The following is a 70453-nucleotide window of genomic DNA, read 5'->3' on the forward strand; positions in this document are numbered from 1 at the left end:
GGTGTCCCCTCCTCTCCCTCTTCCCCCTCTTCCCCTTTTCCTTCTACTTTGATGCTTTATGGTTTTTCAATTGCTGTATGAGTCGACCAAACACAGCTTGGAAGTCACATTCACCATTGAGCAAATGGTAATTATAGGAAGTTGGTGGAGTAACCTGACATTGATGAAGATACCCTAAAGGGCAGCGAGTCCTACCCTGTGTTGTGACCACCTGTGGGGTTTGGCCCAGCTGGAGATGCTGCTGGAGGGGTTCCCAGGCCCAAGAGGAGCACTGCTGCAAAAGGGTGGGTGCTGAGCCTAGGGGCTGCTGGAGGAGACATATTGGATGGGCTCTGCAGGAGATGCTGGCAAACACAGAAAGAAGAGAACTTTCTTTCCTGTCCCCCTGAACTACAGGTAAGAGCTGATGGGTAAGAGCAGTCTGAGAGTCACATGCATGAAAGGGGGTGAAAGCAAAGCATTGGTACAGTGAACTCTTTTATTTTATGGTATTAAGAGGCTTGGTAGAAAAACATTTAGGGTAGTTGTACTGGATGAGCTGCTGTCACTGGGAGATGGGAGGGAAATAATAATTATTTTTGAAAAAAAGAGTGAAAAAAAGGGTCATGTGTTTAGCCAGTGGGAAGTATGTGCGTTAACTGGACATGCAGAGGCTTCGTTACAGTAGGTGTTTTATTCTTTTATGATATTCTGCTTCCAAGTAAGTATGCTAATCCATATGAAATAAATTTAAAAATAGTTTACTAGAGAATTGCTGAACAAATCTAAATGGGATGCCTTTGTCTGCTTGACCAGTTTGCTTGTTGAGGGAGGCAATCCTGGCATTAGCCTCACCAAATCAAACCTTTCTTGGGATTCCAGAACCACGATAGGTAGCAGAGGTACCATGTAGGAGGTAAATACCACCCTGCCCACGTGTCTGTCACACAACACTGCAGTTCAGAGGGTAAATGTCAACCGTGGGTGGTTGAGAAGACCTTGTGAAGTCCAAGTGGGTATGATACTTGAGTTTTATGAGAGTATGTAGCAAATTGGATAGGGTGTAGAAGACAGTGTAATGGGATCCAGTGGATGGCAGGTGAAACCACAAATTTATTGGGTTAAATGAATTTGGAGGGTTTTGTTTGCTTTGTTTTATTGGTTTATGAATTTATTTTGGCTGATACAATTTCCCATTTGGATAGCTTGGTTAGTTTGCCAGGGAGTATGTTCTCTTCACTAGTGAGCTTTATATCAGGAGTAAATTCCAATAACCTGTCCTATGATGAGTTTGGTAATTTAAATATGATACCTTTCAAAATTCATTTCAAATTACTGGGTATTGGGGGTTGTAAGGTCTATTTTTCATTTTTAACCTGCATTGTATGAGAAATTACCATAGTTAATACCTTGGTTACTTCTGCCTACTATTTGTGAGTGCATCCATCGGGCACTTGACTGGATGAAAATAAAATTGTTTTTTGTGAATATTCTCACCTGGGTGTTCTGAAAGAAGCTTTTTAAGATTAATTGCATCAGCTTCTGCCCAATTCACAAAAGAGAGCAGAACTTAAAATGTCATTTTTAAAGGCATTTTTAATGGGTGTTTTTGATTAGCACTTTTTTTTTCTCTTCCACTAGGACAATGCTTCTGTAACCTTACAGTAAAACTGAGTCCCTGGGAGAAGAACTGGGTATGTGGATCATATGGATATATGGATCATATTCAGGTTCTTATCAGTTTTCTGTTTATTAGAAATAATGGTGAGAGAGAAGAAATCTCTTCTGTTGTGCAGTCTGAAGATAGAAATTGTGAACTTGTGTGTTTAGTCAGGAAGGCTTTTGTTGTTGTTTTTAAACTGTCAAATGTTTTTCAGTTTTATTCATCATCAAAAGTGTTCCGTGCTGTCTCAAGTTGTGATTTTTGTGTTCTTGATTGCTGTTGTCCCTGGTATAAAAATACAACTAACTGGAGATTCTCCTGAACTAACAGTAAATTTCTTAGAGGAGCCTATATGCAAAATTCTGATTTCAAAAGAAGCGTAATATTAGCTAGAGGTCAAGGAAATAATTTAAATATATTATTGAAACATAAATTCATCTTGAAACACAGTGAAATGAAAGTGACACCTTCTTACTGAAAAGATCTGTTCTTCTTGTGCTAGAATATTTGACAATTGTAGTAGCCCTGTAAAACCAGCACAGCTGGGTGCTCTTCCTTCTTTCTCTTCCTTCAGAAATTTAAAGTATGCTTTGACAGGCTGCTCTCATTTACAAATATAACAAGCAAAATTTATACAAATGGAGTTATATATAAAATCACTTCTGGCCAACGAAGTGGCACTGGTGGTGGTAAAAAGGGCAGTAGCCCAATCTAATTTCCATGTTCTGTTCTTTGAGTTTTCTGCAGTGCATGGCGTTAAGCAGACTGAGTTTGTTGAGCAGTGTAGTGGTACATGATGGGTCCCATCACTCCCTGTTCTTACAGATAATTTTCATAAACAGATCTCTGTTTCATTCACGGAGAAAATTAAATTGATTTCTTTCTGTAAATGGAAGTCTCTCCTTGCCTGCATGTGCTGGGTCTCTACCCTTGACTGGGCACTGGCATGAGCGAGCGCCGTCTCTAGCCCTGGCAAATCAGGAGTCCCTGCATACCTTTCCTCTGTGGATCTGCAGACTTAATCCTTTTAAGATAATAAAATTATCTTTTACAAGTACTTGGTGAAAAATAGGCAGAAGAAGAGCATACTGCTTCATTGTCCTCGTGTCAGTTATCCTAACTTTGTGTGATACGTCACAGTTGCTGCTGCATGGTTGTTTTTAGGAAGTTAGTGCATTTCCTCAGTCTTATGCTGTGCTTTTGACACATAGCTATAGTTGTAGAGCTATTGGCAACCAGTGCCATAGCATTAGCAGCACTGAGAGGCAGCTTTTTGTCTTGGATGGGGAAAAAAACTTGTGTTTGCTGAAAGTCGGAGTGGTGGAAAGGGACCTCTGGAGTCAGCTTCTTTCTCAAAGCAGGTGTTTCTCCAGCACTAGATTAAATCAGCTCAGTTATGAACTTTGACTGCATCTTGGAAATGTCTGTGGGTGGATATCATACAGCTTCTCAGTAGAGAAGCATTGCCGTCTTAGTGAAGAAGTTTTTTGAAATATTGAACCTGAACCAAGGGCCTTTGCTCCTTTCTGTATTGATGTGAACAATGGGCAGTGCTTGGCTCCATCACCTCTACCACTACCTGCCAGCATTCTGCATGAAACCAGCCTTTGACCTGTGCCCCACACACCCAACCATCCTGCAAGACACCTGCTTGAACATCTCCAGTTTCTTCCCATCTCTCTTGAAACAGAAAGCCCAGACCTGGACATCCTATTCCAGTGTAGTCTCATCAGTCTCATTAGAGGATGATGATAACTTTATTGGTTTTGCACTAACCACACTTTTAGTGAGTCCTGGTATCTCTTTTATCATATTTACCGAGAGGGCACCTCTGGCTTGTATTGAGCCTGGTGCCCACTGTCACCCTTCTGGGAGGACACCTACACCAGCCCTACTTTCCCAGCCTATGCTGAGCCATGGGATTGTCCTACCCCAGGTGCTGTACTTTGGATTTCTCCCTGCTGCACTTCAGGACATTTCTATTCCCCTGTCCTGGAGTTTAGAGGCTTGTTGGAGCTTATAGGGTCACACTGGAGTGAGGCTCTACCTCTTGCCATCTTAGACACACATACCATGCATTTACTGTTGTCCACACTGAACAACAAAGAGAGAACTCTGTGCATTTTGGAGGAATTACTGTAGGAGAGTTGGCAGGGGGATTACCAAGAATTTATGTAGAGGGTTTCCTCAGATTTTTTTTTTTTTTTTTTAATAATCTAAACGTCAGGATGCGATTGCCTTTACTTCTTTTACTTTTTTTTTTCTTTCCCAATTATTTCTGGTAATTTAGTTGTTCTTTGTTACCATAGTTATGAAGTGCTTTCTGAGCTAAGTCTTGGAGCTGTTTTAAGGAGCAAATAGTAAAAAAAAAAAAAAAAAAAAAAAAAAAAAAAAAAAAAAAAAAAGATGGAATCAGGGATAAGAATCACACTGCTGTCAGACTGGGGAATTAAAATGTATTTTTATAGCATACACTGCACGTATACAGTTTATTTAGTAGAACATGTTCTTTCCAATACACACATTTCATATGCAAAGTAATGTGAAAGCTACAAAACAGGCTAACTCATATTGAAAAGGTTGCAAGTTCCTGAATGACCGAGGCAGAAGCAAATAATGTTTTGAACACCTACTGTTTTGTAAACCTCTTCCTCCTGCACATCTGCAGATAATGGCAAAATTGATGGCAAAACCCCATGTTTCTCAGCAAATTTCATGCCTCAGCTGTGTTAATATGTTTAGTATTAACAGGTTTTAAAACACTCCCACATTACGTCCAGTATTAGGTGTGTACAGCTGTCCACTTGCATCATCAGTCATTTATTCAATAAATCAATTGACTGAAAACTGTATTTTCAAAACTAAACCCATGCCTTTTTAACTTGCATGAGACAGAAGCTGCTTTCTTTTCACATTTTGAATAAAGTGAACATCTGCCCTGGAATGAAGACTTTGTTTCAAGCAATTTTAAACATTTTTACAGCTGTTTTATAAAGAGACAAAAATGGGTTTCTTGATGTGAAAGTGCATCTGGGTAAGAGCAGGAGCCATGACAATATAATGGCACAAGAAATGGCAGGCTTAAATTGCAAGAAGGAAGCCTTTAGTTTCAGCTTAGAGCCAAACTTACAAATGGTCCAAGGGTGGTGATATACCTGAAGGGCTGACTGAGGATGATCAAGGCACATCCAGAGACAATTTGTGAAATACAAAGCACAGGCTAGGAGGGCTTCCTCGAGGAATGAGTGGCATAAAGCTGATCCAGTCTTTCATCTGTGAGCCAGGAGTACATCAGACAAGTGCTTCCAAACTATATTTCCACAATGCTGTGCTTGCTTCCCTAATTCCTCTTTTCCAAGAAAGAAGACAGAAGAATTTCATACATGTATCTTGTTATATCTTTGGCAGAAACACAGTGATGGTCACCTGCAGTTCATGTACAACCTTTCACTAAATGCACTATGTGAAGGGATTCTTTTGTTTTTCATGTGCAAAACCAGTTTTAAAATGGTAGGAGAAATTTTAAATTTAAAATTGCAGGAACCATTCTGATTTTTTCCAGAATTATTATTATTATTTGTTCTGTGATTCCTCAGCAAAGAGAATCGGGGATGTTTGTTGCTCGTTACTGTTGTATACCAGGTAAGGTGTCCTTTGTGGAAAAGCAGGGGCTGCTGTCCTGTGTAACAGCCCCAGCTGGTGTATAATGCTTACAAGAGGGGTGGCTCTGTGTTACTGCAGGCCAGCCAAGCTGTCCAAAGCAAATGAGTTCTGACAGAGACCTTCTGTAGGGTTTACCGAAGGAAAGAGCAGAGCTGGACTTTGGCCAGATACTTTCCTTTAAACACGTAGTTACCTTCTAAGTTAGCAAGAAGGTTTTAAATAGTTATTTCTGTGTTTGTCTGGTCCCTAGCAAAAAAAAGTTTCTGATCACATTGGCAAAAGGAAAACTGTTACAGCTGTGACAAAGGTTGATTTTAATGGGCATTCCAGTGATCTGCATAGTTTTCCTGTGGCAAACCTTTCACGTTCAGTAGGTAGCATCAATACAAATGCTTCTTTGGGCATCACTGTCACTTTCCTAATGCAGTTTCTTTTTTCCAGAGTTCTTCCTTTCATCTTAAGGGAAGAAAAATATTCACATTCATGAGGAAAAAGAAAAAAAAAAAAAGATGTCCTTCTCAGTCCTGCAGCCTCCCTGCAATGGCCAAGGCGACCTTACTGCTATGTCTAGGATAATGCTGTCAGTGTCCCCCTTGCAAGGCAAGTGGCAGCTGGGGAAGAGGCATTCTTCCACAGCAGGAAGTCCCATCATGTGGTACAAGGCTTAAAGACAGGACACAGTTCAATAATTTTTTTCAGGCGTGCTTTCTCGCGAAATTCTCTTACAGCGAAGTAATAGAAGATGGTATCGAGACAGCAGTTCAGGTTGGCAACCATCATTGACACCTGAATGAAGAGGCTGATTTTTTGTTTCAGATTGCAGTCCACTATTACATGCTGTCTCACCAGACACTGTAGGCAGATTGCGAGGTGGACAGGTGTGAAACACACCAAAAACACCACAAGGTTGATGATAATTACTAGTAAGGAGCCTCTGTCTTCTGCTTTCTTTTTAGCACCGTTTTTGTGATTCAGAAGAATCCAGATGTTTTGGGCAGAGCAGAAAACTATCACTGAGAGTGGGATCAGAAATCCAAAGACCTCCACAGAAACAATATAGGGAATGCTCCAGGCCTGTTTTGACATGTTGTGAAAACAAAGTAATTCATCTTTCTCTTGAAACACGTACATCGGGCTGCTGCAAAACCAAGTTACTGCCCAGATGAAGCAGCAAACCAAGATTGCCCACTTGGGGGACTGGTTAGCCCAACCTTCAAATGGGTACCTTATGCAGATATATCGGTCAATAGTAATGCAGACAATGATGAAGATACTGCCGTAGGTATTGACAAAGTACAGAGACTGGATAAAGGCACACAGTAGTCCAGGTGCTTCTTTGGTAGAGTAGTACAGCTTAAGCGGGAGTGAGAGAAGCAGCAGGATATCTGCAAGTGCGAGATTGATCATGTAGACTGAGGTTTTGGTCTGTCTGCTCCAAAAGCGGCAGAATATGGAGAGGGCCAGGACGTTGAGAGGCAAGCCAAGAATGAAGGTGGGGATGGAGATACCAGACTGGATGGTGATTGCTAACTTGTCGATGACTTCAAAGTCGCATTCCATGCTGTCGTTGGTCATTTCTCCCCTAAACCACACAGAAAACGGGTTGGAAATGTGTGAGTTTCACAGTTAATGCCTCAATATATCTCGCTGCATCTTTTGTCTGGGTACGAATTGAGTAAGCACATGTTCTAGCTTGTGTTTAACTTTCAGCATTGGTCAGTTTGGGGGTTTACAAGTATTTTAATTTGTAGTCGATGATCTCAGATAATCTGGCAAAATTAGCAAATGAAAGGCATTGCATCTTAGTAATACTTCTTTAAAAAGTATAATTTGTGTGGAGTAAGTATTATCATTCTTAAAAAATATACATATGCTTTAACAAACTATGCTCTAAATATGTTTTTCATAATCTCTTTAATAGAATCACAAATAATTCTAAATGAAGGACAAAAAATTGGAAGTTAAGGTTTCCAGTCCAGCTCAGCTAACCAAGTAGCTTAAAAGAAATTTTAGAAGTAAGAAGTTTTTAAGATGAACTTGATCAAGAGAGGATTCTCTCTTTAAAGGGCAGAAAGTGATGGGTAGCTGACAAGCACTTCCAAATTATGCTGGATTTTTCTAAAGAAAGCAAAAAACAGTTGTTGAGAGAATTTTTGTTTACATGTCTGAAATACAAAGACAGTGGAATAGAGAGCAAGAAAATCAGCTAAATACTGACCGAGGAAATGTCCGTGGGCTTTGCCAAATCTTATACCTCTGCTTTTCATGCAGATGTTGATATTGTGCTGGAGTTCAGAGGTGGGGTGGTTTACAGCAGTCAGTGGGGCATAATGGAAATATCTGAAATGGATAATCTGGAAATATCTCTGTATGTGAACAGAGAATGTATGCAGAGTTTAACATGTTTATGTTGTGGAAATAAGATTATTTCCAGCTCAAACTACTGAAAGAACTGGCACACAAAGCTGAACTTCCAACCCAGGAGTTACGGAGTATATTATTATTGTATCTGGAAAAAGATCAGTCTAGCCTATCTGTTTGAAGGAAATCGGGGCAAACCTGATTAAAGCCGTTCTATAACTGCTAGGTCAAAGCTTTTTACAGATTTATAAATAAATAAATAACTGAAAACATGGTAAAGTAAGTAAGGCTTAGACAGATCTTGCCAGACAATTAACTTCTTTGATGAAGTGTCTGCTTTTTCAGACATGGACAAGGCTAAAAGTTGAGGGTACTCACACTTTAGAGAAGTGCACTAGAAATAACTATAGCAATAGAAAAACTGGGGATGCTTGAACAAGGGCAGCTAACTTTGTGATGAAATGGTTGCTAGAAGGCTGGTGAGGACTATGGCAAGTGAGGGTTAGTAGGGAGATGCACAAATTCAGGCATGTTAATATTTGGCAGTGTCTCCCCTGGTGAACCCACTGCGAGCGTGACCTGTGGGCTGCATGAAGCAGGGAGATGATGTTGGTTGTGGGGCCAGATCCAGCTGGCACCTCCAGAGACTTGAGGAAATAGCAGCTTTCCTCTGACCTTAGGAAATGGCAAAAGGAAATATGATCATTAGCAGTGGATTTATGAATGAAATGAAAACAAAAAGAAAACCTCGATTTGTTAGTCTGAGATTGAGTCAATCCCTTTGAGGCAGCTACTCAGAAAATCCTGTGATCATGGTACATGAGAAGTGAGACAACTCCGCTAAAGGTGGAGATGTATTGATGCCATATATACAAGGGAATGTCAGAGAGAGGCTGCTGTCACCTGGGGCCAGAACAGGTAAGATAGGAGTAAGAGGAGATAGGTAAGAGTAACAGGTAAGAGGAGATAGGGGTGTCACGCTGTTGTGTGAGCATGTGTGTCCTGTGAGCTGGAGAACCCATTTAGCTGGGGAAAAGTCTGATGACATGAAACATTTTGGGGGAGTGACAACACCTGTTGATCCAACACTTCATGTGCTACATAAATATACCAGAAAATTGTTCGTGGTGTCTCTTAAAAGTATGAGTTTTGATTCTGCTGCCACCAAGTTTCTGTCTCACCAAATGCTTTTTCTGTAGAATTCATTAGTACAAAATTATAGATAGCATTGCTCTTGAAAATGGTTAGTTTCAGGAAGATGTTATCCAGCCTTTAAAGTGGTAATTTCAAGTATCTACCTGGAGTTCCTGATTCTCAAAAGCTTGATATTTTTAATCCTTTCACCCACCTTGTACTCAAATTTCATGTTATGAGTAAGCCAAGAGAATCGTTTGAAAACTATCCCTGTGAAGTAATACATCTGCCCAAGGTTATGAATAATCATTTTCAACAGCTTGCAGTCATTTAATGAGCATCATCTTTATCATATTGGCCAAATTATTAACAAAAATACTGAAGCTGAAAGATACTGGACTGTACTTCACACATCTTTCCAGTACAACAGACTGATTAGTAGTCCTCAGTGGATACCACCATGTTGCTTACTCATTTTGTAGAAGTTTCATACAGATCATGTTCACTTCATCTGCTTGTGAGAATTTCTTTAGAGATAGTGTTTGAAGCATGCTTCCCCCTCCCACACTGTTCCCCAGTGCTGTCTGTCTGTGATAGAAGAAAGTCAAAGTACTTCGGTTTCAGTTATTCTCAGACAAATCTGTGTGAATCGATACTTACTGCTGAGTTGTCTTCTGGGTGCTTGCAACAGATTCTTCAGTGGGTGATTCAAATATTTTTCCAAATACTGAAGGCACCCTCAGTGATCTACCATTTCCCAACTTCTCCTTTTCCACCTTCTTAAGAGACAGGCAGTGTGTTTGCTCTTTCCCAGTCTTCTGAAGAAAACTCCTCTGTCCTCCAAGAGCTTCCTGAAGAAATTGCCTACAGCTCTAGGATTGTTTCAGACAGCTTCTAGAAGTCAAAAGATAATGTTAGAGTAGAGCCTGTGCTTAGCACTGCTAAAGGAAGGCAGTGTTAGCTGGTGCAGACCCACTGCCGTCACTGCGCCGTTTGTTCTCGATTCTTCCTATCGAGTGAGGATTTTGCACTTCTTACAGACTAGTTAAAAATTAATGGTTTACCAATGAGCAGAAGCTAGTGGTTAAGCTAGCAGCAGATGTACTGACCTAGGAAATGGAATACCAAGATTTTATAGTATCAGCTTTGCTGAATTTTGAGCCATGCAGCGGGCTGCATGAGTTGTTTTCTTTTTGCAGCTGAGATCTGAGTTCATCTCGCTCTAGCCTGTGATTCCCACAAATCTCGATGTTAATACAGGTTGGGAATGATAGATTAAGTATATGGTTATCCTGGAGAGCTTCACTGGCAGGAATATCCTCATCATAAAATCTATAACTTACTCTAAGTGTAGGTGTAGCTTTAATAATAAGGAAATGTTAATCGTATGACAGAACACAGCAAACCAATCATTTTTAATCTGGCTACAATACAAAAGAGGAATGAGGAAAAATCAGGTCACAGCTTCAAGCAGGGACTTTTACAGCATTTACCATAATTACCCTTCTAATCAATTCAAACCAAGTAATGTCACTGCTATGATGCACACTTTGTTTCTGTCTTCTACATTATTATTCACGTTAGGTATAAATTATTCTTTTATGGTTGCTCAGGAGAAGACTAAGATGGCTGGGTACGATAAAAAGTAGTCGGTCCCACATCTGCTATATATTTCATCTGTAGCTGGGTAATTTCTTACCATTTTATACTAAGATTTTGATTGCAACAGAACATACTAATGCTTATCAGTAAAACTAAAATTCTTTCTTTCTGCTCTAAGACAAATAACACTACATTTGATCTTAACTTTTGATCTTTATAATAAATACTTATCAGACTAGCTTAAAAATAGTGCTCTACAGTCTCTGCTACTATTTGATTACTGCTATAAATTAAAATATGAATTATTTTACCTGAACCCTGGCAAGGAGATCAGCAGCATTGCTTCAGTCCAGGTTGTTGTACAGAGCATGACAGCATCTGTTTATAGACCATACCCAGAGGCTCCGTAGATGGCATAACCACATCCTTCTTTTCTTCTCTTTTTTTTTTTTTTTCCTATTTCAAAACACACTGCCCTGTGTTTCTTCATACAGACAAGCAAAGGTGAGAGGATGTAGAGGTTTTACTCCTCAACTGTTTCCAGTCACTGGTCCATATGTGTGTGTGTGTGGGCAGTGTGTCTCTGAAGCCAGATTTGGTTTCGGACTAGCCTTTATCTGGTGTGAAGCAGCTGAGAGCTTTTATGGGTTTGTGGTGGCAACCTCTGAACTGAAGATTATTTCTTGTGCTGAAGGAGACATGGAGTGAAAAGTTGCAGGGAAGACTGTCATAGAAATAGGGCTTCTTCCCCCAGTTTCAATTTGCATAGTGGAGATCAGTAGTTCTGTACTCAGATGATTGTGAAAGATTCAGCTACTTACACACGTGCAGCTGTTAAACTATTTAAAGGGCCTGTGCTAGTTTTAGCCAATTCTGGTGTTTCATTCATAGTTGGGAGTTGACAAATATATGCTTATTGGCAAGAGGAGTGAGGTATACAGAGTACTAAACTAGTGACTTATATGTGAGCCATACAGTGGACAGGACACATTTTTCCTGAAATGTGCTGCCTCTTGAGCCCACAAGACACATGGAGCTTCCCAGGCTTTTCCACCAGCAGCACTTTCCTAATGGAGCCTGAAAATCTTCCTCTGCTGTGGGGAGAGGTGACTGTGTTTGCAAAGAGTGAACAGCAGCAATATGGGAGTGTTAATCCATTGCTGCTTTCAGGAGATGATGCACAAGGGTGGAGCACTGCAAAGGACACAAAGCTGCTGGTCTCCTCAACTCCTGGCCAAATGTGCTTTGGGGGCGACTGGTGTCAAATGGATGTTCATGGTTACATAAAGTGAAATAACTTATTCAAAATAAAAAATTACTGTTGTTCAATGACAAAGTGACATTCTCTGACATAATAATTCTATCTTCACTCAATAAAACTGACCCACTGAGTATGGAATTATATATATATATGTCATATGGACGTTTCAAATGTATGAGTGCGGGTAGTCTCCTTCTGGACCTCCTGTGGTTGGAGTGTGAAACTCACCTGGTATTGCTGAGAGCCACTCTTCTGAGTTGTGATAAAAACTGGCTGCTCATTTACCTTACACATTGCAATCCTTTGTTGAGTCAGCAAATACAGGAAAAAAAAAATAGCTCTAAGTAGCTCTAGGTGACATTTTTCAAATTGCCACCTAGCTTTGGAGGTAATTTAATCTTTATAGGAAAGCTCTGTTCTTCCCACAGGAATAGTAGCACAAGCATTTGTACCACAAGACTTGGAGAGGAAAAAAAAAAAAAAAAAAGGAATTTCTTAACACTCTTTTTCTACCATTTTCTACCCGTCTCATTTGAAAATGAGATTTGAAGCCAAAAAAAAGTAGAACTCAAACAAAGCAACAAAGCTTGGGTTAACCTTGTAACAAAATCACGTGGCAGAGGAAACGAAGCCAGCATGATTCATATCATTTGGGAAATGGGTTATAGAACTGGAAGGTCTGAAGGGCTTTACTACTTCTGTCTTCTCAGAGCTGTGGGGTAGCTGTGAGTCTCAGCAACAGCTTGTAATGAGTCTGAAAGCATGAAAAGAAATCTGAGTACAACTCGATATTAAAAATACACTTTGATACTCAGTGCTGCCTTCACTCCCAGGACTGGGTTCATTCCTCATGGCTCTGTGAACTTCCCATTTGGTGTCACTTAAAGAAGCAGAGCTAAAAAATCAGCATTTCTGCACACATCAACCACACGTTTGCTAAGCTGGCAGTTTGCTTGTGATATGTGTGGCTTCATTGCTTGTATGTAAGCATTTAATTTGGTGGTAGGCAGATAAATTATGCTTTTGCAGACTGGCTCTTCACTGTTTTGAATTAGGACAGCTTTAATCTAGAGCATGTTTAATGAGGGCAAGTTGTGAATGACTCACTCCCACACCTGCGGACAGATTATCAGCTAAGAAATTAGAGCCCATTTCCCCTTCTCTTTGGTGGCTGCTTTTGTAATTTTTCCCAACAGGTGTGGTAGATGAACATGCTCAGCAGGGAATATTTCTATGAGCCCTTTGTGTTCCAAGTGCCTTTATCACACAGCCCTCCTGCTTGCTAAATGCTGAATTCCAGAGACCCAGGCATCTACAGGGCTCTGAGGTTTTTGATGGAAAGGAGATGGGAGGGTATTGTTTGTTTCAATTCTTTTTTTTCTTTCTTTTTTTTTTTTTTTTTTCATTAACCGCATAAATGTGGTAGAGGTACATTGCTCGTCCTGCCTAGAGACAACGGTCTTGTCAAGCTTCTTTTGCCATTGTTGCCTTTCAGCTAGCAAACAAATAGTGGTTGGTGGGAAAAAGAAGAACCTAAAGAAAAGTCTGCATAACTAAAAGGGAAGTATATGAGCAAACAACTTATATGGTAAAAATAATTTTGTTTGTTTGTTTTTGTTTTTTTGTTTTGTTTTGTTTTTGTTTCTTTCTTTCTTTTTTTTTTTTTGTTTGTTTGTTTTTTTTGAGACTGATGAGTTTTCTCCATGTTTCTCTAGGTGCAAGTGTTGCTCTTGCTAAGCCAGGCAGTACCTGTCATTTTCAAGGAATCAAAGACTGTTTCAGAGGAAACTTGTTCATACAGTGCAAAACCACATACATTTGCATTACAGCAGCTTGAATTCTGCTGTTCTTTTTTAATGGAAAATATATCAAAACAGCTTTGCAGTTCAGCTTTCATAAATGTCTAAAATACATGTTTGCTTGTATTTAATGGCCAGAATGGATTGAGCTGGGTTTCAGATCTAGAATTAGTAAGCTCAAGTGTAAATTAATGAAATTTCAAAGGTGGGGTCTGATGTGTTTCTGTGCCACTCCAAAGGCAAGTGTGACTTTCTGTTCTCCCAGGCAGCTATAAAACATAGAGTTACATATAGATTCTATAAAACATAGACTTCATCATCTAGAGCAAAAAGACTCTGGAAGAGACATTGCCCAGTGAAGAGCTAGGAGGTGAGTGGAAAACTTCCTTCATCCTTGTGAAGAAATAGAAGGCTCATCAGCCCAGACCTGAGTCTAAGTCTACCCCAAAGTCACCTTCAGTATTGTGCTGTGACTGGTGTCTGATATTTTGGTGTGTTTTTAAAGGTTTCAAAAACTGGATGGACAAACTGAGCTAAGCTAACAAGTTGTCTTGTTCTGGACAGGCTACCACAGCTTCTTGTTACCACAAAATGCTGAGATGTTCTAACTCCAGCTAATCAGCACACTCACGGAAAGGAGGACTACCCAAAGAGCCAGTGATGCTGTCTCCTACCCAGAAGATATACCTTGATGTTTCTTCTCTCTAAAGAACAGGTAAATTAAGGAACAAAATCAATTTTCCATAGCGACCTAGAAACTGTTCTTTGTATTTGGATTGGAACACAGTGTTTTCTTTATCTGGAGGCCTTTTGCTTCACACTAGTGCTCATCACTCTTTCTCTGAGCTTGATAATCATTCAAAGTCTGTCTCACAGTAAGTTATCTTAATTGCACTGTTGGGAACTTTAAATGGAGGCTGTGTGGCCTCATGTGGCCATTTTTCTGCAGCAAGTGCAGGAAACTGAAAAACTGGAAATCAGGAAGCCTGGCAACTGTTCTTTTATGGGGAGCAGCCACTTCCAACCTCTGCAAGATGAGACAGGGACTTTTGACAGCAACAAATGTGGTTGTTCTCAGAGCTGGCCAGCTACCAGTATAGATTCGTTCCTGACTTCATTTAAGAAACCTTACAACGGAAGTATTGCATCTTGAAAGGAACTGGTCAACCTGGTGAGCTGTCAGACGCATACTAGAATGGTTGGCTGAACAGAACTACAGGAGTAATATTTTTGAGGTAAAAATAATATCTTCAGCTGTATCTGATACAGAAATTCACCAACAGGACACCAAGCACACAGGATAGCATCTTCCTTATAACTTTAAAGGCCCGCAGTCCACAGCTGAGGGACAGAGCAACTTGCACCTGTCTAAAACACTCCTGGTTGTGGACATACCAGTAAGCTATAACTTTTCTTGGGTGTTCATAGCCAGGGGTAGCCAGCCAAGCTGCGAGCTTAGCTTTAGTGAAATTGTGTAAAAATAAACACAGAGCTTCCTGTACAAATGTGCTTTGCAGTCTGCTCCAGCGAGATTCACCAGCAGTGAACAGTGGCACTACCAGAGGAAATGGTAGGTGCATGCAAAACTGGGGTTTCAAAGGAAGCGGATGGCTAATTTCACAATCATCCAGTAGAAAAAGGAAAAAAAAAAAAAAAAAAAAAAAAAAGGCAGCTAATAGTTAGAAGGTAGACCACACAGCTCCTTAACAAACCTCAGCATTCAGGCTCCCATGGGCTATAATGTCATACTACAGTGAAATAGGATACTTCTCCTGACTGGCAGTATGTGGTTATTAGACATTATTCTTATTTCTCACTCAGAGATTGATCAGGTCAGAGAGTCATGCTATGTTCACTAGTCTACATCATATAACACAATATTCTGATAAATGGGGTATAGATTTTTTTTTTCCTTAAAGAACCTAAGGAACCATTTTCTTTTCATCCCTTGCATTGCATTTAGTAATGAAACACATAACAAAACATTGCATTTCTGTTGTTATTATTTCCACTGTTGACTGGAACATCTCCTCGTGGACGTCAACAACCATTGCTACAGTCAGGCACAGAGGGTTGCCAGTGAAGGAAAGCAGCAGCAGCTATGCTACACGCCCCTGCCTTGCACAGTCATTCCTGTACCTTCAAGCAGAGGGCCTCATATGAAAGGGTAGGAGCTACCTTGTCTGCAGGGTTTATGCACTCTCAGTGTTATGACTTCCTGAAATACCTATTTCTGTTGAATGGCTTGGACTGAAAAAATGCTGACTTGTATGGAAACTGCATTTTTTCTGTTTTCTGTAATTTTACCTTATCCATATCTCCTCAGCACACAGAGTAGCATTTCAAGACCTGAAGCCCTAGACACCCAAGTCTGTAACTGCAATGGATTAGAGTCAAATGAAAATTACAGGTTGGCTGAAAAGCGACATTTCTCAGAATGGAGATGTGCCCTGGGTGATTGCAGGTGTAGTGAAGGTTGCTATCTTTACATTTCTGATTTTTTTTTGCAAGGGCTCCACTTGGGCATTTTGTGCTTCACCATCCTAGAAGTATCAAAATGTTTATTGCCAGCAAGCTACAGCTCAAGGACAGGGTTAAAGTTGTGGTATCAGGTTTTGCAGTATTCAATGGAAAGGGGCAGGAGCATTGCTGCTTGAAGTTGGCTCAGATCCCCCTCTCCTCTCACTGGGTTCACCTCAAGTCTGGAGGGGGCAGAGAGTCAAGTGCTTCTTTTAGTGCCTCGGATATTGTTCTCATGTTTTCAAAAGCACCAACCACCAGAATCACTCAATGCTGTAGAAGAGTGGGACCTAATGAAAGTCCTGGGCCAAGGCAATGATTAATTGCTGTTATCTCAGCAGCACTGCAAAATGTGTGTGTTTGCGTGTGTGTGCCATTTGCACTGTTTACCACCTCCCTTGTCCAGACTGAAAGGGATGTATGAGAGCATGAGAGATCAAGTTTGTGACTAATAGAACTGATACTGATCTCTTAGCAGTGATGACACAGCAGATTGGGACCCATCTCAGGCATTCAAGAGCATGAACATGAAAATTAGCCTTGTTCTTTGTTATCACTTGGTTGAAGAAGCCTTATGGCTTCAACCTGAACAGCAAGTAGAGGAAACAGAAGCCAAAAATACCATTCTTCTAACAGTAATCCAGGAAACCTGTCACTAAAGTAATGCAGAACTATTTAATAGGAGTTCTTTCATCTGCCTTGTACCTGTGTGACATGAAAGTCTAAAATACTTTATAGCTAGAAAATGGATGGTTATCTCTTTCCTTCTGAGGCAATGCCACTGAAAGGAACTAGCTGGCTGATTTCAGCAAAAGAGCACTAGATTAAATAGATATTATTATACTTTGAAGATCATCACTCAAACTATCTGCATCAAAATGCATTTAGATCATTGCAGAATATGTTGCCTCCATTACATTTAAAATATTATGGCAATCAGTGTGCCCATGGCTAATATGTTGGCTTAGCTTGGTTCTTTTCTTGAAGTTTCTGCACAAATTGCTTTGTTGCAACCAGAGTGCACTGTCAGGCTGCATTTGTCAGTGCAGACTCTCCAGTCTGTGTCGTCTTCATTTGTTACTGAGATTTACGGGTATGAGAAAGAAAATGTCAACCTTGCTGTTGCCATAGTCGATCTGAGAGCTGCATTGTCACTCTGCGATCTCTCCAGCAGAGTCCTGGCTTTAATCACTGAGTTACTTAACGTGGAGATGCAGGGAGTGCTGCTGAGAAACAGAAAGTGTCCATTAAGAGCTAGTCAGACATGAAAAAAAGAAGAAAGTTTAAGAAAATGCTTACAGGGTTTCCTGCATTTACTTGAAAGACAGGTAGTTTTGGGTGGTTGCCTGTGTTGGTAGCAGAAACAGGAACCAACAGTGCCATCTTGGGGTTGTTTATGTCTATAAGCCAGACAAGAGTCATCACGGTGGGACTTGACTTTTTCTTTGTGTGGTTCTCCTTTTCTTCACAGATGTATATTTACACACACAGCATTATATATGCGTGCGTGTGTGTGTATCAATGCTGTAATTACTTACTAGTGGTAGTAACTGTATTGTGCACGCAAGTTGCATGCACATTTACTTTATGGACCTTATATTGATCTCATCGCCTCATCTGCCCTACTTCACCATTCTTTAATAAGCTTGCTAGTCTTTGATAGAGGAAGTTCTGCAAAAAAAAATGGCTCTTTGGGAAAACATGTATCTGTTCTCCCATGAAAAGGGCAACAGAGCACATTTCCTCATTTATTCCAGCACTGAAGGGGTTTCACCCTGAAAAGATCTGACTCTCCTTGAATCTAGGATCTGAAGAGGACAGCAATGGAGGTAACTTCAGTAAGCTGTAGCTCATTTCTTCTTTTCCATATGCAACTAGCTATCTGTCCTTGCTATCAGACACATGAGTAGTATGTAAAATATAACTGATGGGCCTTGGTCTCAGGGGAGCTAGATACTTATCTCCTTCTGATTGGTAACGTTAGTGTAGCTGAGTTGATATGCTGTCTTTGTTCTGGCTGCCTGCCACTGACAAGTGTTTTACACACAAGTTAGTGCGAACAAATGGCTTCAGAAGTAAAACTGCACTTCATTTGAGTATAATCATGCCACTTACCATGATCACCTTCCAGCTTTCTGCTGCAAACCGAGTGCTAGAGATTTATTTGAAATTCTGAAAATGTCTGTTCCCTTTAGCACAGTTGCATTCCTATAAATAGCCTGTGTAGAAAAGCCTCATAACATGAAGGGGACCGAGAAGGTAATTTGCAGGAAAGTGAAAAACCTCAAACAAATGAAGAGAGCTTCTCAAATTATCCAGTGATAGAATGGCAGAAACTATCACACAATCAGACTTTTTTTTTTTTTTTTTTTTTTTGAAAAGAGTGCAAAGCTAAGAAAAAAGAAATTCGCAAGTAATTTCACCAGGTGACTAAAATATTCACCTGAGATGACAACTTTTGAATTTCTGTGAACACAATCAGCTGCAGGTCTGATGGGCGGTCTCTGAAAGACCCAGCAACTATCTGAAGCCCACGGTGATCCAGCTTGCCTGCTGGTCTTTCCCGTAGGAGGATTGCTAAGACCAGGGTGGTTGTTCTGAGGTGACCAAGAAACTTGTGAAGATAGGCCAAGAATGTAATAGTATTGCTGCCTTGAAGTCTTGTGCTTTTGGATTCCTTGCTGACCCCAGGGGTTTACATAAATGCACCATGAGTGACATATTGTGGTTTTGGATAAACGAGTCTTCAGATTCTTAGGGTGGTGCTTGATGGACCAGTACTCATCAGCCATCAGTGTAGTCAAGGCAAGTCAGACTGCTGGAAAACGCAATCTCCAGCGTTGCTGATGTGATGCTGGAATTCACTTTTCTAGGTGAGAGGAAGATGTTCCTTTGCAAACCGTTTCACTGAGTCTAAACCTACAACTAGATTTGTTTTGCAGCACCCAGATATGCAGTGGCAACTGGGCAGATATGCAGATATTTCTCCAACTCCACCTTAAATCTGCAGTACTCCTCGACACTAATGCCAAGCACAACAAGCCTTTGCACCCCAGAAAACAACCTGAGGGTCATCTCCTGGCTTGAAGGAGCAGGGCTTCCTTGAGATGCCTGCAGCAAGTGAGACAGGGGGCTTGCAGACAGCTGGAGTCCGGACACAGCTCAGGGCTGGACCCTCTGCTCCTATGGAACAAAGCTGTAGAGGGCAGTTTTGGCACAGGGGACTTGTTAATCGGTTAAAATTAGTTAATTAGTTTTTAACTAATTTAACTGATTAAAGACAAGAACACAATTTGGTTATCACTTTAGCCTTGACAGAGTTTTCCTGGTGAAATGGGAGCCACCTGAGAGGCCCTGGGGTGCCCAGTTGTGCCAATACACTGTACCTCTGTGAGGCTTGTCATTCCCCATTGTTCAACACACACATTTTAAACTGAAGTTAATTTAACACCAAACTCTGTTGCCTCACAGCTTTGTTATGAAAAGGGCAGCGGTATTGCTTGTGTTTGCACAAATCGTGGTACAGCATCTGCTGTGTCTCTCTGATCCCATGCAGTGGCAGGTAGAAATGCTGAGCTTTTGCCACCTGTGGGAAGGGGCTTTACCCTTCCCCTGCCTCTCACGCATCTCTGAGAGCTTGCGGTCAAGAAATCAGTGCATAAAAGAACAAATGTAACAAATATGTGAAAAAGCGGTAGTATGTTCAGATTTTTATGTAGTCTGTCTACTAATTTGTGCTAGAGTAATTCATAATACTGCAAAACAAATGGATGTAGTTAATGAACGTATGAGCATCCTGTATTATAGCAATGTTTCCTTATGTTGTTATGTGTTACAGAAATTACTTTCTCTGTTTGCAGCTTCCTAATATAAATATTTCAAATGGTGTTGACAAGTTTGATAAATAGTTGGGAAAGCCAGAACATAATGGAGCATAAAGATGTATGCATAGTTTTACACATATGATCTGGGACTTCGAGTATCTTGGAAATTGAGTATGACTGGAAATGAAATGGAAGGTTATGTAGAAAAAAATCCACATGATTATGGAATATACAGTTTTTGAAGGTTTTAGAGAACTGTATTCAGTCTTGGGTCACTCTCACACCAAAAAAAAAAAAAAAAAGAGAGAAAAAATAAAAAGCAGCCTGATTCAGGAGTAAGTCTGAAAAACAGGAGCAAATACAGTGAGTTAGCCCTGAAATGCAGATGTAGCTGGGGGTACTTACAGTACAAATGTTGAAGTGTGGAGGGCATAAATAGGTCTTCAAATACATAAATGGCAGCTATTAAGATGAAGGGAATAAACAGTTTGCTACATCCACTGCAGATGGGAAAAGAAATATTGGCTTTATACTGCAGCTGGAAATAGTCTGCTTAGAAATTAAAATAAACCCTTTCAGCTGAAGATAGCTGATCAGTGGAAACACCACTTCTACATCTTCTGTGAGGTGTTAGTGAGAGTAGGTTAGACAAACTTCTGTTCATTATAACATGAGAATGAGACAAAAGACTGGGTTGAATTAGAGATATTTCCTGTGTAATGTGACAGCTGTACACTGAGGGGTGCAGAGAAGACCCTAACTATTAGACACTGAATGGAAATCAATGTAATCCCAGAGCAGCATCAACTCTTACCTTGGTATGAGTCCTCCTTATTTTCTGCAAGTTGGCAATGGGCTTGTACCAGATGATGTCATTGCTGGTTTACCTTATACTGCAATAATTCATAATTTAGCACCGATTTGCTCCCTCATCTGAGCCTTGGCTACAGCTGACTGGAAGTCAGCAGTCAGTTCCTCCCCACAATATACTTTATAAAAAGAAACACAGTATCAGAGGTCTACAAAAAAAGAAAAAATAAAGGGGAGGGAGGGGGGGAAGAAGGCTGTGGCAATGAATTAACGTCAGTTTTCTTCAGATACATCTTTGCCATGTGTCGTCTGTGGATGAAGGTGTACTCCACTGAAACAGTCCTTTCTGAGCTACTGACTGGAAATTGAGGTAAAGGAGCCTGTATCTTATTTTTATGTATTAATTTTAATGAGCTGGTTTCAGGGTATTAGCTCTAACTTTCACTGATAATTCTGCCTGGTTAAAAAGAAAAGGTAATATCCAGTGCATGGAGCTTTTTCTGTGTTTTTTTTTTTGTTGTTGTTTTGTTTGTTTTTTGTTTTGTTTTTGTTTTTGTTTGTTTTGTTTTGTTTGTTTTAAAAAAAAGATAATCATAGAATGGGTTGGGTTGGAAGGGACCTTAAAGATCATATAATCCCAACAGTGAATTGAATGAACAGTCCTTTGATATCATTTTGTATTATTTAATTACTGTTTAAACACCTATAAGTACATTATTTTACTGTGAAAAGCACGACTGCTGTAGAAGGTAAGAGTAGAAATACCATGCAGCTACTGTAGGTATAGATGGCAAATCTGAGGTTTGCTCCTTATCATTGACTGAGTCACTCCTCCCTGGTTTGTCCATATTTCGTCTAGCATGGATAATAATCTAGTCAATAGCTGCAAACAAAGGTACCTGCTTAACAGGAAAAGAAACACATAAATTTAAACAGTGAAATTTAGGAGAACCACTTAGGATAAACACTGATTCTCCTCTGTCGTGCTGAATTTGAATGAATTTTAACAGTTTGCCCTGTTCTGCTGCCTGCACTGTGAGCAAACTAATGATGGTCAAAGTGTTGGTTTTAACTGTTATCACTTCATCTAGCATTTTCTTAGTATTTGAACATCATCATCGCATCAACCCCCTGATCTAGACCAAATGAGGATGTGTGGTAGGCATGAGCTCTAAGGCAGACGGGTACTTCGAAATTCCCCTTCGTGGCTGGGACACCTCTGTGAAACCCAGGCGCAGTCAGACACCTGCTGTGGTTTCGCTGTCTGTAATTCCTCTGTGCGATTGAACTGTCTGCTGTGGGAGAGGGCAGTTTTTGTGGCTATAGCTTGCCTAGAAAGAGTCAGGCAAAGCCAGTGTTACTGCCTGCAAGCAAGGGGAAGCTGAGGCAGCAGCACAGCAGTCTGTCATGTACAGGGGGAAGAGACAGTTGATGGAAGGAAGGTTTGTGTGTGTGGACATGTGACTGTAAAAAAAAATAAAAACAACAACTTTAGCAACACAAGGGAAGAAACATAAAAAGAAAGACAAGGAAAATAGCACAGAAACTTAAAGAGAAAAAGACATTTCTTCATATCTCCCATCACCCATTTAAAAATGTGCAGTAGCAGCTAGGACAAGCTCGTCCAGCCTTGCCAGAGCTCTATTAACCACACCGTTTTCTTTTCGACGCCTCTTTGCTGGCACGATGTGAAAGTGACCCACTTTAGACAGGCGAAGCAGAAGTTATTATTTTTAGCCTCGTGCTGAAGCTAAGCCTCCGGCCCTGTGGCGAGGGCAACTGCTCCACCCAGATCCACAGCGGCTGCACTGCTACAGCAGTGGTGCACACGCTGGTTCCTGTCACTGCAGACATCTTTGGGAAGGAGACAGCAGTGGAGTCCGAGTCTCATTTGCTTATTTTCACACGCAGGCACACAGGCTTTGCCTGCACATTATGCATTTTATTTATTTTATTTATTTATTTATTTATTTATTAATCTAGGTGTTGATAACTGAGTGACATTCGTTACAGGGTGGGAATGCCAGGGTAAGACCTAGGGCTGGGCAGGTGTTTGTGAGGAGAAAGGTGCAGCAGGTGAGGCTGGACAGAGCTGGCTTGCAAACGTGAGAGCTGCTGCGTGGAAACACAGCAGCTCCATGGAAATGGCACTCAAACAACGGGTGGTTTATCCTCGTGAAGTCACTTGTCACAAAGTGCCTGGGTGGCTGTATGCTTTTGTGGTTCGATGCACTCGAAGTGGCTGAAGGTACCTGGGTCTGGCAGGACACGGGGCCTGGTGGCCCCAGCCCTCAGCAGCTGGCCGTGCTGCTGCTGGCATGGGCACTAGCTGAGGGCCAGGTGCATCGCATCAGTGACACACCAGGCTTTCCCAATACCATTTCAGTGTTGTTTTTTTTTTGTTTGTTTGTTTTTGTTTTGTTTTGTTTTCCTGCATGCAGAATGTTTGCTATTGCAGACAAAGCTTTTCCAGAAGCCAGCAAACACATTCTTATCACTGCTGGTAGAAACATGCCTGTGAGAATTTTCGGTTTAGAGCAGCATTCTGGAGAAGGATGGGAATTCTTCTGAGAAATGGTATTTCTTGTTTAAGGGTACTCCCTGCTGCCCACCCTGTCCCTCATGGAAGTGAGCAGAGTAAGAGCACAAAGCATTTCAGAGGAACTGAATGTTTCATGCATCAAAACTGAAGCTTATGGATAATTTGTCTCTCACACACATTTCCCTTACCCCTTCCTTTCATTTAACCCCAAATTCGGTTTCTTTCTTTCCCCAAATCCAGTTGCTTTGTGGTGAGCCAAGGTCTTCCAAGTCACCCACGCGAACACCTGTGGGAGGGAAGAAACTGTCTAAAAACACCATTTAGGAAATGAGCAAGTTTTAAAGTTATTTTTCTCTTCCAGAGATGTTAGATATATCCATTCAGTAAAGATCATGGGGTTAGCTGCATGAGTGCCTCTAAATGGCATTTCAGAGTAAATCTCTGAGTAAAAGTGCAAATCTCATCTCTCATCTGAGTAAAAGTGCAAATTCCCAGGGACTCTCTTTTGGGCTGAGTTGAAGTTTGTCCCCAAATGCCTTTTCCTGCTTTCCGAAGCCAACCTCTGCCTCTCCTGTGTCCGGTGTGCCGGAGACCGCTGCAGAGAGAGGTCAGGTTTCCCTCTAGTGGTTTGACGCCCTCTTTGCAGCCCCGTAGCATAACTGTAACTTGGGCCTTTCAGGTTTCAGATCCATTTTTAGCTTTTGCCAGCTGCAGGTGGGTGCAAATGTTTCCCACTCAGAGCAGTGTCCTGCTCAGCAGGATCTACCTGGTGAGCGCTGGCTGCGGCTGACCTCTTGGTGTGATGCTGCACCAAGCTCTGGCAGATAAGGGAGAATACGTGCTGACTGTGCTACAAAAGCTGGATGTCAATAGTGTGTTTGGATTCTTAATTTTTAAAATAATTTTATCTACAAAGTGATTCCATTTGCTCATCGAAGGAAAACCAACCAACCACAGACCCCAGTAAGCTGGAAAAAGTATCTGGTGGGCTTGCAGCCCTTCACAGCAAGGATGGCTTTCTCTTCCAGCCTTGCAGTACAGTTCCTGTACCCTGCAAATCTGACTTTTCCTGAGCTCAGAAACTGTTCTTACACCAGTGTTCAGAAACTGGAAAAGTCTCTGGGGAGGTGACCTGTACTGTGAGAGCCTGATTCCCCTGAGACTCTCTTCCTCACAGTCAGCAGGAGAGGCAGGGGGTTCATGCACTTACACTTTTTCTCTGGGTGCCCAGAAACAAGACCTCTGTACTCACAGAGATCACTGATATTGTGCGTCAGAGTTAAATCTGAGCCAAAGGAAAAAGCTCTGGTTACCAGGGGCTGAAGCAGATGTTCGTGAAAGACCCAAACAATGAGAAGTCTAGGAGCACAGGTCATACAAGCACTTGTTAAGGTAGCTTTATCACCTATGCAGTGATTAATCTCTGCATTGAAAACAAAATAAACCAGCCAAACAAAAACAAAGTTTAAAAAAAAAAAAAAAAAAAAAAGCCTACTTTAAGTCCAGAAGTTCCAGCTGGAGAATGTTTACTAGACCTTCAGGCTCGTGCAGAACATTTTTGAATCAGGAGCTCCAGAAAATTAAGCAATTTATTTGAAATAAGGTGTATATTAAACTACCTATACACTCTGTTCAGAAACATTAGTCATGGGGAACTCCTAATTTCTCTAGTTTTGCAAATCTTATGCATCAGGAACTGAGTTTATGTAGAGGTTTTTTGTCCTTCCCTTTTTCCGTGCCACAGCCTTTGTTGTTTCTCCATCACTGTCTCTCTCATAGATACTTACTTGCTTTCTGTTCCCCTTACATCCTCATGTCACACTGCTACTTTTTGTCTGCTACAGCACAGGGAAGAAAGCTGAAAAAGGCAGTATTTTCTCTCTTTGGTGACTGATATGTTATTTTACTTTTTACTTGGAGACTGAGGGTTGCATTCATAATATTTATTCCCCAGTCAGTATTTTAACATAGCATTGAACCATAGAATATCCCGAGTTGGAAGGGACCCGTAAGGATCATTGAATCCAACTCCTGGCACTACACAGGTCTACCCAAAAACTCAGACCATGTGAATAAGAGCACAGTCCAAACACTTCTTAAGCTCTGACAGCCTTGGTGCTGTGATTACATCCCTGGGGAGCCTGTTCCAGTGCGTGACCACCCTCTCGGTGAAGAACCTGTGTTGACATGGGAGGGATGGGTGAAATTGCACCAGAAACAGCACTAATTGCTGCTTTTAGAGACCAGCACTGGATTTTCATGAAACCAAGGCTCCCTAATGCTTGTGTCAGTATGGTTTATAAACATGTTTAACAAGAGGGGTAAATACAGTCCTGAGGAAAAGCTCTGGCATCTGTTGCTCTGATCCTTGAACACACCTTGGTAAAAATAAAAAATTAAAAAAAAAAAAAAAAAAAAAGGCTTGCACAGCTCAGCCCTTTGCAAGTTTGCGGCTTAAAACAAATGACCACGTGTTTTAACTTCTGTTTTGGCATAACTTCACAGTGATGATTCTGTTTGTCAGCATGCTCACACCACCCGTATTTATTTAACAACTGTGGTAGCAGTTTCACAGAGCAGTCAGGCTTCATGAAAAGCTCCCTGACTGTGGTGTTCCTTTTCTTAATAAGCCTAATCTGACCTTTATATCTAGGATTTAGATTAGGAAAGAAATGCATGTGAGAGTCAGTGCCAAAGGCAGATAACGGTTGGGTACTTCTCATTTCTGTGTTTGCTGTGTGTGTGTTTTGCTTTCTATCAGCTCATTTTCTGCTGCAGCTTTAACATGTCAAAAAATGTCCTGGGCAAGAAAGTGTGGCCCCCACAGGGACTGGATGCTTGACACTGCTCAGGATAACTCCGAGTAGCAGTGACCAGGTCTGGCCACCAGAACGTGCCCTGAAATGAGTACTGAAAGGTTGAGCTGTTTCTGGGGTCATTTACAGAAAAAAAATAAATGGAGGGTGAGGGGATGGGGAGGAGACTTGCCAGGATGTAGAAAGGATGGGCCCAAAAGCCTGGTAGAAATGTTGGTGCATCTTCTAAAGCATATTACTTTTCTTCCAGTTTGGTGGCCACATCCCTGCATGCCCAAGAACTTGCCATGCATGTGGATCACCTTTCCCGCGGGCAGAAGGTTGGTTAGTTTTCTTGGTTTTATTATTATTTTCTTTCTTTCTCTCTCTCTGTTTTCCTCATGTTCGTGGAAATTCTTGCTGTGTGTGACTTTCCTCGCTGGGCACCCTGGGGCAGGCGATGGCAGGCTGGGAAAGGCTGCCCCACGGGCACGGCACCTTCCCTGCTTCCTCCAGCTCTGGCAGCCTGCGTCGCCTCCTCACCCTGGTTGTGTTCAGGGGAGGGGATCCCCCTCACTCGGCAGAGGAGCACGTGTGGTTTTGGCAAGAGGCTGGATCCTGCGTGGCCATCCACAGGCAGGCCAGCCCAGCCTGTGGTGTATGGTGGTAATGTTGGACAGACAGACAGCCTGGGTGACCCTGCTGAGAGCTGGTTTTGCTGGGGACAGAGCCACCTGAGGATAGAAAGCTTCTGAGAAGTAAATGCCGGGCATACAGAAAGCAAAGCTGTGCATGGTAAGCTCTCTGGAAAGGGTAATTGCTAATGCAGAAGTTTCTGAGGTTAGATATTCCCGTGGGTCCTGGACCCCCAATTCTTTCCTCTGTGACAGTGATATAAGGCATATAGGCGGCAGCTTGTTGTGGCAGGACAGTCATGGGGAAGTAATAGTGATCTGATTTACCATAAAATTGTAGGTGAAAGAAGAATCTCTTCCTTCCTGCCCCAAGATCACTCCTGATCTTCAGCAGCTCTCCTGGCCAGGCTGCCCTGCCTGTGATGGCTGCTGAGCAGTCACCCGTTGGTGCCTCTGTGCTGTGAAACCAGATAAGGTTGTACAGTCCCCTTCCTTCCGCCCCCTAGGGCTATTCTCAGAAGAAATTGTTAAATAATATTTGTAACAGGCAGAAGTGTAAACATGTTAACTTAAGCAAGTCCTGAAATAGCTTTGGCAAGGTGGAGGAGCTGTGCAACCCACGTGGAGTGTGCGTGCTGGTGCCCAGACCTCCTGAAACGTGCTGTCTCCATGGTGGAGCTGTGATACAGAGCCTCTCTGATGGGAAAGGCTGGTCCTTCAGTTCTTGGTTGGTGCGACATGACTTTGGTGGAAATGTGGTGTTTCTGAGCTCATTTTTATGCATTAATACACGGCAAGGGTTAAACCATGTGACTTTGGGGCCTGCTACCCACAAGGGCAAAAGACCTACAAACTTGCTGTTGCAATTTTTGAGTTTGATAAAAGTTATGCATGAAATATCTGTGCCAAACTTCCACCCAACATGAAGCAGGGGGCCTGGATTGAAAGCTGAGGGCCAGAGAGGCAACAGCATGAAGGTTTTCCTCCATCCTGGTAGGAAAACGTCACCAGACAGAAGCTGCATGAGAGTTTTGACGTCGGTAAAGCTACCAACAAATCACTGCCAGCATTTCTGAGATACAGGGCTGCAGCTGCTGCAGCCTCTTAGCACCTTCACCGAAGGCAAGGAGTACCTGGGCTCAGACGCTGTCTCCAGCCCCTGCGTGCGCTCACTGCCCCGGACAGCTCATCCCTTCAGAGTAACCCAGAGCTGTTTCTGGGCCCTCATTCAGGACTTGTAGGAATGCTCCCATCTCAGGCTAACAATTGTGAGCCACCCTGATTTTCACTTCCCCAGAAGTGACCTCTTTCTTTCTTAGACAAAAGCGTCTTTGAAGCATGTCACAGCTTTTCGGCGACAGCTTTCACACTTTCCCCCCCCACACCTGACATTCAACTGAACTCTCATTTTTCAGTCAGCTGTCCCGACGCTGTGCTTGGCAGCGGGGTTCAGTTTAAGTGTAACAGTAACGGAAAGCCCCCGGCAAGAAAACTGCTGTGAGACATTACTGAAGCTCTGTGAGCAACAGCACGAATGCTGGAGGGATTTTTGGACGTGCTCCCACGCTGTGTCTGTGTCCCAGCCTGTGCCCTGCAGCAGCTCCGTGCATGCTTTCAGGTGACTTTTTTTTTTTGGTAACCAATCCCTTCAGTGCTTCTGAAGGGGATGAAACTGGCTATGTCCAGCTCTGTCATGGGTTTGTAGAATCGGAATTAATGTCACGTAGGAGATGCCAGTGCAAGACGGTGGTGTCTGCCTGTGACTGGAGGGACGCCACGGGCGGCCTCCCGAGGGCAGGATGTGGTCGTGCGTGGCACAGGCTGCTGGCCTCGCACCAGTGCTCCCACTGCTTGGAAAGCACAGGGGTGGTGGTGTCCAGACTTGGCACCACAGAAATCTGTCAAGTCCGTAGGGCAGAGCACATCTTGTGCTGAGGAGATAAAGTTGTGCATATTCGAAAGCTTGGTGGGGGTGGTGAAATCACCAGGTTTGTACAGAGAGGTCAAGGCAAGCCAAGCAAGGCCTGCCCCACTGTTATGGTTATGGTCTACCTTTGGGTGGGGTGGGGCTGGCTGCTTTCCAGGTGGTGGTGGAGGAAACAGTGTCTTGTCAGCAAGTGCTCACATCCCCCTCATCTCCTGAAGGTTGCTGAGTTCATCAGAAACATCAGGAGATAGCAGATTGCTGCTGCTTCCTCACTGCTTAATACATCCCTTAGTCCTTCTGTGTTGGAGAGCTCGGCCAGGTGCTTATGGATGCAGAGGACAGTTCTACTAAGGCAGCCAAAAAGCTCCAGGTAGGGAGGAGTAAAAACAAACAAGCAGACAAAACCACAACGACGCAACCACAAGAAGGTGAGCAAACAGAACAGCACAATCCAGCATTCTGTCTGGGGACCTGGAGTGGGTTTCTCCATCGTGCATGTGGTGTCTGTGCCAGGTATCGCAGCCCCAGCACAACCAATTACTGCCCTTGTATAGCCCCTGCTCAAATAGTGAACGGAGGTTTGGTTCCTATTTTGGAAGGACAGTATCTTTTTTGATACTGAGACCTGCTTTCCCTCCTGTTTGCCCTCACTAACCAGCTGCTCCCGGGCAGTCATTAGAAGTGGCAGGGGTCCTAACCAGATCTGCTGTGGTGGTGAAGACCATTCCTGTGCTCCTTGCTCAGCATCATCCTGCACCAGCACAACCCACCCGTCTCTTCCACTGCCCTCCGAGACTTCCTCCCTCTCCAGCCCCCAGAGAGCACCTGAGGGCTTGCTGCCACACAGGGGCTTTGATGTGGGGTTTCTGTGGTTAGGAAGTTTGGCCATCTTTGACCAAACGTTGACGGTATGCCTTTCTGTGCGAGTGGCTGCTAGATAAGGGGTGTTATTTGGAGCAAGATCGGTTAGCAGAATCTGCTCGGAAATGTTTTTTTTTTTGTAGGCAGCTTTGTGTCTCCTCCACCCATGTAATTAGTGGTTACTGGAGGAGAAGTATTTTTTTTTTTCTTGCTGCATCTAAAATAGCTGTTTGGTTTGTACAGTGCTTTCACCTCATGTTGGTGGGATGGAAGGTGCAGAAAAAGACACGCTGGCAATCAGGTAATCTTTCAAATCACTGATCCCTCTGCACACAAATCCCACACAGGGTGTGTGGAAATCTTAAAGATGTGTTTAGTTTTGCTTGGAAACAGTCCATCAAATTAAAGAGGTATTCTGTGCATGTGTTGCCCATCAGCACACAGGTCCAGCCGAGGCAAAGACTGAGCCCCGCTGCACCAGTCTCAGCAGTGTGGAATCAGTGCCAGGGCCGTGCTGCACCTTGGGCTGGTGCAGAAGATACCCATCTGTGTGTGCACAGTGCTGTTTGTTGCTGCTTTGATCTTTGTAAAGAAAAGCTGGGGGTAGAAGGGGTGAGAAAGCAGCCTCCTTAAAAGGTCTATTTTGTGATCAGAACCTCATATAAACCCCCACCCTTCTGTGCTGTGAGCAAAGGCTGGACCTTGCTCACAGATTTTCGTGGTGACAGAGCAGATTTCCCCATTTCTGCCTGAATGAGAAGCCTGCATCCCCCCCCCAAGAAGCTGCCAAGGCTTTGATCTCATCCTGTATGGGCTTTGCTGGGCAGCAATGCAGCCACCGCCCAGGTGAATGGATGGCTCTGCTCAGTGGTTGTCTGCAAAAGGGCCTCTCCTTGAGCAGTTTCCTCCTTTTGGCATGTGCCTCGAGTAGGAGATGTGGAAGCTGCGCAGGGTGTGGGGCTGTGAAGCTGCTGCGGTGGCAGCAGGGCTCAGCCCACTGCCCACAGGCAGCTGGGAGCCCAGCCCATGCTCAGGAGATGTGGGTGGAGGTGTGCACCTGGTTTCTACATCCTATCTTGGGACATCTGTGTGCTGCCTGAGCATCATTATGGGGGGCTGCTTAGCCATTTTACCTACTCAGCTCTTTCCAGGTTATGGGGTGGCCTGTCTCTGAAGATCCCAGTCTCCGTAGCAGCTCGTACTCCTTGCCCTTTGCTTGGACACCAGAGGCAATGAGCTCCCTCCCTGGGGACCACCCAGATCCTATAACCACTAGATCCCCACTGTTTCCATTTAACTCATGAAGAGATGGTGCTCTGTGCCGGTAACACAATTTTATTTACATTGGATACTTTGGAAAAACATGCTGCTACTTTCTCTAGACAATTAATTGCATTATAATGTTGAATAGACTCCGTTTACAGTGTCCTCGTTCCCACCCAGCCACCCCAGCTCTTTGGATAGTAGTTTTAATGTCATTTGACTCAAATGCACTCAGTGTGAAGCTTTTCCCCCAGTACAAGTAATTGCAGTTTCTTCTGACCTCTTCTTGTAATTGATGACCATTTTGTAGCTGTTGTATGGTCTGAATTATGCTGTAAACTTGACAAAAGCAGGCTACATGTGCCTCTGCTACTGTGATTTTGCTTTTACGACTAAGAAAAGACACCTGTTACATAAACACATCCACCTTTTTCTGCAGTTGTTTCACTTTGAGTTCGTTTTGTTTTTTGATACTTGAAAAAATCTGTTTCTTTGTCACAACTACATAAAAGCTGGCCCTAGACAGGGGGATGGACAGAAGAAACTTTTACCATTGTCTGTACTTGTTCGGGGGTTTGGGGAAAAATTTGAGTTTTTGCAGTAGAATTCTACCATTTTACTCAAATTTGCATATGACAGAGAATTGTAGTGGTAATCTGGATTGTTGCATCATGATATGGGCTGCTGTGGTTGTCTGAATCAGGGCTGACTTTCATTTATCTGAATCTTTCCCATTAGCAGGAAGTTCCTCCATCACACTCACATAAAAAAAAAAAAAAAAAAAAAAAAGTTTCAACACTTTCAGTGTTAATATTGAGCCTTTTATTGAGTACCAGTTGCATATGGAGACACCAAAAATGTGTGCCGCATGCATTTTATTCTAATACGTGGGAAGATGAATTTCAGCATCTTCAGTGGATTCAGATTTGGACTTCACTAGCTTGGGAGATGCTTCCTTAAATTCCTTGTTTACAAAGTAGTAACAAATAGCATCGAGGCAGCAGTTTGTATTTGCAAGGACCGAGGCAAGGTGAACAAAGTTGTTAACCCTCTGTATGGCAGGGCAGCTGGAGCTGATGGAGTCCATTATAAAGCGAAGGAGATGTCCAAGGTAAAGAGGCAAAAAGCATATGGTGAACACTGCCATGTTTGCAGTCACAATGTAGGCAGCCTTCCTGATGAGCTTTTTCTCGTGACAGTTTTCATTCTTCTTTTTCAAGAGTTCTGCAATGACTTGTACGGAGCAATAAATCACAATGATCAGTGGTATGAAAAACCCTCCAATGATAACACACAGACCAGTTACTGAGGGCTTAACAGAGGATTTTTCGAAACAAAGTTCATCTTGCTCTCGATTCTCTATCATTTTAATAAGGGACATCACAGAGATGATGACTATCCAAAGAAATCCACATGCAAAAGATGCCTGCACTGGTGACCTCAGCACTTTGGCTTTCAAAGGATACTTGATGGCAAGGTACCGGTCGGCTGCCACGACAGTGATGATACTGGTGCTCATTAAGCGGTTTATGAAATAGCCACTTTCCAGAATCATACACCATCTACCTGCCTTCATGTGTTGGAAATTGGATAATGTTTTAAAAGGCAAAGTGAAGAGCAGCAAGCAGTCGGCCACAGCCAAGTTGACCATGTATACTTTGGTTTCTGTCCATTTTTTGAGCTTGCAGCAGAACACCCAGAGTGCCAACACGTTCAGAAAAATGCCCAAAATCAAAACTGGAATGTAAACACCCAGCTGGACAAGCGGGAAGTTTTCATAGACTGTGATACTGCAGCTGTTCTGGTTCATTGTGGTGATATTCAGAGGCACAGTTCCTGGAAAAGTGGATTAAACCTCTTAGATGCTAGACTCTTGACTAACTTGGTGATTAATTTGGGGAGCATTTCATGAGCCTCAGAACTTTACCGCAGTGAAAACTAGACTGTGGAGATGCTGCTGCGGAGCACAATTGTCTGCAGGTACCCAGTGGGATAAAGAAGGAGAGGGACCTCGGCCACGGAGGAGAGAAAAGCAGACTCACTGCATCCTGTGCAGGACAAACTGGTTGCAGAGGGCAACGCTGGAAAATGCTTGTGCCTCTGTTTTTGCCAGGCTCAGAACAGCCAGAAAAGGGGGATCCTGCAGCTGGGAGTTCTGTGGGCTGTTACAGCCTGTTTTTAATGAGAAGGGTATGCTTAAACCCAGGTCTCATCTCTCCCCTTATCGTGGTGCTCATGAGAAGCCAGCTGGCTTCCTCACCACTCAAAATGCTGTGGGAGAGATGCTGCAAAGGGACAACTGTCTTCTCCTTCAGTCCTGAGCTGTCATCACTTCTTATTAGTGGTAAGAGCAATTATTAGTACATCTCTTATTACTTCAGCTGCCACTGCATCCTTTATTCAGCGGTAATATTTAGTAGTTTGCAGGAAGAAGCAGAGTACCATGGGCTGCATGCTGCCTTCTAAGGACTCTGCAAATCGGTCTTAATCTCATGTTAGAGCAATCTGCCAAATTCTAAGGGGGGGGAAAAAAAAGACATAGCAAGAGTTGTGATCAGCAGCCATGCGAAATAAAGTAGTGAGCTGTACATATCTGGTCAGCCGGGTGTTTTCTTCACCCAGCGTGTAAGGGCTGTTGACCCGCCTGCTGCGGAGGAGTTAATGCAAGAGTATAATCTAGGTGTGACCCTTCACGGTCAGAAAAAATATGGGAGTTCTGTGATGTCTGTGGAGTTTCCTGCAAAGGAAACCTGGATCCATGTGTGCAGATTCTTGGGGCTCAAAAATATTCTGGGTTAAAAATCTCCAGGGCAGTGCCGCAGCGTCTACAAGAGCTGCATCTCTTGACCAGCTTTCAAAATCAATGCTGCCAAGTGATATTGCTGTGAGACCTCCTCTTCAGAGGGGAGGGAATGGGCTGTAGCTGATACCTGCAGCAGCCCTGTGTTCTGGATGCAAGGAATGAGTTTTGAGCAAAGGCTAAGACTGACCTTAAGCATCCAATGCACGTCTACTGTGGCCAATATCAAAAGGAGCCTTTGAAAATACAGTCTCCAGCCCTCTTTCCGTTTCTCTGCCACCATTTAGGTGTCCCACCATGGATAGGGGTAGGCAATGCCTTTTGCAACGCTCGAATAACCGTGTCAGCAAATAGCCAGGAGGAATTACCTGCTTGCTCGCTGTCCTCGGAGAGGTTGGCTGCTCCTCGACCCATTGCAGGGTGGCCTGCAGGTGCGATGATCCCTTGCAGCGCTGCTCCTGGCATGGGACCAGCAAGGTGCTCTGCGATGACCACTCGCTGGTGGCTGTGGCAGCAGCAAGGCTGGTGGAGGAAGCACCCCCGCCCGTCTTCAACGCATTTCCCCAGGGCTGAGCTTCCTCTGTTGCCACTGCCATGGCTTGTACCACCCCCTGTTGATTGAGGAGCCTGCCTGCCATGTGGCACCACAGCAGTTCTTCTGGTGATGGAGTGGCTTTGGGTTCTTCTTGGGTTCATTCAGCACCCAACGCCTCACTGGGCGATGCCCATCGGCCTTCCTCACCCACTTGGAGGGGAAATGTCCTGGAGGATCCCTGAGGTCCTCTCTCTGCCATCGGGACTGCCACACGCCATCACTGTGCTGAGCCCCGGGACAGAGCAGCCTCGGCTGGCCCCTGGTCCCATTCTCAGAGCTGTTGGAGAGGTGAGGGCTGTGGTTTGCAGACAGTTTTTCATAACTCAGTTTCAGTCTGAATCACGGTAAGTCTCATCTCCCATAGTCCTCCTCAGCCAGCAATTCTGAGAGAACGTGGCACCGTGACCTTGTGACCTGCCGAATTTGTGTCTGCTCTGGGGTGCAGATGCCTGCTGGCCAGGGGCTCCTTGGTGGCCATCCTATTGCAACCCCACCTGCAAGGAAAGCTCATCTGAGCTCTTGTTCAGCAAGTTCAAAGGCCCTGCTCTTGCTACCAGCTGTCTAGGGCAAACGCTTCCAGCTTTCTGGTTCTAAGATCTTAGGATCTGCTTCCAGGTCTAAGAGCAGCTTCTGGGGGTATTTGCGCACTGTCAGTCTGCACGTTACAACCCAACCTTTGAGATTAACTCCTTGCCGATGTACAGGCAGCATAGGACTTGGCTAAATACCTCTCCTAAGGTTTCCAGGCTTCTCTTGCCTTTCTTGTGGCTGCCCTTTGGAGAATGCTTATAGGTAGTTGCTGACCTATTAGTACACCCAGCTCTTTGATCCCTAACCACCATCATCTCCATGTCATGACCCTTGTTAGTGCTGTCGTTTTCAAAGTGATCCAGTTCCTGAGTTTTGATAGTTTCAGCAATGTACAGAAACCACTTATTTTTTTTCGGACAGCGTTTGAGGATGATGGACACTCCTCTGGTCCATGGCAAGGCAATCACTACCAGTATTAACCACAGGCAGTCAAAATCAACCCTGGAGGCCACTCAGTTGGTAGCATCCCTCCAGCACCACGCTTCCCATTCACAGCTCAGTGCTGCAGTCACCCTACACCAGGCGATGGCAGCTACTTCTGTCGTATGTCAGCCCTGAGAGGCTTCAAGGCAGGGACTGTCAGCAGGCACAAAGCAGGTGGCTGTGACATGCTGGTTCACCAGGATATGGCAGAGCAACTCAGCATCAGCTACAGGTAGGCAAAGCTACGACAAAGTGCAATCTGCAGAGACCTCGCATGGCTCCTGGAGGTTCCTGAACACCACCGGGTCAGGATCCCTGCAGTTTTCTGGCTGCCCATCAGCTGCTCCATGGCACACGTGGCCGCTCCCAGAGCCCTTCCTGCGTCCCCCTGCAGGTGTTACCACTTCTACCACAACCCAATGTGCTCGCCTGGCATTTTCTCCTGCCTCCGCAGCTCTCAGCCTGCATCAGCCCCGCGAGCTGCTACTACATGGCACGGCACCGATGACGCTCGTGCTGTTTTCTCACTTCCTCTCTGGCAGCTCTCCAGCAGTGAGGTCTGGGCGCTTACGGCATCGCTGAGTAGCAGTGCCAGGATGAAATGCATTGCAGCGCACACGGTGCTCCCCAGGGATGTTTACTGACACCAGCCTACCAGGGTCTTGGTGTCCTCTGCCTCCCACTGCTGGCACGTGGTGATGGGACAGGGCCTCAGGAGAGGCGAGGGAGGTACTGGTGTGCCCTCCTCATGGGCAGAGAGACACAGGGCACTGCCTCACCCTGTCCCACAGAGCCTCATCTGGTGTGTTTTCTTCCCTCGTTTTCTCACAGGAAGATGCAGTGTTGCAACAGCAGATCTTGACCACAATGAAACTATGGGTCTGGGAGCAGAGCACATGGGTCCTATTTTTAGCATGGAAAGCCTGTGAAATAGCAGCATTAGGTTAACAGCATCGGCCCCACGGTGTGACTGACCCTGGCTGTTGAGCCTGTTTCCCCTTTCCTCTTTCTTAGAGCCACACAGGAACTGAGCCGTGGCAGATAGTGTGCTCGGGGGGCTCTGTGCTGTGGCCCCTCCTGCAGCATCAGCACCCAAGGGCTCAGCCTGTGCATCTCTGTACAGATGCTACGGGGAGGGCACAGCAGATCTGGTGCTTCCTGGCTGACTTGGTGCTTGCAGGGGTCCCTTGGAGGCTGCTTGCATTTTTTGAAGGTTTAAATGTAAGCAGAAGGCAGTAGCTTTTGGCCTGAAATAGCAAAGTCTGTGTACCTTGGTTCATGCACCTGCAGAGGATACAAGAATTTGCAGAATCGCAGAGGTTAGGGATTGGAAGGGACCGTGACAGATCATCTAGTCCAGTCCCCCTGCTGGAGCAGGAACACCCAGATCAGGTCACACAGGAACGCGTCCATGTGGGTTTTGAATGTCTCTGCAGAAGGACACCACAGCCCCCTGGGCAGCCTGTTCCAGTGCTCTGTCACCTCACCATGAAGAAGTTTCATCTCACATTTAAGCAGAACCTCCTGTGTTCCAGCTTGCACCCATTGTCCTGTCATTGGATGTCACCAAGAAGAGCCTGGTTCCGTCCTCCTGACACCCACCCTTCACGTATTTATAAACATTTATAAAGCCACCCCTCAGTCTCCTCTTCTCCAAGCTAAAGAGACCCAGCTCCCTCAGCCTTTCCTCGTAAGGGAGATGCCCCACTCCCTTCATCATCCTCGTGGCTCTGTGCTGGCTCTCTCAAGCAGTTCCCTGTCCGTGAGCTGAGGGGCCCAGAACTGGATGCAATATTCTGGATGCAGTCTCACCAGGGCACAGTAGAGGGGGAGGAGAACCTCTCTCGACCTACCAACCATAACCACCCCCTTATGATACACCCCAGGATGCCATCGGCTTTCTTGGCCACAAGGGCACAGTGCTGGCTCACAGTCATCCTGCTGTCCACCAGGTCCCTTTCCCCTTCGCTGCTCTCCGGCCAGGCAGTCCCCAGCTTGTACTGGTGTCTGGGGTTGTTCTTGCCCAGATGCAGGACTCTACATTTGTCCTTGTTATATATCATTACATGTCTCCCTGCCCAACTCTCCAACCTGCTGAGATCCTGCTAGATGGCAGCACAGCCTTCTGGCCTGTCACCCACTCCTCCCAGTTTCGTGTCATCAGCAAACTTGCTGACAGCACACTCCATTCCCTCCTCCAATTCATTGATGAATATATTGAACAATACTGGCCCCAGTACTGACCCTTAAGGGTCTCCACTAGATACAGGCCTCCAACTTGATTCCGTTCCACTGACCACAACCCTCTGGCTCCTTCCCTTCAGCCAGTTTACAGTCTGCCTCACTACCTGATCGACCAGACCACACTTCCTCAGTTTAGCTGCGAGGATGCTGTGGGAGACGGTGTCAAAGGCGTTACTGAAATCAGGACAGGCCACGTCCACTGCTTTTCCATCCTCTATCCACCTGGTCCTATCTTCATAAAAGGTTATCAGGCTGGTCAAGCATGACTTCCCCTTAGTGAAGCCATGTTGACTGCCCCTAATGACCTTTTTATCCTTGATACACCTAGAGACAGCACCAAGGATAAGTTGTTCCATCACCTTACCAGGGACGAAGGTGAGGCTGACTGGTCTATAAGTTACCTGGGTCCTCCTTCTTGCCCTTTTTGAAGACTGGAGTGACATTTGCTTTCCTCCAGTCCTCAGGCACCTCTCCCATTCCCCACAGCTTACCAAAGATGATGGAGAGCAGCCTAGCAATTACTTCCACCAGCTCCCTCAGCACCCACAGGTGTGTCCCATCAGAACTCATGGATTTATGGATGTCCTGCTTGCTTAACCAGTCCTTAACCCAGTCCTCATCCACTGAGGTAAATTCCTCCTTTATTCCAAGTTCCTCCAGGGCCTCAAGGGTACGGGGCTCCTCAGGAGAGCCTCCAGCAGTATACACAGAAACAAAAAAGACATTCAGTAACTCCGCCTTCTCTTCTGTCACCAGGGCACCCACCTTGTTCATCAGTGGGCCTACATTGCCTCTAGTGTTAGTTTTATTGGCAGTGTATTTAAAGAAGCCCTTTCTGTTGTCCTTGACCCCTCTCGCAAGGTTTAATTCTAGGGAGGCCTTAGCTTTCCTAGTTTCCTCCCTACATCCTCTGACAACCGTGTTACGTTCCTCCCAAGTGGCCAGCATGATCTGTAGACTCTCCTCTTCCACTTGAGTTTGCCCAGCAGATTCCTGTTTAATCGTGCAGGTCTCCTGGTTCTCTTTCTTCACTTCCTATGTGTTGGGATGCTCTAATCTTGAGCTTGGAAAAAGCAGTCCTTGAATACTAACCAACTATCCAGGGCCCCTTTACCTTCAAATACCTTGTCCCATGGATGTTTAGGGAGGGTTGATTATGGAGAAAAAAAAAAAAAAAAAAAAAAAGCCTTGCAGGTGCTGTAACCTGCAAAACCTCAGGATCCTGAGTGAGCGGGACTCAGGTGCAGTGCACAGGTGTCAGAGTTAGTGGCTACGAATAGGAGGGTCTGGGTGAGTTGAGAGCCATCAGTTGTGCAGACAGGAGGTGAGGACAGTCCTGGATGGACCTGTACACAGCAGGATCAGAGCCAGCCCAGATTTCCCAGCTGCATGCACCTATTCTTCCCTCAGCACTGCCTCCAGCTGGATCCACCAGGCCCTTCACTTCCAGCTTTGGCCCCTTTCCTAGGCAGTGCTAGTGTGGTAACTTTTTAGGAATGAGACAGTAATGCAGGAATGCATGTGGACCCCTGTGTTTTTCAAAGAGATTTTAAAATTTGTTTAAAGGCTGTGTGGTCTTGCTGGGTCCAACTCACTTACAAAAGCAACATGTGAAACTATGATAACAAGTAGAAAATCCACAACTGAAGCCAGGAGACCTTTCCCTGTGAGGCAAAGGGCTCTTGCTGACTTTAACAGGCATCGCTTACACAGTAAGAGCAGTTTGCACACTTTTTCCACTACTTCTATTTTGTTTTTCTTCTAGCGAAAGAATATTTACTGTTTCTAAGCCTTGGAGCACTTTAGATTTTACAAAAAGCTCAGAAAAGCACTTGGCACTGGTGAGCTTGGACCTCGAGAACTATGTTCAGTTCTGGGCCCCTCATGACAAGAAGGAGCTCCCGGAACATGTTCAGAGAGGAGCAGTGAAGCTGTTGAAGGGACTAGAAGACAAGACATAGAAGGAGTGACTGGGGGAACTTGGGTTGTTTAGGCTGGTGAAGAGGAGGCTGAAGGGAGACCTCATCACATTCTGTAACTACCTGAAAGGAAGTTGCAGCGAGGTGTGCTCTTTCAGGCCACCAGGCTCTTTCTCAGGTGACAGGTGATGGTATGTGAGGCAAACGGCCTCAAGTTGTACCAGGAGAGGTTTAGATTGGGTGTAAGGAAAATTTCTTCATGGAAATGGTGGTTAAGCATTGGAACGGGCTGTCCAGGGAGATGCTGTCCCTGGAGGTATATAAGAGACACTTGGATGTGGCACTTACCGATATGGTTTAATGGTGGACTTGGTAGTGTAACACAATGGTTGGACTTGATGGTCCTAATGGTCTTTTCCCTGTTCACTGTGTAAATTATCCTATGATTCTATGCTCCCCTCTAACCAGACAGGACACTCATTAAAGATTTGACCCTGTTGAAATATAGCAGAAAGCCTTCACCAGGGCTTATGGAAGTCATTTAAGTGATGTGAGGTCTTCACAGCTTTATACTTGATACACACATGCTATGTTGTGCTCCTAAGGGTCTGTTATGTGGCCCACAATACTTTGCAGTAATAGCTTTATTTACATCCACAATGATTTTTGTCTTACAAATGTCGAGGTGTTGCTGTTAGCTAATAAACGTGTTACATGGCGGGAATAGGAGAATGGTGTCATGCCACTACCTGACTCCTGTGGTTTACCCCATGCACAGTGATAGTTGCATCCTGGTCATAGCTGTAGGCATTGACATTTTATAGCTAGGTGGGAAACTACCACTGCACAGGTTACTTCTTTGATGTGAGTGACACAGGCATACTAGGCTTGACATTGTATTACAGTGGTTTTACCTTTTTTTTTTTTTTTTTTTCTTTTTCCTCAATGACCAAAAGTTACAGTGGTAGAAGTGGTTTCTTTCATTGCTGTAAAGGTGCTAAGTTTCTTATGTTTAGCTGCATGATATGTACAAATAAGCACGTGGCCAAAACAATGGCCTTATCAGCTGTTCTCCATACCATGTGGAGCTCCCTCTTGACTAGGAGACCCCTTTTTGCAGGTATGCCTATACCTAGGATTGCAAATACTGTAGGTAGCCCCATTCCCTCAAAACTTCAGCAGCACTGTGGCTCTTGACATCTATAGTGCACTAAACCTTTTTTTTATAACATCACTTCCTCAGTGGGTTGCTGTAACTCTTGGCTTTGATTCACCTTAGACCTCTTCAATATAAAAGTGGGGAGCAGAGAGGAAAATTCCTGAAATTCCTTGGCTGCAAAGTAATAGCAAAATGCATCCAAGCAGCAGTTGATATTAGCTAAGCATGAAAAAATCTGAATAGAGATTCTAATTTTTGAGAGCGGAGAACAAGCTTTAGCAACCTCTGCTATGAACCGCAGGAGCAGTGTGATGTAGATAGGTGAAAAACATATGGTGAACACACACAGATTCACAGAAACAATGTGGAGCGCTTTCTGGATTAACTTTGTCTCATGAAAGCTGCTGGCCATCTTCTTTTTGAGACATTTGATGACTTTTACTGAACAAAAAATTATAATCGTTAGAGGAATAAAAAATCCAAAGGAAATGGAGACTAATGTTAAATACTTAGGTTCAGTAGAAAGTCTCTGAATGCAATACTTTTCTTTACTTTGAAATTTTTGCTGGTAGTAGGAATAAATCATCTGTATTATCCAAAGACACCCACAGACAGAAGCTGATTTCCATGGGGATCGAAGAGTTTTTGCTTTTAGAGGGAATATGATTGCAATGTATCGATCGATTGCAATCAGCATGATGATGTAGATGCTCATAGGCCTGTTTGTAAAATATATCATCTGTACAGCAAAACACAACTCGTCTTTGGGATGTTTGTTGTTGGTAAAATATATCATGAAAGGCAGGGCAAAGAGCAGGAAACAATCTGTGACCATGAGGTTGAGCATGTACACCCTGGTCTCAGTCCAGCTCTTGAGTTTGCAGCAGAAGACCCAGAAGGCGACTGTGTTCAGCACAAACCCAAAGGAGAGGACTGGGATGTAGATGATCAGCTGAAAGTGCAAAATACCGTTCTGCAGCACGCTGTTGATATCAGTGCAGTTCTCCATGGCAGGCTGTCCCTGCAAGAGAATGGTGCAGGTGAGAGACCGAGCTCAGGGACGGGTCCCCTGGGACGGGTCCTGCTGCAGTGCCCTCGCTCATGGCCCTGCGGCTCCTCGCCCCCCTGCACCACGCGCGGGGGCTGTTGGCAGGACGAGGTGCCACACAGCACTCCCCAGAGCTCTGCACATACAGCACAGGGGTGTCTGGGGAGGGCGCACGGGCAGACCCGCAGGGCTGACGAGCTCAGTGGCTCGCCGGCACGCCATGTCCCTCGGCCACCAAAGCAGCACTGTTCTCTGCCAGCTGACCCGAAACTGCAGAGTCAAACCCCTCCTGCAGCTGCTGCGGGGTGGCAGCCTCCCTCTGACCTCAGGCCTGGCTTGCCCTCCCTCCAGCCTTCTTTCAGGGTTTTGGCAACAGCAGAGAGTCTCCAAAACAGGCTGACAATTTCATAGTCCCTATTGGAGAGATACTGTCTCTCTTGCATTAAGGCAGCTCACAGCAGAGCTGGGCAGCATTCCCCTTTCGCTTTCCAAGACCCTTGCCTTGCTGTCAAAGCCACCCCATGGGCTCGGTGGGTCTTGTCAGGCCCATGGACCCACACAGGACTCTAGCCCCTCTGGCTGTGGTGTAGCCCTGGTGGCTTTGCTCCTGGGGGTGGCCCCCAGCACCCACCTGCTCCTCCTGGGGGCAGCAGGGAGGAATGGCCCCTCACGGGCACTGCCAGCTGGTCTCAAAAGACAGAAGGGAAAATGAGCACACCTGTCTGATCTCAACCTTTGAAATAGGAAGCCAAAATGCTACCAGAGCAAAAGACACGAATCCAAGACTTTAGCCTATCTCCTGGTATTCCTTTAAATAGTGCAGGGCAGCTGCTAGCAGCAAAGATACCGTGGAGGATGAATCAGACTCAGTATGCAGCTTGCAAGAAAGAGTATACAGTGAGGCAGAGAAAGAAAACACACAGATTCCTGTCATCTCTTGTAAATACATTGCCTTATAAGTCAGCGCTTTCTGAGTCTTAATATCTAAACTGCAGAGCAAGCGTATGACTGCATGAACTAAGTGAAATGTTTTTAGTACCTGTGACTGGGAGCCGGATCCAGCAATGTCAGAAGAAAGTTCAGCACCTGCCTGAGCACCAGAGCTGGTGTAGCATTACAGAAATACCAGGACATTGCAATTTTCAGGGTGGAATTAATGAAAGGACTACCATGCAACCAGTGTCCTGTTTTTCCTGAGCTGCCAGCTTCCCAGGTCCTACCACATCCCCTCCAGCTGTTCCCTGCCAGCCTACTGCGACCACCCTGCAGTGGCAAAGCCACTCTCTGCATGCACAGAGCTGCCCCAAGTAGCAGCTGAGCCCCTCAAATCCCTCACGAGCCTTCTGAGCCTGCAATGATCTCCCAGGTCTCCTGCTTTGGCATGCCTGGAGCAGTGTCCCTATGCTTGCAGCAGGTGCACAGTGAGAGGCACTGGTACAAGCCCACAGCAAGGGATGGAAACCTCCCCGAATAGCACATGTGGGTGCCAAACAGCAAAGCACAACATCTGTGAAGGCAGGAGGAAGCCAAGGCAACTGCGTGCCGATGTATGATATCAAGGACAGCGCTGGGTAGCGCTTCATTCCCGAGCTGAGGAAACAGAGCACACTGCCACACACCTGTGCAGGAAGAATGAAAAGTTACCTGCTTCTTGTGGGGCTGCCTGCTGGGTTTGGTCCTTGGGAAGGTCGCAGTGGCAGAGATCTGCCGAGGTTGTGGGTGCAGGATGATGCTCTGTGCAGGGCACGGCCACCCAGGAGGCTGCTGACAACAGCTCAGAAGAGCTGAAGCACAGCAATGAACTCTTGTTCTCCAAAAGTGCTTAATTTATTACCTCCTCTTTGGGACAGTCAAATCTCTGGTGCCCTCTGTTGTTCCTCTCGCATCTGCTCAATGCTTCACCATTGGTTTCTGCACCCAGCCTACGTGCCCTCCGTCCCACCCTCCCACCCCACCCAAACAAGCAATTAAAATTTAATATTTTCATTTGTGGGAAAACAAATCCTTTCTAAAATCAAACCCGTAATGGTTGCAAATTGCCCTTCTGGCAGCAAAAGGACCCCCCGGGAGCCCAGCATCCCGTGCAGCCTCTAGTGCGGCCATGGAGCGAGCCCTGGGCAGGTGGCACGGGGGGCAGCAGCTTTTCGGGGGGGGGAGGCACGTTGGTTCCTGCACCCCCGTGGTGGTGGGCCGAGGGTGAGGGTCCAAGCGTGCTTCTCTTTGGTTTCTTTGCATGATGGGGCGCAGGTGTGACAGGCCTCTGCCCTCTAAATGCTGCTTATTGGTGTCATGGGAAAGCCCCTGCCAGTAGTGACAGTCTCCACCAAGACTCGGACAAGAGAGAGGAAAGTGAACTGTAGGTGTGAGGAACGTGTCACGACCTTTGGAAGCTTGTTTAACAACATCCTCGGGGTATTTTTACAGTCTTTGTGATGACTTCATGGGCCTTTAGCATCCGTCAGTCCTGCAGGGGAGGTCTGACTCTCAAATCCAGTCACCTACACCGCCGCGTGTGCCTAGCTCTCATAAGGCACTGCCTGGGCAGCCCGTGGCAGCAGGGTTAGGGATTTAAGTATTTAGAGAGAAAAAAGCCCAGTCCTAAGCAGCATTTAAGCAACATGCTGGGGATCATCCCCCTCCCTGTCCTCCCCACTGACTTTTCTATGCTGCCGACTCATAGGACAACCACATTTCACCCACAGGAACTTCAGAGGTGGCAGCGTGGGTAGGCTGCAGAAACCTGGACACAGCTGGGACCCCTCTGCTGCTGCCAGGGACCTGGGGACCAGCCTGGTACCACAACACAGACCCAGGGAAAAGCGGTGCCTGGGTGGTGAGGGTCCAGGCAGGGCTCAAAGGGCCCCTTTCTCCCCAGAGGTGGGGAGCAGCATCCCCCCAGGGACAGCCACTGTAAGGCTGGGGCTCAGGAGGGGAGCCAGCAGGAGAACCCCAGTCTGAGATCTGTGCTCTGTGCCTTTATGGCAGTGGCCATGGCTTGTTTTCATCCTTAAAGTGCTGCTGCACATCTGTCTGACCGGCCAGCTTGGAGGGGGTGAGCAATCAGCGGAGTCTGGGCTGTTTTGTAGGTGCATGCACTTAGGCATACAGTGGTACCACCTGAATGCCCTCACCCCAATGTGGTAAAAATAAATTGGCCTATTCTAATAAGGTAAACAATCTGAAATGCACAGTGGGGTAAAGCACTATGCATTATATTGTGCCGGCAATAAGGTTAAGTTGTCTTTAGCTGCAAAATGAAATAAAATAGGGTGACACACTTGGTCACCTGTCTCCCTGTAAGAGTAACAGATAGGTGCTAGAAGGAAGCCGTGTTACCGAACAGCTGTCACATACTTGCTTTTACACCTCTGTATGAAACAACTTATTTGTTTAATAGCCACGTAGAATTAAAAATTACAAATAACTTGGTAATGATAGACATAACAAAGCTGTCCCTGGAACGAAAGGGCAATGCTTATCCCAGTAACACTGAAGCTGTACGTTCTCTTGGCATTGCATTTTTTTTGGTGGTGGTGGTGGTTTGGTTTGTATTCTTCTTCCTTTCCTTTAGCAAGTATTTATCTGCAAGGATTGGGTTTGATTTGTTTTGTCAGTGCTGGATTTAGGCAGCAGAATGGCTTCTTGGAATTCCTTGGTCACGAAGTAGTAGCAGACGCTGTCCAGGCAGCAGTTGGACGTGGCAATGCACCTCGTCAGGGCAAAGAAGTCCATCATGACCTGCCTCAGGAAACAGCTAGTTCCAACATACTCCATTATGAACCTGAAAAGTACCCCAAGGTAGGCTGGCAGAAAACATATTAGAAACACAATCAGATTTGTATAAATAATGTAAAGAGCTTTCTGGATTAATTTCTCTTCCATTGAATTTGTCTTCAGCTGTCTCTTAAGCTTCCTGATGATTTCTATGGAACAAAAGGTCAAGGTTGCTAATGGAAGAGAGAAAACGAAGAAAGTGGAAAGCAGGGTCTGAGCAATGGGTATGGTGGCATCTTTCTCAAAACAGAAAGTAGCATGTCTCTTTTGAAATCTTAAGGTTGCACCGATGATAACAGAGACCCACAGAAGCCCACAGAGAAGGGCAGCTTTTGATGGAGACCTGCAGGTCCTAGCTTTCAGGGGGTACTTTATGGCAATGTATCGATCAATGGAGATAAATGAAACGACATAGATGCTCACTACCATGTTGATAAAATACATTGCCTCTATAAACTGGCAGAGTTCATCTCGGACTGACTTATTCCAGATCAAATAAGCCATGAAAGGCAAGATGCAGATGATGAAGCAGTCAGCAAAAATTAAATTGATTGTGTACACCCTGGTTTCCGTCCACTTCTTTATTTTGCAGAAGAACACCCACAGAGCAAGGGCATTAAATATCGATCCAAAAGAGAAAATGATGATATACAGAGCAAATTCAGTGAGACGGACGTGGCGATTCACTTCTATATCTGTTACACTGCAGTTGTTGGACTCATTCATTGTCCTGGTGTGTGGATGGCATGTGATGTTATGAGACCTGAAATGGGGAAAAAATGGTTAAGACTTTTCTCCTACCTCTTAACAGATGCATGGCTTCTATAAACAAAAGGTATTTATTTAAATATTTACACTGTTATGAATGTGAATTTGAGTCTACATACACAGCTGTCTCAGACAGCCTGTAACTGGGATGCATCCTTGCGTCAGGCTCTGTTTATGCTTACTCAGTTTATGAGTAAATATCTCAGGATGCACTTCCAATAGGACATGGCAGGCAGCCCCTATTAAATAGTGGACTCTCAAGTAGGAGAGGGGAATAGCACTCAGACTAGAACCCATGGATAGCGGGGGCATGCTGTGACAATGTGAGCACTAATTCTTTAAGCCAGTCTGTGCAGATGAGGCAAAAAGACTCAACTTGGTTTTGAGCTAGGCAGGGACTGCAGCAACCAGTGCTAAAGTCTAGCATAATCCATGAGCAACACCTCTTCTAACAGGTCTGCTGGCTTCGGAGGCAAGGGGTAGACTTGGTGGGCACCATCATGTTCTGGCCCTTATTGGGCAGGTTTCTGTGCCTTTGGGTTGCCTTGCAAACCTGGTGCTCCTGCTCCAAGCTGAGGAAAACAGAGCTGAATCTGAGTCCTTCATCCCAGAGGCATGCTCAAAACCCTACAGGCATGAGTGAGACACGCTGCTCTCCACCTCCTTGGCAAGGAGGGAAAGATTAACATAATTTTAGGCCCATTCATTCCAGGAGAGAGTACGAGTCTACAGATATAAAGCAGAAAGACTTACCCAAAAGAGGAAGCACTGGTGCAGAACAAGGAGCTGCAAATAAGGGCTTTATAGATGGTTCCTTCTCAAGGTAAGCATCCAGGCTGCCTTGTGAAACTTGTAAGCAGTAGGTCCTGAGCCTCTGTCACACCAGCTACTAGATGCTTCACAAGAGCATTGGTTGTGTGAAGAGTATCAGGGGCTGATAAAAATCAGTTTTTATCACGCTCCATCCTGTTCAGAGTAGCTCTGTGCAATGTGCACCTATTCTCTGAATTGGTGATTCTGGGCATGTCACTGAATTTCTGCTTGCATCTTGATGTACACTGGAAAGAATGCAACTTTTTGATTTCAAGTATTTCCCACTCTAATGGGAGAGTGGAGGGGTGAGGAATCTGGTGGAATCCTGCAGCTCTCAGAGAAGCAGGGGGACACCACGATGAAGACACCTGGTTAAGCAGTTAGTTGCCTGTGCAAGCCATGCAGACCTTGTGGTCAGATGGTAAGGACACTGCCTCCAAGGTCAGGCTTCAGCTCTGCTGTATCTGATTGACTCACAAATAACACAGATGCTGGGGGGTTAGACAAGTGTGATGGACACCAGCAGACATTAATGTGACTCCTGCAGAGAGCTCTCAGCTAATTGCTGCATGCTGAGGTCTGGGTGTCCCAACACACCTCGCTGCTTGCAGCCTGCGCCCTGGGAGCAAACTGCTAGGTGTCACCCAAGGAAAACCTCTCTGAACCACATCAAGTAGCAGCAGGGAAACACCTTCATCCAGGGATAAACTGCCACGCCCCTAAGCTCACTACCTGCAGGAGCAGTAAGTGGCTTTGCTGGTGTGGCTGATGCCCAGGTTGCTTTGCACTGACCCTGGTGCTGCCACACCGCTAGCAGCAGCTGAAGTATGATGTAGGCAAACTGTGCTGGTGTGCTCTGCAGTGTGAAAGGGCTCTGGCAGACATCGGCTTTGGTGCTCAAGGTGTGGCCCAATTGCAGTTCCCAGCATCTGCTATCTGCCCTGCAGCTCAGGGCTTGCAAGTGCTCCCTGCCAGGAGGAATTCGAAGGCTGGCAGGGAAGAGGGAGGAAACAAGCAGAGGGTTTTAAAGCAGGTCAGGCAGCACAGATAGGATATGGTTGAACATTTTGTGTCTTCAAGGAGATGCTGTTTGATAAGCTAGCATATCCTGTGGCTGGTGCAAATGCTTAAGTGAGGCCAGAGGAGATGGCTGCAGTAACAGAGCAACCTGCAGTTGTGAGAAAAGGACAGAGAGAGCTGTAAAACAGCAGCTCAGTGCTGCTGGAGGACCAGGAGCAGGATGGGGCTGGAACGACAAAGCCACCGGTACAGTGTAGCATGTCCTCCAAGGTTTGCAAAGAGCTGGTCAGCCTCTGTCCCCCACCATGGGAACTGGTGGCTGCCTGGGGAAGAAGGCCAGAGCTGGCCTAATTTTTCTCCAGCTCCTTCCAGACCTCAAACAGGGAGCTTGGAGGAAGAGAAGTGAGTCGGAGGCTGGAGACCCAGTGGGTGTCACAGCAACACTGGAGTGGCCAGCACCCAGCGGAATGCCTGCAGAGAAGCAGCAGCACTGGAGCATGCACCCTTGCATGTAAAATCCTCCTTCCTTCTTGCAGGGGGTGCTCAGAAGTAAGTGGGTAGCACAGGAACAAAGGGTAAATGTGGTGGATGAAATGAGTAAAGACAGCACAGGGGCTGAGGGGGGGTCTGCTGGGGTGGGTGAGGAAGGGACCTGGGACCGGGCAGAAGGAGAGAAAGAAGGAAAACGGGATGGGAAGGGTAGGGTGCAGCTCAACCTCTGCTACACCTCTGCCTTCGTGGGAGAATGGATGATAAACACAACTGAAAGCAGAACTGTCTACATCTGCAGCAACTGCCCTGAATTGGACCAAGTCGCCTGATAAATGGGATGAGTAGCTGTCAGCAAAGATTTAAGAAATATGCTACATGGGCAGGAGGCTAGACTTGGCCTGGACAGCACTTCAGAAGGGTGCTGATGTAACCTGGGCACTGCAGGGAGGGAAGAGTGGCCAGAAGGAATGAAAGAGCCCTAGTTGAGGGTCCTGCCCAGCACTGAGGTGCAGGGATTTTCCTCTCTGTTTCAAATAGCGTAAAGAAACCTGGGCACTGCCTGAGCTAACCCTGTTGTTCAGAGCTCTCTCAAACACGATAAGCTGAGGCACAAAACTCTTACGAAACCCATATTCTTTCAGGCTTATCTCTCAGCACATCCCTTGACCTGAAGGGCTGGGCATGTGACTGCCTTCTTCTGCAGCAGTAGAAAAGCACACCAAAACCTGTGCTTTGCTCTGCAAGAATGGTCTTGAGGACGGCCACCTGTAGTTGTTATTTAACTCTGGAAGTCATTTTTTTTTAACTTTTAGACTAGTTCTGATGCCTCCTGCCCAAGATGGAGAAACTAATAGTCCTTTCCTCCCCACCTCCTCATCCTCTGTGACTTCACCAACTGGTTGTGAAGTGCCCAAACTGGTCCATGAAAAGGATGCTGGGAGGTAAGTCAAACCAAGGAAAACAGCAAGGTGGTCATCCTAAACACAGAACTGCTTCAAAAGACCCTGGAAGGGGATGCAAGGGTTCATTTAGACAGGAAAACAAACAAACAAACAAACAAACAAACAACAACAAAAACAACACTTCTGGAATCACTTATCTCCCATGGTGGGAAGAATTTAGTTTCCAGCTGCCAGATGCTGTTGGAAAGTAACGTGCTGTGATCTTCCTGAACACCCCAGAGTAAGAACAGAGAAGTCTCAGCAACAGCAACCTGAACAGGTCCCCACAGGAGGGACTGCACTAGGGTGGCAAAATGCATCCTCCAAAGGGTGCCTCCTCCACATCCTCCCAGCCACAGCAGGCCCCTGAGCAGCAGTTCATGCAGAGCAAGAGAGAAAGAAGCAAAAAGTGATGTTACCTGTGGGTTTAATGCCACAAAATCAGCCGCAGGTCCCGCTGGCAGCAGGGCATGTGGGGTGTGCGCATCCCTGCCTGGAGGAGCAGCGTAGGAGGCCAGGCACAGGCTGCACAAGGGCAGGTGTCTGCACCAAGGGCTCACAACTACTTGAAGGCTTCTATAGCACCTCCTCCTGCTGCGTGGGAGAGGATCTTATGTCAGCTTGGTCCTGAACATCAGACAACCTGCTGACCAAAGGTCTGCAAGGCTTTCCAGTGTGGGCTCCATGCTCATTCTGCGCTGCCTAAAATGCTGTGCTCACTGGCTAGCGGGGATACTGGGTGAGTGCAGAGCTGAAATGCTGTGGTCAAACCTTAACTAGACAAAACCAGGAAGCTACAGCGAGCTATAGTTAGCTCGCTTGTGCAGCTGGATGTACACTGAATTGGAGGAGGGAGAGAGGGCTGTAAGCCCCAAAGGGCTCGCTAATAGGCTATTTAGCTGGTGTGGATAATCACTGTGCAATAGAGCTGGCAGGGAGCTGTCTCACCCATAATCAGTGTGTAGTAGAGCTGGTAAGGAGTTGATCACTGCCCGCTGTAATGCCTTACAAGCTGCTTTACATGTGGTCAGTCCCCAGCCTGGTGTCTGGGGTTGTTCCTCCCCAAGTGCAGGACCTGGCACTTCCCCATGTTGAGTCCCATGAGGTTCCTGCTGGCCTGTTCCTCCAGCCTGTCCGGATACCTCTGAATGCTGGCACATCCCTCCTGTGTATCAGCTGCTCCTCTTGGTTTTGTGCCATCTGCAGACCTGCTGAGGGTGCGCTTTGTCCCAGCAGCCAGGCTGCTATGGTTTGGCATCTTCATAACTTGGCCCAGCTTTGACCTCCAAGGGACATCCCTGTGGACTGGCCTCCAGCTGGTCTCTGTGCTGCTCAACGCAGTGCTTGGAGCTCAGCAGCCCAGGCAGTTTTCAGTCCAGCTCACGGCCCATTTCTCTAGACCACACTTTGCCATTCTGCTTACGAGGCCATCACAGGAGACAGAAAGGCTTTCAACACTGAAGTTCAGAGCAAGCACTGCCACTGCTCGCTCCTCACGTCCAATAGCATGTCACCTACTCAGATGTGGCTATCTATATGGTTATCAGGCATAGTTTTGTAAAACCAATCACCTTCTTGTCCTCAGTAGGTTTTGAAATTATTTACAAGATGATTTCCTCTGTCTGCTTGGCAGAGATTAGGGTGAGATGGACTGTGGTTCTCCGGATGCTGTTTCCTGCCTTTCCTGGAGAGAGGGAGAGCATTTGAGTAAGCCAGCAGTGCCAGAGGGAAGAGCACACCAGGACTGCCTGCTCACATGCACACCTGGATGGAAAAGGAGAGGAGAAGAGCAGCAGAAGAAAATGCCTTTGGGCAGGGAAGAAGAAAGGAACAGGGTAAGCTTTCCTGTGGAAAATGCCAACTCCACCTCTACATGCTGCTGTTCCCAAAAATCTGGGTATGGTGCAGTGCTTTGTGCCTGGGACAGGAGCAGCTACAAACAGAAATGCTGCACCTTAGTGTCTGCGTGCTGCAGCCTCTTGACGCTGTGGAGTATTTGCGGTGACAGAGGGGAAGCAGAAAGGAGGTGACACGTGTCACTGGTAGATAAGGTTGTGAGCTCTGAACTGCTGAGAGGAAAAAAGCCACAGGCTGGTGGGGAAGCGGACAAGTAACAGCTCCCCACGGCTTTGTGAGAAGTGATGCTTCAGGGTAACAGTGGCCTTCAACGTCATAATGGAAAGGCTGCAGTGGAAACCATCACAGCAGGGTGTTTCCCTTCCAGGGGAAACTTACAGATAAGCGTGTTGGTGTCCACAGGGTGATAAGATGGTGTGGAGATGAGTCCCATCAGTGCTGGCTCTGCAGAATCCCGGCTGCCGCTCCAGGGAGCCAGGCTGCCCCTGCCTGGGGGGGTCACACCCATAGCCCTGTCGTGGAGACACTTCGGGGGGCACAAAGGGGCGCTGCTGTGGTGGACAGGGCCAAAATCACCCCTGGAGCTCCTCTTCAGTTCTGCTCAGCTCACCTTCCCGGCCTGCCTGCCAGTTATGTGTGTGAGGACACCTCTGTCTCAGCACTGCCAGGATGAGGACACAGGGCCTCCTGGGCAGCATTCGGCAGCACAGCAAGTTGTTCTGCCAAAAAGCCTGAGTGGGACCAAGAAACAGCCAGCTTGCCCCACATACGCATCCTCAACCACGTCCTGTCGCTTCAACTCGACTGACAGAACCGGGCTGCAGCGAGCAGCTTGCCCCAGCCGTGCCCACCGTCTGTCACTCCCACAGAGGTCCCCTCCCCAGACAGGTGGGCACAAGTGCTCTGGTTTCTCCTGCTCCCTGTGTTTGTGGGGAAATTGAAGCCGTCAGCCTCAGCCCTCCCCATGCCGATGGTGCCCATGCTCATTCTGACATGCGTGCTCGTTTGTGGCCCTGCCGTGCGAGGCAGGATGGGGGGAGCGGTGACTCACGAGTCACAGGGCTGCCACCCACCTACATGTCTCACCGCATGGCGGTGGCCTCGAAGCTGCTGTGTAATGGGGCCGCCCACATGGTGGGTGCCTGGCCTAGTCACGAGTTCCCCTGTGGGGCTCTGAAGGCAGTTTGGGGGAGGTGGGGGCAGAAATGCAGTCCCTAGTGAGACATGGTGCTGTTCAGGGCCAGGGGACGACGCACCCCTGTGTGAGCAACCTGTCTGGGCCACATGGCAGCTTTGGGTGTTGGGAAGAACAGCTTTGGGCTGAGGAGGAGAGCAGAGAGCAGGGTCTTTGATACTGACTTTGCAGTGGCTGGACTGCTCTGCTCTATGCCAGCTACCCGTGAAAGCTCTCCCGGTAGTCTGGAGGATGGGTCGCCTCCTGCCCACACCAAGCAGGGCAGCACTTTCAGCAAGTCCTGCCAGCGCTCGGCATGGTGCCACAGGACAAGGCTCAGGCAAGCTTCACCAGGAGCAGTTTGCCTGCTCCAGCATACAGGGAACTTCAGTGCATGAAATAAAACCAGGAAAATCCACCTCTTGTTTTCTCTGGGGGGTGAGGGGAGCTCCTCAGTTCATCTGTACATTTTCTTGGCATTTTTCATCAGTTTCCTACCAAATCCCAGCACAGGAAATTGCTAAACTAACAGATTAGATCTGTTTGTGTGTTGCTAAAATACAATGCTCTGAACGGGACTAGACTGTGTGGTTTTAGCTGTGGTGTTAAATGGGAGGAACGCCTATATGGGATGATGCAAACCTTCTTGTAACAAATTGGGTGACCTTTGAGGGCACCATTTAAGAACTAACATACTCTTAGTGTTTTTGTTTTGTTTTGTTTTTAATTGTTATTTTTCCCTCTCCACTCCTCAACCATGTGTTTATAACCTGAAAGGTCACTTTGCAGTGTAGTCATTTAGTTGTGGAGGGACTTCAGCCTGAAGGGCACTGATGATCTGTCCTCATATGCGTGGAAGTCACACCTAACAGTAATTCAGGATGGAGGCACTTGAGTGATGCATTGTTACAGCATTAGACAGGTGGGGTATGGCTGCAGCTGCCCCCTGAACAAAGCATAGCTGGGTTTACAAACAGGGATCTCCTTACATCTGTGTGTCACCCACTAAAAACACTTCTGACTCATTTTGCTTCCAGGTGCCCTGTTCCAGGCTGGTGACAGCTGATGAGCTCAAGAGATCCAGCAGATTTTTCTTCCTCTTTCTCTCAATTGCATGACAAAAATAAATAAATAAATACATAAAATACTAAAAATCAGCTCCTCCTAAGCTGATTTCTCCTCAGCCTCGGAGGAGCAATCACTCCTACAATACAGCCCATGTGAGGACTAGAGGCTTCTGCTTATATTTTTGGACTTTGCTTATGGTTGCTGTCTTCTGAGCATGACTGGAATGGAATACACTGAAAGACAGATAGACTTAAAAACAAAGGTGTCCTTAATGCTCAGTGCCCTCTGGATTCATTGCCCTCATCATCCTATGACCATTTTTTCCACTTGTCTTCCAGACTACATGACACCGTGGTTTGACGGGTGAACCCATGCAGCTGAGCTGTGAGGTTCCCCTGCCATCACAAACATGGCTCTGCTCGCGCATCGGGCCCCGAGGCAGCGGGCCCACCTGCAAGCAGAACAGAACAGAGAGAGGCAGTGCAGGAAAATATATCTAAAGTTAATGATGTAGGGCCACTTTCTCATTCTCAAAGTCACCACGTAGGGTCCCCATGTCCTACAGTGGTCCTGTCTTCACAGACAAATGACCCTACCCTGCGTACAGATGCGTGTATTATTCATGTAGTGCATTGTTAAACTGCACAACTCATTGCCATGGGAGGCCAGCTGCAGGAAAGCAGCCAGGTTCACAGAGGCTGGGGGGAAGATGTGCCAGCATAGCCCCCAAGACCACACAACTACCAGAAATGGCAGCTGAATTTTATTTAAAATTTTAATTAAAAAAATAATCTGAAGAATTGACACCTTCTCCACTTCAGTCACTTTGTTCTGTTTTTCATAAACATGCACGTTTTTTAGAAAGCAAGTTACTACATCAATTAAGAACTAGCAATACAACAGCAAAGGAGAGGTGACAGACTGGATTCAAATCCATCACACAGCATTCATGAAAGGTAATGATGCTTCAGTACCAAAAAGCTGCTCTACGTTGCAAAGCCCTAAAAGGATTTGTGAACAAACATTTCATCTGACAACAACCATCCTGAAATGAAAAAAAAAAAAAAAAAAGGAATATAGTTTAATATTAGTTTAATAAAGGAAATTTTAGGAATAACTCACTCATGCTTTGATTCAATATTTTCAGAAGGCCCAGTGAACTAAGTGACCATGGAGAGCAAAGTTTGTTAGTGCCAAGTTATGTTTTACTCTCTTTTCCATTACTGTTAACCAGAAAAGAAACATTTCTGCTGGAGAAGTGAGCCTCGCACAGGAAGGTAGCAGATAAGCTAAAAATTGTGGAAGTACATGAAAAAAAAGGTAATGAGGGTGCCCATGTTAGCAATAGGGTGGTGACGTCCGAGCTGCTGTCACGCAGAGCGCTGCCTGCACACCAAGCCACAGCTGGTGCTGGTGCCCTTGACAGGCTGCACCAAACACCAGTGGGGACAGGGCAAGGGTGCCTTTTGGTGAGTGTCCCCAGGCAGCCAGGGACAATGAGGCAAGTGCCACCAGGGTAGACCATGGAGGAGGTGATTCTCACCTGGTTCCCCAAATGCCATGGGTGACCTGTGCTGGTGTCACTACAATACCCAGCACCTAAAGTCCCATCTGGGCTCAAGCATGCCAGGGGTTTCTAAACCATATGCATGAGCTGTGCCCAGCACAACAAGGGAGCTGGCAGCAGGGTGGATGTGACAGGATTGTGCTGAGGGTCTTTGGCACGCTGTTATCCCTTCTCCATTAACACACAGATAATGTCACAGCACACGAGCGCTGCAAGCACCTGTCCCAGCTATGGTGAAGATCCCTGTTTCATTGAGGATTACATGGCCAAATACTTGATTTCTACCAGAGATACATCAACTACGTCAATAATGTTACACAGCTACCAGGTAGGTCTGAATGACACCAGCCAGTGATGGCAAATGGTTATTTCCTTCCTGTGCATGCTACTTAACATTCAGTAAAAACAAACTGTGCAATGGGAACAACCTGAAAGCAAACAGGCACTACCCCGAGCCTGCTGGGTGGTATGAGATTAAGATCTGTGCATGCATTGGTGTAAAGTGCAGTATGTCAGAGATTGGATTGCCTGCTAACCTTTGCAGGACTGCCTTTTAGATTCAAAGATCAAGTTCATGTTTTCTCTGCTTTTCAGCACAGGAAAACACATGAGCGTGTATATAAATATCAACCGTTCCCTCTTCCGGAGCTGTGTGGACATACTGCACTCAGCGAGTAATGCAGAATAGCAAAGAGCATGAACCTGGCAGAACAGCAGACTCTGGGAGACAGGTACACTTCTCCCTTGAATGGACTGGAAGTGAGGAAAATGTGATTTGGAAAGTTCAGCTCCAGGCTCTGCCAATGGAAGTTTAGGTTGAACTCGGACGTTTTGACTTCCAGCACCCCACTGCTAAAACCCAGGTGAGGGAGCGGAGCCACTAGCAGAGCTCCCACAGAGTGTGCACAGGTCGACAGCGAGGGGTTTTCACTCTCACCCAGTCACTGGCTTCTCTGCACCATCCCACCAGTTGTCAGTGGTTACAAAAACTGCTGACCTCACGCCACAGGTGGTCTGCTCTCCCTGCTCCTGCATGCCCTAAAAACGTGATGGTTTTGTCAAAATACCCTCCACGGGCCTCTCACAGGAAGAACTTTGTGAATTCTAGACAGAAGAAACAAAGTTCAGGCAGGAGATTTGACCCCGAAGACGCCATCCCGCTTGTAGCGGCTGCGGGAGAACAAAAAAAACATAACACTGAGCTGGGTCCCAATGAACAAGGAACTTCATTTGGTGGCTGGGGCTTTGCCTGCTTCTCTCTGTGATATTTCATCTGTGTGAGAGCCTTTGACCACAACTTCCTACTCAGGAAAGTAGCAAGTTTCCCCACAACTCCCTTCTGCAAACATCTGACCACAGCACATTTTCCAGATGCTGGTGATACGGACCGCAAGCTGACAGATAAATAAACACCTTCCTATGACATCTCTTCTAGAAGTGCTATCTTCTGCCTAGTCGGGGCAGGGTTTTATTTGGGGTTAGTCAAGTGACATCTAAACCAGCCCAAGTTTCGTGGTTACGATAGCCACAACAGCCTGATATTCAGGTTCCCTGCTCCTTTACCTCAGTGTTAATAGTTTAAAATAATTTTAAAGTGTCCATTGCAGTATTGGTGGCCTGGGGGAAGGAAATCTCCTGTGAGAGGCTGAAGCCAGCGGGCTAACGGGAGTGACCATGGGGCTGTGTCCCTGCCTGAACCAACCTTGGCCGTGGGCAGCGCAGTGCCGAGGAGTATGGGGGCAAACTGAGCTGAGAGAAGGAGCCCAGGTGCCACATGCCTCCGTCCTTCACCTCCCAGCACCTCAGCACTTCCTATTGCCCTAGCTCAGAGCATTTGGTGGCTGGGAGGGCAACATGTGCAAATAAACTGCTGTTCGCACACATCAGAAGCATGCACCAGAAGAGTGTCGATGGAAGATGCCCACAGACACGTGGCAGCAGCCAGAGGAGGGTGGCCCTGTGGGCACAGCCTTCCCCCCTGCTCTGGGGAGGACCTCGCTGGCTGCCACCAGGAGCTGAGGGGACAGTGAGGGCCCCAGCACCAGATTCACCTGGGAAGAGCCCAGCCTGCACCGAGAGGCAGCCCAGGGCAGGACTGCAGGGCCGGGCACTGCTCCTCAGGGGCAGCGAGCCCCCTGTGCTGCCACTGTCTCTCGCGGCCTGCTCCCCTGCCTTCGGCGGCTGTCTGCCCACCACACCTCCGCCACGGCCTGCCCCAAGGCCACCTTTAATGAAAGCAGTGCAAGAGTCGGAGTTCAGTTCCCCTCACGCTGCCTTCCAGCATGCTGGGAGCGCCTGCCCCCTCTTTCAGGCCTTTTGCAGAAGCCCCATAGAGCAGCTCCCATCAGTGCTGTGGCGTCTATGGATGCCAGGTTGCTCAGCTTTGCATCGCCCCTAATTGCTCGGTTTAATTGCTTGCCCTCTCTCAGCAGTGACACCACGGCAGGGTGTACCATGAGGGCACCGGCCCCCAAACACATCCTAGCTGGGGAAGGCCAAAGGAGAATTATTGTCTGAAAGGACAGTAGGGGCCAGGCTCGGAGGGAGGCTGTGAGGGAGGTTTCTTGTGTCAGCTCTTAATTACGCCTAAGCACCAAAAGGCTTCAATGCAAATGCTTAGCAAGTGGGCTAAGGCCCCGATACAGGGCACTGAGCTGCCTTTGACCAGCATGGCACTGCTGTCCTGAGCGTTCACTGCCCTTCTCACCAGGGCTACTCCGAGCATCTTTTTTCCTTTCACCATTCAGAATTCACGCAGCTGCACCAAGTGCAGGCTGCAGTTTGTTCCCTCTTGCACCAGTCTAAATCCCCAGTGACACTGTCACAGTCAGACAGGCTTACATCTCATGAAGAAGTAATTGGTGCCAGCAAATCCAACCAAAACCAACATCACATGCTTACACAGGGAAGTGATTTGCTCAACCTAGTTGCATGCTTAATTCAAAAAAATATGGTTCCTCCTTTCCTTTCCCTTCCACTCAGCTGCATTTCATCACAAACCTTTTGTCACAAGAAGTCTCTGCTTGACTCTTAACTTTGCTTTTAGTCTGGTTTGGACCAGCTAATTCCCAATCAACACTACTATCTTTCTAATCATTCTGTTGGATGCTGTAACAATGAGGAAGCTCCATTCAGAGGAAAATAGCATTACCAGCAGCTTAGAGTTTTTCTGTGAGGGCCTGCACCCTCTCCAAAACTTGGATTAACTCCACAGTGTGTGGACAGATGCTCATAGGTGTGACATTTCTTTTTGACATTTGGATGCTTGCTGCTCCCCTGGCCTCAAGCCCCTGCTCAGGGCAAGGTTCAGCCACATCCTTGGGAGGGTAAGATTGACCCTACCAATGCAGGACTGCAAGTCTTAAACCAGGTCAGGGGGCACTTAAGGGACCTACAGGTACAAAGTCATTCCTGCCTGAAACAATTTGAGGGTCAAAACCTCCCAGTTCTCAAAGCAGACTCATTGGCATCACTGCTGTCAGGCAAAACCTGGCACAAGAAGCAGAACCAGCCCTTGCTGCAGCCGTGGGCTTTCAGAGGATTACAAACATACAGCCACCTTGTACCACAAGAAAAATACTGCCTCTAGGGTTGCTGGATTTCGTAACAGAAGAGGAAAAACATGGCTCATTTGAGGAACTTTTTCCCCAGCTCAACAACTGGGTTCCTCAGCCTGCTGATGGACTTGCTGCTGAGCTTCCCATGCTAAATGAGAGCACCAGGTCCTCACTGAAGAGGCAATGTCTCAGAAGCTTCTCACCTTAACCACCACAGCTGGGTCAGAGACCACACATCTGAGCCACATGCAGGGATTGTCGTGGTGGCATTCCAGCAGAGCTACCCAGAGCATGGCCAGCGGAGCCTCCCCACCACAAGGAGCACATGGCTTTGTCCCTGGGCCTATGGAAAAGGAAAGCGATGAGCTGACCCTAGCTGTGCCCGCAGTCCCACCAACACACCAGCATCCCGAACACATCTTCTGCTTGATTGCTTTGGTATTTCAGGCTAGGTCATTGAAATGCTGGAGTTCAGAGCCCTGGATCCAGGAGGCCAGGTCATATCTTGTACCTTGAGCTAAAGTACCTTGCTGCCATGAAGGTTTAATTCATTTGGGGAAGCAGTAGTTCAAAATATTTTTAATGCAGGCAAAGTGGGAAGACTAGCTCATTTGAGATACTAATTAAAACTCTCAGGAACCATCATTTCAAAAGCTCTGGAGCATGCACATTTGTTAAAGTGTGTATTTGTGCAAGGCTGAGTCCTTGCTGCACCCTCCTCACACCGGGAGTACACAACTAGTGAGCCAGCCCTTGTGCTCTGGATAACACCACAAGCCACCAGCACATACAGAAAACCTCTTGCTTTCTAAAAAATGAATAAATAAGTACAATTCAGTGTCAGTGCTTGATACCCGCTGAACCTGCTCACATAGTCAGGAGCTTTTAACATCAGATCTGCGCAGAGATCTATGTGGGTGTAAAATGGTGCCAGGAGAAGATAGGGAGAGAGAGCCCTGTCACAAGAGCCCCGAGTGCCTGGGTCACAGCACAGCTCCAGCCTCAGCTCTTCCCTGGGCCCTGCAGCAGCAGCTCCTGCTCAAACTGAGGGCAGGATTTACATGGGAATCCATGTAAGTCCTTGGGTGTTTCCTAACCCTGCAGCCCCCAAGTGCTGGATGCATGGGGGGAGCTGGTGGGATGTGACTTGGAGCTGCTACATGGCAAGAACATGATCTCCATGCTCCTGAGAAGGCACTATAGAAAAATCAAAGCTTAAACACTCAATGCCTTCCAGCTTCGGAAGCTGTGTTCAGGGCTGGCCTTCCATAAAATGCCGTTCCAAAGGGGATGCCAGGTTTACAGTATGACACTGTGCTGTTCACACAAGGAAAAGAGATATTGGTTGTGATTGGGAACTGCTGAAAATACAAACTCAGAGGCTCGCAGTTGCAACACACTCCCCCTAGCTTTACAACTCGGGGGAGAAACCACTGCACCTCACCCACATCCTCTTCTGGTAGCCCCGGGGGTGACTCTCAAGAGAGGCTACGTATCCAACCCCTTAATTTTAGAAAATACCATAAAAAAGGTGCACGCAGTCATGTTGGTGTGTGTCCAGAGCCTTGGCTCTGCTGACTTGACTCCCACACCCTGCTGGTTTCCAAGTTTCAAGCACCCCTGTCCCACAGCTACCAGCTCAGGGGGTGCCTATGCTCCAGGCAAGTCCATCTGTAAAGACCTCAGCCAGCCCTGGGCACAGAGGACAAGCTGCCGGGGTGCTGCAGTGAGGTGGAGCATCCTGGAAGACAAGACACAGGTTCTGGGGATGGGACACTCTTTGGGAACCTGCTTTTGTGGTTCCTGCACACAGCATCCCCTTCTGTTCGACCGAGCTTGCCTAGGGAGTACCCCACTCCCTGGGCAGCTGGTGGGCAGAAGCTCCCCACATACTCATCCCTTCCCAGTTCTGGAGGAATCATTTCTGTAAATGGCTGCAGCCCTGAGTGCACCGGCCGCTCTGGCTTTTAGCACACTTAGAGAAGCCTTAATAGGCTTTGAGAAAGAGAAGAAAAAGCCATTCGCTTTTTTTCTTTATTTTCACAGCCTATTATCTACCCACTTTGATGCTCTGTGTGGTGACCTATCACAGGGAAACTAATGCAATGAACTTTCTCAGAGAACTGTCACCTTCTGCACTGCTTGCTGTCCTGGCGGGGCTGTGTGGGAGCGAGCTTAGCTCGGTGGGCTGGGATCTGGAGCAGGGACCTGCTCTGCGTCCTAAAGCACATGGGGCTCTCTTGGCACAAAGGTTGGTTGTAGACCAGAAATTTTGTAAAGGACCTTGACTTTTCTACTACTGTTATTACAATACATATATATATATATATATATACACACACACACACATATATACACACACACACACACTTACTTTTCTTTGTCTTTTTGGTGTCTAATAGCCCTCAGGACTAAATTAACACCTTCTTTGCAGTTTGATACAGCTCAGTTTTAAATTTTCAGTCTCCCTGAGTCACGCCCCCCCGCCCAGGCCGTGCCTGGAGGAAGACATAATCTCCAGGCTCAGCTGGAGCAGTAGCTCTGTGCTCACTGTTTCCACAAAGCCCTGTCTTCTTTTTTTTTTTTTTTTTTTTTTTTTAAAAGGAAATCTGTAAGAAAGAAAAAAATACAAACCCCAAATTGGAAATGAGACTAAGTACCAAATAGAAAAGTCTGTTCCAAGGCTGCCTCCATATAGCAAAGAACAGCACTTACACAGGGATCACACAATCATTTGTAAACTCATCAGATAACATGCTTGCAGTCCCTGATGACATCTTATCTTTATTCCCAAAAGCAAGAGGAAAAAGCTTCACCCATATGCTAAATGTTCAACCATGAGTGGTTAGATGGGTGGTTTTGGGGGGAACTTAAGCCAGGAAAAATATGACTTCATTGCCACCTCTGGCCAAACCCAAAGGATGTAGGGTAGAAAATGCTAGATTTTGTCACAGTAATTGGAACTACAGAGTCCAGACAAATTAATGAGAATTTCAATCCTGGCAAGTTATTTTACCAGAGTCCAGATAAATTAATGGTAAGATAAGTTTATCACACGTCACTGGCAGCCAACCGCCTGCAGTTCTGGCAAGTGAAATCCTGGTAAGTGTTAGGATGTCCGACCACTGTAGTGACCTCGCAGCAGATTCCCTGACATAACACGCATCTGGCTCCTCGTCCCTTGCCAGTGCTTTGCAGGCAAGGACAGGCAAGGCCTCCCCCCGTTCTTCCCAACACTTGTCCCACATAGCTGGGGAGCTGTCTCTGAAGCCACACAAAACCAGCCATGCAATGCCAGGGAGACACCCAGAAAGCAGTCAGACCAACAGACATCTGGGGAACTTTCATTCCGTTCTGATGGCAGTGGGAAGGACTGGACAGCTTCTTACCATAAGTCTGCTTTTTACCTGTAAAGGTGAGCATCCAAACTCTATCCTGTCTGTTTGCACATCCCTAGGGACCTGTGACAGTTTCTAGGCACCTGCTTGCATTTTTTTTGCCTCTTGAATATCCAGAGAAGCAACCCTGGTCTGCTCTTCCCTGTCTGCCCAATTCTTATGGAAATGAATGCAACAGGGCAGATTTATTCAGTAGGAAGCAGGCTAGGTGTTATGTTCTTTGAGACAGGTAACTCAAGTTTATTGTAAGTCAAAACCAACCAGAGTTTTGCTTTTACATCATTTCCCACTCTTTTCCTTGCAGCATTTAATCCTCGGTGATTACCTATGCTGAGATTTACTGAGGTCAGAATAGAGAGAGACATGTAGAAAATAATAATTGCTACTCATAAAAGCCTCTTTTCCATGTAAAAGTTAACTCTCCAAATACTGTCAACGGGAGTTATTTTCATTACCATAACTTCATCGGCTATATTTAGTCCAGTAGGAGGTGTGCTCACAGTGTCCTCCTTCCAAAACCCATTCATGCCATGCACCTCCTGAAAAACAGCCCCAGCTCTCACACAGCAACCCACGTCCCACCAGCACAGCACCCTGACAGCTGATAACACTCCAGGGGGAACCCTTTCCATGTCCCCAAAATACGTAATGAACCAAAACTAACAGCCCAGGGCCCACACCAGGAGTTACACTGCATTTCCACCACAGAACAATGCATTTACAGGACAGGCACCAATGGGAGCTATACAGCATAGAGTCAGGAAACACAGTAGGAATTGGCTGAATCCTTTTCCTGCCCCTTTCCAGACATTATCAAAATTTTTGGATAGGAAATGTGCTTTGGGGAAAAAAAAAAAAAAGTTGTCACCACAGCTGTGGTGACAGCAACCCAGCACCCACATTCATGGTGCCAGCACAGAGCCGAGCCTCATGAAGGATTTACTCATCCATATGTACAACCAATATGTATAATCAATATGTATAATAATTATGGGGCTTAACAAAAAAATAAATAAAATAAACCAAACCAAACCAAAAAACCCAACCCATAAGATGCTGATCTGGAAACTACCTTCTTTCTTGCAGCGCGCTGGCTGCGGCAGCCATGAGCATCGTCTGCCTGTGCTTTAGTTTGGGGTACCATGGCTCAGCCTGAATTCAGGTTACCTGAAAAACCCGTTTGTCCTGTGATCACATTCAGATCTTACTGGGAAGGGCCCTGTGCCATCTTGTGGCTGCTGGTAAAATAGGGGTAAATGCAAGCAAGCAGAAAGGGAGAGAAAAAAGAGAGTGAAAACTACCTGTGTATCCATAAGCAAGTACCATGGCCATCACCTGCCTTCAAAATCATCAGCAGGGGATGTCTAGTCCATCCTTCTTGTCTCAATGGATGAAACACCGCTGTTAAGACAGAAACAGAAGCTGTTGGTTTTTTTTGTTTGTTTTTTGTTTGTTTTGTATGTGAACAAATGACAATTCCCTCTTTACTGTTATTACTGCATTTTTTTAAGACTAGAATTCTTCTCTAAAAAATCTTCAGAGAGCTGCTACTGAGACAAAAACATCCACCACTGTCAGTTCCTTTCTTCTGCCCTCAAAGCCCAGGTCCTGCTCTCCAAAGGAACTTTAACACCTCGATATTTTCATCCAATTGCAAATCAATAAGCTGCAGGCTCTTAAGGGGTACCCCTAAGCAGATTTCTAAACTTTTAAACCATTAAGTACCCAAGTCAATGACAAGAAAAGACTTCAGGAAGATAGGTCCCCCAGGCTGTGTCACAGCCAGACGTGACCAGAGCATCAGAAAATCCAAGATGCAGACCACATCCCCAAAAGGAGAGTGACTGAGGTGCTCAGACACAGGTGCTGCAGGGACAGAGCTCGCCACCTGTGCAAAGCACCCTGCTTCTTTGCTGTTTCTGCCCTGCCTAAATCTCTCGTTCTCTTGCTCTGTCACTCACTCATTATTTAACACAGCAAAGGGATCTGGCATCTGATCTGCAACCAAAGTGCTGCGCAGCAGCACATCAGTTTATCTGATCATCTGGTAACTTGGCTGAATTTGCACAGATGCTGGGTAAACTTTGAAAAATGGGTACAAATAAATGCAAAATCGCAACAGATGTTTTTCATAGATTTACTTTTCAGAACACAATTTCACATCAAGTGTGTTCTCTTTAAGGTAAGTGCTGTGTTTCTTTTTAGTAGGGAGTGAGAAGTGCTCCACAATATTCAACTGAAAGTCTTATCACAAGACAAAACGGTCAGTTCAGAGCGTTATCAAAATGATTATTTTACATATTTTCAACGAATGGCCTAAACCATCTCAAGCCTGTGGGAATGATCTTTTCAGCTTTGTTGCCACTGGAGGCAGCAGTCTCTTTTTGTCTCCATTACTCTTCAAACAAGCTGGTTCCAAGTGCTACTTGTATGACCACATATTTGTAACTACATCAGAGCTTCTGAGTGTGCCACCCAGATTCTCCTGTTCCTGAGTGCCCAGCAGACAAGCCCCAAGTGAACCCCATTCCCCCCGTTTCTGCTTGCACAGCCCTTTGCCTGCCTGCACAGGCAGTGCCACATGTAGGCAGCTTCATCTTATCTACACCGACGGGGCCTGCGAACCCTGATGTGCAGCAGCCTGTATTTCTGTGAGCAGACAAACTTTCCTATGCCCCCCCCAGCAGCAGAGCCATCAGCAACAGCTGCTGAAAGCCCTCCCAAGCAAGCCTGCAGGATGTTATCGCCCTCTCTCCTCTAGCACAGCCAATTTCAAGCTGCAGGGTCCTCGGGGCTGAGCCCTCGGTGCCGGAGGTGCCCCGGACCCCCTCGGGCTCCCCCGATCCCCCCGGTGCGGGGCCGGCCGCGCGGGGGAGCTCCGCGGCCGCAAACCAGGGCCGGGCAGAGGCAGGCAGCCGAGCCGAGCCATAAAATGGAAGAATTTAAGGCGAAAAAGTGCCTTTCAGCTGCACTTTGCAGTAGCTGCCCTCCAGAAGGTCGGCGGGGTTCTGGCAGAGCAGCCGCGGGCTGCCAAGAGGACGTCGTTCCAAGCGGATGCTAAAGATATAATGAATGGATAAAGAAAGGAAAAGAAGGGATGCACCCAGGTGAGGGAGGAGCCGCTTCCTCCCCGCTTTGCAAAAGAACGGCACCGAGCACTGTGCTTTTTCTGGTTGTGCTGGACTTTGACAGAGTCACTCAGGTCTCAGCCAGCTTAGTTTTAGCTCTAAGCCAGCTGCAGGGAGGTCAGAAGGCTTATTCACAGCAAACCAGTCCTGTTGTCACCCTCTCCCCCTATCCTGCCTTCACTGCCACGTTGGGACTGTTCAGCTGTTATCTGTCCGTACCATTTGCAAACAATTCAAGGAAACACAAAAAACAAGCAAAGAGACAGTCCTCACACAGGGCGCAGGGAGAAAGGCAGCTCATCTCACTGCAAGGGCTGCAACGTAAGAGCCTACAGGGGAGTGCTCAGGCTTCATGCATCACTTCTGTTGCACGGCCAACGCTGCTCCTGAGGTTGGCAGAGACCTCTCCCCCTTCAGATCCTTCCAGGTGTGATCTGCTGTCTGTGGTTTCTCACACAGAAAACACAGATGCTGAACTTCGGTTTCTAGGTTCCTCCCCTGCCTCCCCATAAACAGCTCCCAGCTGAGCTGAGATTTTGCTGCTTTGGTTTCTGAAGATCAGAAATCTGATTCACTTCTCCAAAAGTGTGAGAGTGAACCCTGAAAAAAAAAAAAAAAAAAAAAAAAAAGTACTAAAAAGCAGTGTCACGTATGACCCAGATCCAGCTGCTGGCAGGGTCCAGGCAAGGCAAGGGGGTGGATTTTAGCAAAAGCAAACCGAAGGCAGTCCCCCAGCATGAAGCTTAGCCCTTGAAAGCAAGCCAAAGCCAATCCGTAAGTGACCACAAGCCATTAATTTATCCCCAAGGGATATTTGCTTTTAGTTGTACTAATCCACCCAGTGCAGAGAGAATGAGGTGGTGTTACCAAGTCATGCGTTTGGATCATCAGGCACAGGAGAAGCATCTCATTGAGCACCACTCTGGACTGTGATCCCACAAGTATTGCCCCAGAATGCCACCACCCCATAAAGGAGGAACACAGCAAGGTAACACACATGTGAAGGCACCTTCAACAGCCAAGCTTTATCCTCAGCATCCTGGGACCTAACAAAAAGGTGGGTTTTCATGCTCTGTGTTACTGCCAGAGCACAAAGCAGTATGGGCAAGAAGTCTTCTGCAGTATGAAGGGATCAACATTTCTGCAACAGTTCCTCTCTCTTGCTCTCTTTTGGGCATCTTTGCACAAAATCCCTACAGAATGTGCACCAGCTGTGGTGCTGAGAACAGAAAGAAAAGAAAGAAATTATTCTGTGATGCAGAGCTGTCTTTGCCAGGAAGCACAAAGTATTAATGAGCAAATAATCTATCTGCTGGGCTCACTGGTACTCACGTGCTTTTGTGCTGCTTATAGGATGAACAGGTCCCTTCCTTGCATGAGTCCACATGGAGCTCAGCGTTAGAAGTGCTCCAATGCAATGTGCTGCAATGAACAATGCTGGTCTGTGGGACAACTTCAGGCAGTACTGAAGTCATTCTCAAGCAGGGCTGAAGCCACTGGGGAAGCAAGAAACCCCAGCCATCAGGAAGGGACACTGACACCGCTGCAGTCACACTGACTCCTCACAAGCCACCTACTGACATGCCCAATATCTGCTCCCCTGGTTGACGCAGAAGTTTTTGCTTTGCTGTGAATAGCATCTGTGTTTGGCCACGGCTCCCAAAGATGAACACAGCAGTGCTGGGCACAAGCACTGGCAGTGCCATGGGTCTGGATCTTGTCTCAGGTCCGGCAGTGAGCATCCGGAAGATAAAAGGGAATTAGATAAGAATCACTTTACGATCCACATTTGCAGACATAAACATTTAATTTAAGCTTATTATTGCTTTGGGGCTTTGGGCAGAATCAAATCAGGAGAAAAACATGAGTTAACCCCATCTCTGCCCCTGGCCAGGGCAAGCAGGAGCCTCTGCTTCTGCTGGGGCTGCTCTCAGGTGGGGACACAGAAGGGTGCGAGTAAAAATACATTGAACATGCTTCCCACTGACACATCCATCACATAAAAAGTGCCTCGTAGGCCCAGGTGAGGTGTGTGACTTCAGGACACCTGCTGGAAGCCAGTGGGCAGTCACAGCAGCTTCACCCAAGCCCCCTCTGCAAACCTAGCAAATGGGGGCCCCCTGCAGCCACATTACCTGAAATCTTCTGGATTTAGGTGAAAACCACTTCACCTTGCAGCAGTGGGGATGGGACAGCAGCAGTACTGCTGTGGGAGAAGGGAAAGTGGAGCAGAGGGCTTGGGTCTGCAACCAGCCCAGATGCACCCTGCTCTGGGACAGCACCAAGGAACATCTCCCCAGCCCCACATCATAGGGAATGCAAAGCCATTTCAGCATATGACAGGAGGAAAAAAGGAAGAAAAAAAAAGCAACAAGGAAGCATAACAAGTGAGCAAATCACACCTATATTTTCCTCCAGAAGCTCCCCTTGCAGCAGTCCTCGAAGCATGGGTTTAAATCCCCCCACATCAGCAGGTCAGATGTAAAATTGCCTCTCACCAGCAGTCATTTGTAGAGAACACCCTCTTGCCCATTAGTTCTTGGTCTTCCAGGCCTGGCAAACAATGAAAAATATCCCAACAACTCAAATCCAGGAGCAAGGCCCTGCCCTTCCAGCAGGGCTGGGCCCAGCCCCGCAGGCACTGACCGTAATTCTGCACCTGGACGGACTCACAGACACTGCCCAAGCCTGGGTGGCTGTGGGCAAAAAGAAAGCCAAATTAGAAGACAGCAGTGACAGCATCAGCACCATTATCCTGCTCTAGGGTACAGCAAAAAAAAAAAAAAAAAAAAAAAAAAAAAGCCTTTCTGTGGTAAATGGCTGCTTTTTTGATTAGTCTGCAGGTAAGGTGAAGCAGTGGAGCATGAAAGCAAAAGCACAGGTTTGCCATCACAGCAGCAGGTGCCCAGCCAGGAGCACAGCTACTGGGAGACCAGCACAGGGCCCCTGCTGCCCCAGGAAGGGAGGCACCAGGAGACCCTTGGCTGGCAGCAAGGCCTGGGCTTTGCCACCTGCCAGGACTGCCCCTGTTCATGCTCGGACACCCCAAGCTCAAGCACACTGCACAGCCTTGGATGCACACGTCTCGGGGCTCCTGTTCTGCTAACACTGGACTTTAGACATAGAAATCACATGGTGTCCAAAAAAAAAAAAAAAAACACTCTCAAGAAGAATGTGCCACAGTCAGCCATTACCCAGCAAAGTATCAAAGATGCAGAAGGAGGGGAAGGCAGCATGCAGAGTCCAGAAACCTTTCAACCATGGTTACCCAAACTTTTGCAAACAGCAGCTGCTGGGAATTACTTTAATATTCTGATATTTAAGATGGTTACTTAACCTCTTTTGTTTATTAAAAAAAACTCTCCTTACAGCTACAGAGCCTTCTATGGCCCATTACGGGTGGACTTGGTAGTGTTAGGTGATGGTGGACCTGATGATCTTAAGGGTCTTGTCCAACCTATGATTTCCTTGCATCTTCACAAGCCCTTAGAAGAGAGGGTGCCCTTTCTTACCTGCCAAACCCAAAAACATTCACTCTGAAGCCTCTGCTTGGGTAAGAAGTGAATACGGGGATGCTGCAGGTGGATCTCCAGCATCTGTGAAGAGATAGGAAGCTTGTGTGGATTTCCAAGCATGAGGGCTCAACTCCCTGCAGGCTACATCTCTGCTGAAAAAGATGGAGTTCTGGTTGAAATTAGTTAGCAATCTGTGGCAAAAGCAATTTCTTACAGATGTTTTATTTCTTCCTGCATGTAAGGTGTTCTACTACCCGTAAAATCACGCTTTGTCCCAGGCAAGAAACCTAGCGCAAAGATTTCTGTGTTCAGGGATTTCTGTGTGCAGCTGCTATTGCTGGAGCCTGTACAGCCCCCTGCCCACAATCCACAGGCATCCTTGCTTCCTCCAGAAAGCAGGGTTTCCCAGCCTGGGGAATAATTGCACTTTCTGCTCCCAAAATTAATGCCAACTTCATGTTTAATCAAAGTACTTTAGTCAAAGTACTTCGGCTAGAAATGCAGGTAGCATGTTCCCAGGTTTTTCACAGGCAGTGGTAAGCTTTTATACATAATGCAAAGACTCTGATGGGATGCAAAAGCATCCCTAAAAATAAACTCTGAACTGATCCTGCTTCTGAATGGTAGTATCAGCAACTTACTTGCCTTGAAGAATGTCAGTATATCCTCCCCAAGAAAATTTTCTTTTAAATATGAGAGACAGTGAGCTACTGCTAAACTTGCCACTGTACCACTGCCCATTGTTTCAGAGCTTCAAGGAAATGCTCATTAAGCCACAGAAACTGTTTCTGAGGGTAACTTCTAACACAAGCGGTGTTCACCTTGATCTGTCTGAAGAATTTGAGTTCTCTGGTTCTGGACATCACCAAGTAATTACCATAGCCATTGCTGAAAACTCATTCTATTTTCACAGCAATGTGATGACTCTGTTATTTCTGTGCAGTATGTATCAGCAATATCAGCCAGGAATTTGCTGTGTCCACAGTAACCTCTATTTAAAACATGGCCTTGCTTTTTGCTGCATCAGTGTCTCCTCCATATCCTTCTCCTGCCTGTGACACCCACTTCTTCACCACATAAACACTGTGTTGGAAGCATTTCTGCCCAAACTGTAGGGTGAAAATAATCATTTCCTACTGCTGGCAAATGAACTAAAACTTTTCCTTCTTACCTGTGAAGCCATTCTCTGGCAGAATCAGTTTGAAAAGTGCAAGGTATTTTTTAGGAAGGGAGTAAATACTTAAAAAGAGCATTAAGGTGATACAGGTTTGTCTGTCTTCTCTGACCTTAACCTGAAACAAGAGGAAAGGGTTGTATGGGCTTCCTTTGAATAATTAAATACAAATAATAGTAAAATGAAAACAAACAAACAAAATCAATTCAGTGCCTCTCCACCAGAGCCCCAAAGTCAAGTGCTTACAATGCAAAATGCCACTCTTCTCCCTCCTTTAGGATCTCACAGACACATGCCACAGCCCTTCGCCCAAATCCAGCTGCTTCTGCTTCACCACACAGCCTGATCATCCTGTAAAATTTTACACCAATTTGTGGCAAATTGAAAACAAAATAAGATCTGAACAATAGGAAAATATCATACAAAATCACCTGCACTAAATACAGTAGGAAAAGATAAACGTGAGCTCTCTCTCCGAGACGTCTGTGCATACATCTAAGCTCCTGATGCCTGTGGGTGTATGAGCAAAATACTCACCTCCCACTGATGGAAATATTGAGATTAACAACATTATTTGCCTTGTGGCAAATAACACTTTTCTTTTTCAACTCACAGACAAGTGTCATAAAAGATTGAACATGCACATTCACAGGATGCTTATGAAGTAGTTGGTATTAGAATTCCCTGGGTGGGCAATTACAGCCACGTGCTGCTTTTTGAACAGTTTTTAATTAGTCTCAAGGTGACTCAGCTCACAAATACCCCTGCTGGCTTCTCCATAAAGCTTCC

The 70453-nt window shown here is 46.1% G+C and overlaps 4 protein-coding genes across 5 annotated transcripts; all 4 read right to left on the bottom strand.

Annotated features, from left to right (window-relative positions):
• Positions 1-5953: 5953 nt before the first annotated feature.
• On the bottom strand, positions 5954-9514 carry LOC116492291 (G-protein coupled receptor 55-like). Its single transcript, XM_032192846.1, has 2 exons — positions 9461-9514; positions 5954-6887 (listed from the first exon to the last, which is right to left on the bottom strand). The coding sequence occupies exon 2, from the start codon at positions 6878-6880 to the stop codon at positions 5954-5956; it is 927 nt and encodes a 308-aa protein (XP_032048737.1). The 5' UTR covers positions 6881-6887; positions 9461-9514.
• Positions 9515-31463: 21949 nt separating this feature from the next.
• LOC116492644 (G-protein coupled receptor 35-like) lies at positions 31464-35327 on the bottom strand. Of its 2 annotated transcripts, none has more exons than XM_032193495.1 (2): positions 33808-35327; positions 31464-32475 (listed from the first exon to the last, which is right to left on the bottom strand). In XM_032193495.1, the coding sequence occupies exons 1-2, from the start codon at positions 34133-34135 to the stop codon at positions 31520-31522; spliced, it is 1284 nt and encodes a 427-aa protein (XP_032049386.1). In that variant the 5' UTR covers positions 34136-35327; the 3' UTR covers positions 31464-31519. The 2 variants fall into 2 exon arrangements, with proteins under 2 accessions (XP_032049386.1, XP_032049387.1); XM_032193496.1 differs by having other exon boundaries at positions 31464-33154.
• A 4799-nt stretch (positions 35328-40126) lies between these two features.
• On the bottom strand, positions 40127-43241 carry LOC116492645 (G-protein coupled receptor 35-like). The gene is made up of 2 exons (XM_032193497.1): positions 43063-43241; positions 40127-41391 (listed from the first exon to the last, which is right to left on the bottom strand). Exon 2 carries the CDS (start codon positions 41377-41379, stop codon positions 40435-40437), a length of 945 nt encoding a protein of 314 aa, XP_032049388.1. The 5' UTR covers positions 41380-41391; positions 43063-43241; the 3' UTR covers positions 40127-40434.
• A 1584-nt stretch (positions 43242-44825) lies between these two features.
• LOC116492469 (G-protein coupled receptor 35-like) lies at positions 44826-50178 on the bottom strand. The gene is made up of 3 exons (XM_032193237.1): positions 50175-50178; positions 46714-46774; positions 44826-45955 (listed from the first exon to the last, which is right to left on the bottom strand). The coding sequence occupies exons 1-3, from the start codon at positions 50176-50178 to the stop codon at positions 44986-44988; spliced, it is 1035 nt and encodes a 344-aa protein (XP_032049128.1). The 3' UTR covers positions 44826-44985.
• Between the last annotated feature and the right edge of the window lie 20275 nt (positions 50179-70453).

The sequence above is a fragment of the Aythya fuligula genome, chromosome 9 (genome assembly GCF_009819795.1).
Source record: "Aythya fuligula isolate bAytFul2 chromosome 9, bAytFul2.pri, whole genome shotgun sequence".
NCBI lineage: Eukaryota > Metazoa > Chordata > Aves > Anseriformes > Anatidae > Aythya > Aythya fuligula.

Excerpts from the sequence above, each read along its gene's own strand:
- LOC116492644 (XM_032193495.1), bottom strand. The coding sequence starts at position 34,135 with ATGAACCCAAGAAGAACCCAAAGCCACTCCATCACCAGAAGAACTGCT. Across the intron at positions 32,476-33,807 it reads CGAGGACAGCGAGCAAGCAG|GAACTGTGCCTCTGAATATC; the intron begins GTAATTCCTCCT and ends CCACTTTTCCAG.
- LOC116492645 (XM_032193497.1), bottom strand. The coding sequence starts at position 41,379 with ATGGAGAACTGCACTGATATCAACAGCGTGCTGCAGAACGGTATTTTG.
- LOC116492469 (XM_032193237.1), bottom strand. Across the intron at positions 45,956-46,713 it reads ACCAGTGCTTCCTCTTTTGG|GTCTCATAACATCACATGCC; the intron begins GTAAGTCTTTCT and ends TCCCCATTTCAG.
- LOC116492291 (XM_032192846.1), bottom strand. The coding sequence starts at position 6,880 with ATGACCAACGACAGCATGGAATGCGACTTTGAAGTCATCGACAAGTTA.